At 38.9% G+C, this 72,089-nt stretch overlaps 3 protein-coding genes and 2 pseudogenes across 14 annotated transcripts in view; all 5 read right to left on the minus strand.

Moving 5' to 3' along the window:
- Positions 1-3,675: 3,675 nt before the first annotated feature.
- Positions 3,676-11,088, minus strand: LOC119261627 (annotated as a pseudogene).
- A 3,431-nt stretch (positions 11,089-14,519) lies between these two features.
- Positions 14,520-33,229, minus strand: LOC108427091 (annotated as a pseudogene).
- Positions 17,144-18,237, minus strand: LOC108427128 (CMRF35-like molecule 1). The gene is made up of 3 exons (XM_017697073.2): positions 18,129-18,237; positions 17,626-17,958; positions 17,144-17,515 (listed from the first exon to the last, which is right to left on the minus strand). The coding sequence occupies exons 1-3, from the start codon at positions 18,163-18,165 to the stop codon at positions 17,181-17,183; spliced, it is 705 nt and encodes a 234-aa protein (XP_017552562.1). The 5' UTR covers positions 18,166-18,237; the 3' UTR covers positions 17,144-17,180.
- A 7,417-nt stretch (positions 33,230-40,646) lies between the features above and the next one.
- On the minus strand, positions 40,647-62,426 carry LOC119261628 (polymeric immunoglobulin receptor-like). Its single transcript, XM_037531241.1, has 9 exons — positions 62,318-62,426; positions 61,815-62,147; positions 61,378-61,704; positions 59,487-59,529; positions 56,376-56,535; positions 54,373-54,775; positions 53,952-54,260; positions 53,462-53,515; positions 40,647-40,693 (listed from the first exon to the last, which is right to left on the minus strand). The coding sequence occupies exons 1-9, from the start codon at positions 62,352-62,354 to the stop codon at positions 40,647-40,649; spliced, it is 1,713 nt and encodes a 570-aa protein (XP_037387138.1). The 5' UTR covers positions 62,355-62,426.
- An 8,965-nt stretch (positions 62,427-71,391) lies between these two features.
- The window catches only part of LOC108427129 (CMRF35-like molecule 1), a 12,626-nt gene continuing 11,928 nt past the window's right edge, over positions 71,392-72,089 (minus strand). For all 12 annotated transcript variants that reach the window (XR_005129111.1, XR_005129112.1, XR_005129110.1 and 9 more), the window contains one exon: positions 71,392-72,089. This exon is cut by the window's right edge and continues 469 nt beyond it. The gene's annotated coding sequence lies outside the window, so the exon portion shown is untranslated.

A 72,089-nucleotide genomic window follows, 5' to 3' on the forward strand; every position in this document is an offset into this window, starting at 1 on the left:
AGTCTGTGGTACAGTGGTTACACCTCAATTCTAGACAATTCTGTGCAATTCCACACGAGTCGTATCACCAAAATGCATTTCAGCTCCAGTTCAACCAATACAAACGCCTGTTAGCTCAGGAGTTCATTTGAGCCCAAGTTTTAATGAACTTGCAGATAAGAAAGGGCGTCTAGTTCAAGCAAATTTAGGTTTAAAAGTCTGAGACAAAATTGAGTATTTCAGGTGTTCATGTAATATTTCAAGGTCTACTGCAAGTGTCTGTATTTTACTGTTGAAGTTTTTGCATATTTTAAATAAGCAATAGCCAGTTCAGATTATACTACATTAATTAAAAATCACAGATTTGATGAGATTTTTTAATTTGGCCCTTTATTGGTTGAGTTTGACACCTCTGTTCTAGAGCCTTTTGACTATGAAGCACTGAATACAGTTCGTATAAGATGAAACAGCAGGTGTGTTTAAACTTCTTATTCCTATTTACACTTTTTGGTGAAATGAAATTAAATTACACAGCTGTATCATTTTCGTTGTAATTGTAAATAGTTTGCTGATCTTGTCATTTCAACAGTAACAGTAACATTTTGATCCCTTTGTTAACTGTTTCTTTCTTAATGTCAGAAAACAGAACATAGGAACAAGAACAAAGCACTTCACTGGACAACAAGACACTGTTCACTTGCTGTTGTTGGATTCAGTTATGCTGACATATTTCTTTCAATCCAGTGTACACTTAATGTACACATATCTTATAAACTACACAAATCACATTTCTTGAGGAGTTGGGACATTTTGTAAATAAATGTAATAAAAACAAGAATCTGTAATTTGTTAATTGTCTTGAACCTTCATTTGACTCGCAAATGTAAAAAGAAAAGAATATTTCTCAGTGCAAGATTACAAAGAATTTAAGACTTTCCCCATGTACTGTATTATATACACATATTGTAAAAAGATTCAGGGAATCTGTAGAAATCTTTGTCCGCATAGGGCAAGGCCAGAAACCACTGTTGAATGTGTGTGACCTTCAAGCCCTCAGATGGCACTGCATGAGAAAACGTCACGCTACTGTTAAATACACCTGCATGGGCTCAGATGGACTTTGGAAAACCATCATGAATTAACACAGTTTGCTGCTGCAACAAGAAATGCAACTTGAAACTTTATTACGCAAGAAGAAATCCATGAATCAATTCTGTGCAGAAGTTACTGGGCCCAAGATCGTCTATGTTAGTCCAAAAAAAAAGTGGAAATGTATGCTGTGGTCAGATGAGTCCATGTTTTAGCTTGTTTTTGGGAAAACATTGAGTTCTCCAAAGACAAAAGAAGCCATCCAGACTTTTATCACCAAAAGTCAACATATGTCTAGTATGATTTTTTTACATATAAAAATATAAAATTATGGACTAGTATATGGAGTGAAAGAATAGTCCTGTCCATAATATACGCTGCAATTTAACAGAATTTTACATTAAATAAGTAATGGAATGTCAATTTTCATCTTTTTGAGAGAGAGAATGAGTACAGCAAATGATACAGATTAGCCATTGTTGATGAATTGCTTGTCTATTTATGTTATTAAATAACACATTCATAATATCTGTGAAAGAAAAGCATAAAAATAGTAATAGTAATAAAATAAATTAACTAACAGAATTGTCTGTTAATGTTACAAAAAATTTACTATTAATTTTTTACCACTATAATTTTGTTTATAGATTTTTTTACAGTGTAAGTAGGTTTATCTTATACCTGTAGGAAGTACACTATATTTCTAAAAGTATTCGCTCATCTGCCTTCACACGCATATGAAATTGAGTGACATCCCATTCTTAATCCATAGGATTTAATATGATGTTGGCCCACCCTTTGCAGATATAACAGCTTCAAGGTTTTCCACAGGGTTTAGGAGTGTGTATGAGAATTTTTGATCATTCTTCTGGAAGTGCTTTTGTGAGGTCAGACACTGATGTTGGATGGGCTCACAGTGTCCACTCTAATTCAACTTAAAGGTGTTCCATCAGTTTGAGGTCAGGACTCTGTGCAGGCCAGTCAAGTTCTTCCACACCAAACTCGCTCATCCATGTCTTTATGGACCTTGCTTTGTGCACTGGTGCACAGTCATGTTGGAACAGGAAGGGGCCATCCCCAAACTGTTCCCACAAAGTTGGGAGCATGAAATTGTCTGAAAATCTCTTGGTCTGCCGAAGCATTAAGAGTTCCTTTCACTGGACCTAAGGGTCCGAGCCCAACTCCTGAAAAACAACACCACACCATAATCCCCCCTCCACCAAACTTTACACTTGGCATAATTCAGTCAGACAAGTTGCGTTCTCCTGGGAGCCAAAAAACTCAGATCATCCATTGGATTGCCAGACAGAGAAGCGTGATTCTTCACGCCAGAGAACACGTCTCCACTGTTCTAGAGTCCACTGGCGGCGCTTTGCACCACTGCATTTGACGCTTTGCATTGCACTTGGTGATGTAAGGCTTGAATGCAGCTGCTTGGCCATGGAAACCCATTCCATGAAGCTCTGTTCTTGAGCTAATCTGAAGGCCACATGAAGTTTGGAGGTCTGGACCCACTGTCATTTTACATGGCCTACTAATTCGTAACTGAGTTGCTGTCATTCCACTTTGTTATAACACTACTGACAGTTGACTGGAATATTTAGTAGTGAGGAAATTTCACGTCTGGACTTGTTACACAGATGGCATCCTATCAGGTACCACTCTGGAATTCAGTGAGCTCCTGAGAGCGACCCATTCTTTCATAAATGTCAGTAGAAGCAGTTTGCATGCCTAGGTGCTTGGTTTTATACACGTAGAAGTGATTGGAAAATGATTTGGATGGGTGAGTGAGTACTTCTGGAAATATATTGAATGTTCTGCAAGTGATTTTCCAATCCCCACTAAATGGGTGATGTATTTTGCAAAAAAGTGCTAATAATGAGTCTCATGTATGCCCGTAGTCCCCTCACCAGTCACCAAATGATACTCTGTTCATCTGTGTGCTCTCTATGCTCGAGAAACTTACTGAGAGAAAGCTAACAACCAAGCGAAAACTAACCTATCAATCATAACTGAGCTAGGCTAGACCAGCTGCCTGCTTGCTGTTTCTTTTATTCAGTTGGCCACACCAGTTTTCCCTGGATGCCTGGATGCACCTCAAACAGTAAAGTAAATAAGAACCTCATCATCTTTAGGACGTTCATATATAAAACCTATTAATGTGTTATTGCCCTTTGGACACAGTAGGGTCTACAACACCACCTGCATATATAGAACCTGTTTTACTCTCTTCTCACCACTTGCACTGAACTGAGGGCTCTGAAACAAGTGTTCTCCAATAGATCAGATAATTGGCTTTTAAGCCATGTAATATTACATTTCTGTGCTGTTTATTTAATTCAAACCTAATTTAATTAAAGAACCTTTCATATAACGACCAATTTAAGGGTTTTCCTAAAACCTTTAAATTATATGGAAGTTTTAACTAAAAATGTTCTCACCCTTACAAATCATTTACTTAAATTGTTCTCTAAAGAATTATCCATTTAAAGGGAAACAGAAATGGTTCTTCTGTGGCATCATGCAAAGAACCCAGAATTCTGGGATGTGTCAGTCCTCCCCACTGTATAGCAGCGCCAGTCTTTAGATCTGCACCACTGCTTCTGGTTATGTAGATACTCTGCACTGTAGAGACCCTGGACACTGACCCTGCCCTCCCTTCCAATAAAAAATTTGATTCTGACCACTCACACTGCTCTCCATCACAGACAGATCAGTAACTGGACACAAAGACAGACAATGTTGTTTGGATTAATTATAATTAACATGAGAAACACAACTAAATTCAGGGAAAGGCTAATACTATTGTAATCTCATACCTGACTCCGCTGTGACATGCATTTCTTCTTTAACATCAGGCCACAATCCCTCAATCTCCACAGCACACCAGTACCATCCAGTGTCTCCACTCTGCAGATCTCTCATAGTCACAGTAAAGAGACTCTGAGCTGGGTAATCGATCACTGTTAATTTCTCCTTTGTCATATTTGCATACGCCCGAATCTCACAGTACCTGAATTCACCCCCAAGATGATAGCACCAGTATTTCTTATGTTGCATATATTTGTTATCATAGTGACATGGAATAGTGACAGACGCTCCAGTTTGAAGAGTTAAAAACCTGTCACTCTCGAGACCTGCAGAGACAACAGACAGACAGCTATTGTTACTGACTGCAAATAAGCCTCATTTTGTGTTTTGAAATACTATTAATAGTACATTAACACTAATGTCTGGCTTTGATAACTGGTCTAAATGAATGCAATACAAAAACTTACTGCATGAAAATCTACTTACATGTGACAAAAGATATAAAAATGAAAAGGCAATGCATGTTAGTTGTTTTTTTCATGGCATAAATTTTGCTTCATCTGTCTCCATTGTGTTGCTGATACTGTGCCCATAGAGGCTCAACCAGTTCCTGTTTGTTAAATTTAAAATCAAGATGTCAAACCAGAAACAGAATCAGAAGATGTATTCATTCTGAAACTTAACTGAACTGAACTGAACTGTCTATATTATTAATACATGCAAGACTTAGCTGTTGGATGAAATCTAAACCACCTATCTGTCCTTTCCGCCCAACAGTGTCCACTGCTTTTGATTATAAAGCACTGAATACAAGTCACATAAGAAGAATCTGCACGCATGTTTAAGAATCTCATTCACATCACAGCAATTTATTATTAACAAAGGACACTTGTATTGATAAATTGTTAAATGAGTTTTATATTTGTGCTCTGAACTCTGAAATAATCCATTATGGTCAGTAATAGTGCCCTGTACATATAATGTATGTAACCCAACCCTTCATTTCTCCCAAGTGCACAAACCCTAACAGCCATGACACCATTACCCTGATCTTAGACTTAATAATAATAATAGATAGTATTGTTATTTTCAAAACAGTAAAAATGTAACAGTTAAATAATCTTTTTTAAACTCAGGGTAACGTTAGGTATCATTTAACAGAACAAATACTATATTTCATTGTATTTGACACTGACACTGACATTTGATTGTTTTATCTCTCAGATACTGCTAGAAACAAAAAGTCACTGTTGATACTGAGAGAAAAGTTGCAGAATTGAACACAGAACCCTGTGTAATACAATGCAATACAATACTATATAAGACTCAGTAAATGCTCAGTAATGGTAGATCAATGTGGCAGTTTATTAATATTAATACAAAGGCTTTCAAATATGAATTTGACTTTTTACTGGTTTAACTGTAAAAAGGTTCAGTATTACGACTGGTATCAGGATATTAGAATTACTCGGCATTGGATTGAAAAGAAAATTAATGGTGTTTTTTTATTAATATATAATAATATATAATAATTAATCCACACAAAGCCATAACATGCTCAAACACACATTACAATCAAGGACATGCATATGAAAAGTACAATATAGACATAAGTAGTTAACAACAACAAGCAGTGATAAAAAGAAAACAATAAAACAAACATTGAAAAAGGAAATTAGTGGAATTGCCCATCACTGTTATACGGTGACATCACATGAGGCAGAAGGATATCAGGGATGGACAACTCTGGTCCTGGGGGCTGGTGTCCAGCACAGTGTAATGATTTCCCTGCTCAAACACACCTGAACTTCAACTTGTCTGTTACTCTTGGTGTTTAGTAGGTGTTATAGGGAGACTACAAAACTGCGCTGGAACCCTCCAGGAACCCTGATCTATATACTGCACTGCTGTTTTACTAATCAGTTCCCATTACTGCAATCAAACCATGATAAATGAACAAACACAGAAGTTGCTGCTGAATATTCCTCTCTGCCCTCGCCAGCCCTCGACACCTCCAGGATCACAGCATGTGTGGAATTATTCAGTTGTGTGCAACACAGAACGGCTCTCTGAAACAAATAAAAGCAGCAATACATCACATATGACTATATATGCCAGTGTATATAAAAGCACAAACAGAGGTGTCAGACTTGCATCAGTTCATAGTGTTTCATATCAGGGGGCATATTGACTCCACCCTGTCCACCCTTGTCTTGTTCTTTCATCTGTGTTTTGTAGCTTCTACCTGTAATCAGTCTTTTGTAAACTCATACATCAGCTGGGCTTCTTTGAGATCCAACCTTGTCACAGTCTGCACATGCAAACGCCTCACTTCCATATGATGTTACCATTAACTTTTTGTTGTCATCTGCACAATTATCATTTTAAATCACCCCAAAATCCACACTAACCATTCATATAATGCAATGCACTGCACTGAATTCACAAGTTATACTAGTTATTTCCAATATTAGTGAATCAGAGTACACATGCTGTTGAGTGATGAAATCACCATTTCAGGAGAATCAATAACAATTTTGTTCTTTAGCATTTCAGAGCAAAAAGCAAAGAGGTGGGGGGTGATAATGAAGTGTGGAAATGAATTTGTAATTAAAAAATAACACCACTTGCAGAAGTGCACTACTCACAGATCTGTTGCTGATTCTGTATTGGTAGTAACAATTGCAGAAACTATAAGGACAAAGCAAATGTGTTAATTATGTGTGTGTGTGTGTGTGTGTGTGTGTGTGTGTGTGTGTGTGTGTGTGTGTGTGTGATTTGATTCGTTTAAGGGTGAGCTCTATTTTAATCCAATAGGTGTAATAACATTGTCACTAGACGTAATGACCAGGGGCATCACTCAGCCAGTTTTAGGGGGGACTAAGGCCCAATCCCATTTCACCCTTTACCTAACACTTAGCCCTACCCCTCCGTTTTTTTACACATTCATGTCTAGGGGTAGGGTTATCCTGATTGTTGTTGAGATGGAGGGGTAGGGTGAAGTATTAGGGCTACATGGCCCTTCAAACAGTGATTTTTCAGGGGCGCATTCCAAACGGAGTGTTATGAGGAAATTCCCAGAATGTCCTGCGAATCATCAGCACTGCAAGTCTGTTGTACACTTACAGTAATAAGCAGTAACTAAATGTTTTGTAATTTTACATAACTGTAAAAAGTGATGCAGCTCAGTAAATTATATAAAATTTAACATGTTTATTTAACCATGTTTTTACTGTACATTAATTAAGAGACCCTTATTAGTCCCACAACAGGGAAATTTCACCTCTGCATTTAACCCATCTGTGAAGTGAAACACCACATACACACTAGTGAGCACACACACTAGGGGGCAGTAAGCACACTTGCCCGGAGCGGTGGGCAGCCCAATCCGCAGCGCCTGGGGAACAATTGGGGGTTAGGTGTCTTGCTCAAAGACACCTCAGTCATGTGCTGTCGGCTCTGGGGATCGAACCGGCGACCTTCCGGGCCTACATGTGTTCCTCTCCTGCATGCGCATGGTGGTCACACCGGATACTAATGTGTGTATCTTCCCAGTAAAAAGTCACAGCTCACGATCTGATGAAAAATAAACTTTCCTCAGCAATTTGAAATGAAGGAGCTTGGTGCAGTAAGGGTAAAGAGAGGTTGGAAAATGACCGTTTAAAAATTCAGGTGAAAAAATTGAATTGTAAGTATAATGTATGATAGACACTTTAATTAAAGTGGCAGGATATTTCATTTATTAAGTCATCACACAATCAAGAGACATTTGTTTATGTATTTTTGTGTCTGCAGTGGACTGTTCCCTCTTTGGCCATGTCAGGCCTTGTGGTCTGAGGCCCCCCAAGTCCCTTGGGCACAGGCCTCACTGGCATGGTCAGTCAGTAATCCATCTCAGGTTACATTTACAGTTTTTTCAGTATATCTGACAATGTCAGTGAACTTTAACAACATAATACAGCATGCTGGGACTGTTGAGATGGTCTGTATTAGACCTGTTTCATGTTCAGTGACCTCTCAGGTCAACATCCACAAATATAAAGTTGAATCTAACAAATAAAATGAATAACTGAATTCAGCAGATTATAAACAAATAGTTTTTCAGCAGTTGATTAAAAGTCTCTTGATAATCTACGGAATGTATTCACTGATGCTACAACATTGATATGTTGTTGATATGGTCCTGAGATTAAGACCACTGTGAAGTACTTATTTCATGTAAAAAGGACCACTTAAAATAAAGTGTCACCCTGCGTTGTGACAACAGCTCTTATAAAAAGGACTAAACAATTAAAATTGGATGTGAATTGAAAACAAACACTGGTAGCTTAGTGCTAACAAAATTCCCATAGGGATGCTAGTAGAATATGCATTGTGCTAGCAGCTAATCAGACATTAAAAGGCTATGTACAAAGCAATTTACAAGGTTTCTGCATTAAACATTTCTAATGAGTTCTATAATGACACACAACTGACAGGTCTTCATGGTTTTACTATGTAGGGTTAATGAAGGACAAGTTAATGAAATGACAATAATACTCCATAACTTATTTACCATTCTGTTACATCCATGCTGTTCCTGATGTTTCACTTTTCCCCAAACTCTGCGCTCCATAGACTCAAATACATACAGCAAAGGCTCATGCCTGCATAAATAAGCTCCAAGGGTGGTGGAAGGTTAAAGGTACGTTTTTAGCAGCATTCAGGCAGAATATACTGTGCCATCATGCTAGATACTATAGACGAGGCTCATAAAAGGAAACCACAAAGAGCAGATAGTGTGGCATCACACACCCTGCTCTCTCTGCTCTCTGATGAACTAATGATGATTTTAAGGCAATATTATCCTGCATCAAGCCAAACAGCCTCTAACCCCTGCTTCTTGTAGTGATCCCTAAAGCAGCCAGTCGGCAAGGCAAGTGACTCACTTCTCTTTAACAGGCAGTGTTGAACATAAACACATCGTAGCTACTGCAGCTTTGGAATATAAATACAGAAAATAAAAGTAAAGATGTATTTGGGTGCCCAGTCAAATGGCATGTTTTGTTGACTGTGAAAATAAGTGAAGTGAAATAAGTGCACATCTTCTATAGGGAACACAGTTCTGCACATGTTACTGCACAATTACTGTTTAATTCATCGTATCTGAATTGAACATATACAAAAAACAATAAATGCAAAATCAATATTGGGATTGTCACTTTCTCCATCTCTACATGTTGTGGCTATTTCTCCAGGTTTTAGAACTCTGCCCACTTCATGACTTGTGAACACAAATCGCTTGTAACACAATATCTTTCAGCACAAACAGGTCACAGGCAGCTCACATCACCTCATCTGCTTAACGTTTGAATGATATCATGCATGAGTGCAGCTTTAAAAGACTGATAGACTGTAGTCGTACCTGAAGTGGCTTCACTGATGCTGGTTCCCTCAGTGGCAGAAACTGAAGTCACAGCTGTTGAACAAAAGGAACACGATGATGTTCCTTGCACAATGAAATGGTGTGACTGTCATTATTAAATCTTTCCTCTCCACCCTCACACTTTCCTCATGTACACATTTAACCCTTTTGTGTTATTCATGTTTTTGTTACTCTGGGGTCTGGTGAACCCATCAGATTATTGTTTTTTAAATCAATACAGCCAAAATGAGTTATAGAAAATATTATAAGTGGCCAGCGTAGGGTTCTCGTTTAGCAGCTGAAGCCAGTCAGAAGCCTTTCCATGTTGTCCATCCTCACACACATACATTTAAAGATTGTTTGCCTGCGTTTACTAGAGCAGGCCCATTTCTTGACACTTTATTGGTTGTTGTGAGATGATAGGCATTACATTACAATTGTGTTCACTTATTCAGTTCAAGAAATCAAATGCTTTTGTTTGCGATCGTACCTGGAGGAGCATCACTGACACTGAGATGAACAGGAACCTGTAGATCTCCAGTTTTACACCAGTACCATCCAGCATCACTCTTCTGCAGCCCACTCATCTCCACACTGAAGGATCTTCTCCCATCATCACTGATCTGAACAGCAGAATTCTGGGATGTGTCAGTCCTCCCCACTGTGTAGCACCTCTGGTCTTTAGATCTGCACCACTGCTTCTGTTCATTCTGATATCCAGCACTGTAGAGACACTGGACACTGACACTGCCCCTTCCTGACCACTCACACTGCTCTCCAACACAGACAGATCAGGATCTGGACACAAAGGCAGAAAATTCTGTAATGATGCCATGATGAAACATAGTCAAAGAAACACCAAAATTCAGTGATGAACAAACAGTCATGAATAGGATTTATAATCAAATACCTGATTTCACTGTGATGTAAAGGTCTTCTTTAACATCTCTCTGAAATATTCCCCCAATCTCCACAGCACACCAGTACATTCCAGTGTCTCCACTCTGCAGATCTCTCATAGTCACAGTAAAGAGACTCTGAGCTGGATAATCAGTCACTGTTACTCTATCTTGTGTAGTATTTTCATAAGCCAGAATCTTACAGTAATTAAATGCTGTTCTAGCATCATAACACCAGTATTTCTTATGATGTATATATTTCATATCATAATGACATGGGATGTTGACCGTTCCTCCAGATTGAAGAGATAACTGCCTTTCTGACCACCTCCAGCTCTCAATGCCTGCAGAGACATCAGAACAAATGTGATTTTGTGCGCATACTATTATCTTATTTTTGCTTTTAAAACTTTGCTATTAGTTCATAAAAATAGTTTATTTTGCTCAAGAATGTAAAAGGTACCATAAAAGTCAACTTACTTGGAATAAAGAAAATGAACATCAAAAGGTAGTCCATGTTACACTGGTTCTTATGTCGAATAAGATGTTGCTTTTCTTGCTTCCTCAGTGTCTGTTGTGTTGGTGACACTGTGACTATATCAGCAGAGCCAGTTCCTGTTAGTTAAATTTACCATCAAGCAACAAAACCATTATAAAGAGCATGTTTTAATTTCTGAACTGACATCATAAGAGATGTACTGAAGAGAGACTGACCTCAGGCCATCAGACAAATTCTGACAGCCGCTGTATGTAGCTGTAACTGATGAACTGAAGACTTCACTCAGGTAATCAGTCTGACCCACCCACTGCTCCCTCACTCTAGATTGTAGTTTTTGACTACACTGTTAACAATAGCAGTAATTTCACACTGAACAAGCACAGCATTATGAGATTATGATACTTATCAGCTCCACTTACTAAATAGGAGCACTTTCTAGTTCTACAGTTACAGACTGTGGTCCATCTGTTTCTCTGCATACTTTGTTAGCCCCCTTTTACCCTGTTCTTCAGTGGTCAGGACCCCCATGGTCCCTCACAGAGCAGGTACTATTTAGTCAATGGATCATTCTCAGCACTGCAGTAACACTGACATCACTGACTGATAGTGTGTTAGTGTGTGTTGCACTGGTGTGAATGGACACAGCAGTGCTACTGGTGTTTTTAAACATCTCATTGTCACTGCTGGACTGAGAATAGTCCACCAACCAAAAATATCCAGCCAACAGCATCCTGTCAACAGCGTCCTGTGACCACTGATGAAGGACTAGAGGATGACCAACACAAACTGTGCAGCAGCAGATGAGCTATCGTCTCTGACTCTACAAGGTGGATTGACAAAGCAGTTTCTAATAGAGTGGACAGTGAGTGGACACAATGTTTAAAAACTCCAGCAGGACTGCTGTGACTGATCCACTTGTAACCCAGGTCTCATTTGGTTAACAGAAGGACACTGAGTCAAGTGAAATAATGGAGAATAAAAATTATAATTTAATTCTGAAGTGACATGAAATAGAAATCAACAGAACGAAACAGTCACTAAAGTGCAAAATTAATTGTGTAATTATCTTGAAAAAAAAAAAAAAAGAAATAATTGAAATACTCAGAACAACTGGTGAAATTAATACAGCCAATCAGCGTGAAGTGGGCGTAAACTCCGCCTTTTCTGATGTATGTTGTGCAGTGAAACTGGGAGAAATCCTGGGATTAAGTATTTCTAACTTGAGAATATGCTTTTACAAATCGTCTACCGTTGAAACATAAAGCTTAAGGCTTGGTGAAAGTCCATAAAGTAAAGGTTAAAACGGTCTATCTCTGACCGTAAGTGGTTTAACCTGAGCTATCCCAGTTTAGACAGGCCAGTAGTGTTGCTGTTGAAGGAGCACGTCGTGGTGAATTACATCTGCAACGACGACATATAAATATGTAGGACAGGATTCGGTCGGGTTATTTGGTGTGGTTGAATCCTTCGAAAACGTTTTTTTTTTCATCGCTCGGCTGCACGTGGCCAGTGCACCGAATGGACGCTAGATGGCGAGCAAGGCCCATATTTGAGAGCCAACCACCCGAACCTGGAGCTGGAGTACTCATACTTTTGCTGGACTCCCGCACTGGTCTCTTTCTCTATCTGCTCACCCACTGAGTAGAACTGACTCTTGATATTTAAGTGAATCGATCTTGACAAAAGAGACGTTGAGGAGGAGAATTCTATTTCATTAAAACTGTTGATTATTGACTCTTTGTAATTTGATACGTGGCTTTGATGTTTGTTGTTGCTGATTTTCTACTGATTATCTTGGTTATTGCTGTTATTGATAATTGTGGGTTTTGTTCTTGATGGTTGAACTTACAGTTTTTGGAGTTTATTTTGGGTTAAACAACAGAGGTTTTAATCTAAAGAGAAATTTAGATTAACAACAGTAAAACAACAGTGTCCACTGCTTTTGATTATAAAGCACTGAATACAAGTCACATAAGAAGAATCTGCACGCATATTGAAGAATCTCATTCGCATCACAGCAATTTATTATTAACAAAGGACACTTGTATTAATAAATTGTTAAATGAGTTTTATATTTGTGCCCTGGACTCTGAAATAATCCATTATGGTCAGTAATAGTGCCCTGTACATATAATGTACGTAACCCAACCCTTCATTCCTCCCAAGTGCACAAACCCTAACAGCCACAGTGACACCATTACCCTGATCCTAGACTTAATAATAATAATAATAGATAGTATTGTTTATTTTCAAAATAGTAAAAATGTAACACTTAAATAATCTTTTTTAACCTCAGGGTAACTTTAGGTATCATTTAACAGAACAAATACAATATTTCAAACTGACATTTGATTGTTTTATTGTTGTCTGAAAGAGTGGAAGGTTTAGGTGATGCTGGGCTACTGTGATAACATTACTGTTATACCAATAAAAGTATTTTAGCCTGACTCCTCACACTACTGTTTTAAATCTCTATGGATAAGAGCATCTGCTGAAAACATAAATGTAATGTTTACATACATATAGTGTGTATTTAGTATAGAAAGAGTAGTTGTCGATGTCAGCTGCTTCATCACTGGGTGGGCAAGAGGGACAGATTTAAGGATGTAATAAGCTATATGTGAAAAAAATGATGTGAAATTATCCATAAATACAATAAAAACTGAAGGCGTTATCTTAGTTTGTTAACGTTAGGTTGAACAGCCAGTGAACTGTGTGTACCAGCAGAGATCTATGTGATCACTGTGTTGATCAGTTTAAATTCTAAGATCTAAGATTCTAAGGTTCTAAGATCTAGTTTAGAACTTTTCCACCGTAAAGTTAATGTTAGTGATCACACTGAAGTTATTAAATATTCCCATGTCAGTTAGAGCTAGGAATACCTAGATTACAGTCAAATATTTTTCTTCTAAATAGTTTTCTAACAGCTGTACAGCACATAGACTATAGTTTGATTCTTCCAGTGAAATAGCAGAGCAGTCATTTGGTATGGATGAGCAGATCAATACTAAGAAATAAATACTTCTGATCCTGATATTTCTTTTAAAAAAAATCAATCCTTTGTTGACAGTATTGATACTAGACATTTTTAGTATTTACGTTTACATTTATAGCATTTAGCAGACCCTCTTATCCAGAGAGACTTACAAGAAGTGCTTTGTCTATCTAGAGAAAGCATCTTTGCTAGTTACAAATAGGTTAGAGAGAAAGACAGTCCTGAGCTCAGATACTGCTAGAAACAAAAGTCACTGTTGATACTGAGAGAAAAGGTGCAGAGTTGAACACAGAATTCTGTGTAATACAATGCAGTACAATACTATATATATATTTAATGTATAGGATAGGAACTACTTTTCCTTCCTCTTTTCCTTCTGCTTATTACAAACACACAGTCACATAGACATATAAGACTCAGTAAATGCTCTGTAATGGTAGATCAATGTGGCAGTTTATTAATATTAATACAAAGGCTTTCAAATATGAATTTGACTTTTTACTGGTTTAACTGTAAAAATCATAAAGAATTATCGTTTTTTAAAGGTTCAGTATTACAACTGGTATCAGGATATTAGAATTACTCGGCAATGGATTGAAAAGACAATTAATGGTGTTTTTTTAATATATAATAATATATAATAATTAATCTACACAAAGCAAATTAGTGGAATTGCACATCCCTGTTATACGGTGACATCACATGAGGCAGAAGGATACCAGGGGTGGACAACTCTGGTCCTGGGGGCTGGTGTCCAGCACAGTTTAATGATTTCCCTGCTCAAACACACCTGCGCTGGAACCCTCCAGGAACCCTGATCTATACACTGCACTGCTGTTTACTAATCAGTTCCCATTACTGCAATCAAACAATGATAAATTAACAAACACAGAAGTTGCTGCTGAATATTCCTCTCTGCCCTCGCCAGCCCTCGACACCTCCAGGATCACAGCATGTGTGGAATTATTCAGTTGCGTGCAACACAGAACGGCTCTCTGAAACAAATAAAAGCAGCAATACATCACATATGACTATATATGCCAGTGTATATAAAAGCACAAACAGAGGTGTCAGACTTGCATCAGTTCATAGTGTTTCATATCAGGGGCATATTGACTCCACGCTGTCCACCCTTGTCTTGTTCTTTCATCTGTATTTTGTAGCTTCTCCCTGTAATCAGTCTTTTGTAAACTCATACATCAGCTGGCCTTCTTTGAGATCCAACCTTGTTACAGTCTGAACATGCAAACGCCTCAGTTCCATATGATGTTATCGTTACCTTTTTGTTGTCATCTGCACAATTATCATTTTAAATCACCCCAAAATCCACACTAACCATTCATATAATGCACTGCACTGCATACACAAGTTATACTAGTTATTTCTGATATTAGTGAATCACATGCTGTTGAGTGATGAAATCACCATTTCAGCAGAATCAATAACAATTTTGTTCTTTAGCATTTCAGAGCATATTTATTTTGCCGTCCCCCATTCTCTCCTGTGCTGTTATTTACATTCTCAGTTGTTATTCTGCAAAAAGCAAAGAGGTGGGGGTGATAATGAAGTGTGGAAATGAATTTGCAATTAAAGAATAACACCACTTGCAGAAGTGCACTACTCACAGATCTGTTGCTGATTCAGTTTTGGTAGTAACAGTTGCAGAACCTATAAGGTCAAAGCAAATGTGTCAATTATATGCATCACTTAGTTTCATTCAGCCTTACACCCAGTGACGGCTGGGATAGGCTCCAGCTCCCCCCATGACCCAGAAGGATAAGTGGATTTGAAGATATATATTGAAGATGCTATAACTGCTTTGTGACACTGGCATTTGTAAAGAGTGCGATACAAATAAAATTGGATGCGAGTTGAACTGATTTTAGCACTATGAGGTTGGTGCTAACGAAATTCTAATAGAGATGCTGGTGGGAATTTGCTTTGTGGTGGCAGCTCATCAGACGCATGCATGCACACACACACACATGCACCCACAGGTGAGGGGGCTAGACTCATTGGGTGCTCAGCACCCCTAAATCTCCAAAGAATCCCCTGGTTATATCAGTGCTATCCCTGATGTTTCGTTTTTGCCTCAATTCCATGATTCATAGACATGATTCAAGACACATACAGCATAGGCTCATACCAGCAAAAATAAGCTCCAGGGGCACTGGAAGGTTGGTGGTGCATTTTTAGCAGCATGTGGGCAGCATATACTGTGACATCATGTTAGGTTCTATAGGCCATATTCATAGACACTTCAAAGATCAGATAAACTATTTGTGCCAAGCCAAGCTTGGGCTAGAGGGGTATAAAGCCCTCCAGCTTTGGGGTTGTGGAGCACAGTTCTGTTCTCTGGAGTGGCAGAGCTCCATCAGAAACATTTGGGTGAGTTAATGTGATGTATGTGATCCAGAACTAATCATCCAGGAATTGAAATGTACAACAGATTTTGCCAAGAACTTCAGTTCACACATGTGAAAACAACATTTTTACTAGTTAAAATTCATTTCATTCATAAAATTCATAAAAACTGAATTGTTACTAGCTAGTTGAATTTATTTTATAGTTTTACATTTACTGATTCCAGATCTAAGAGAGTAAATATTTACAAGAAAAAATTAAATTCACAATTCCTGAGATCAATAGAAAAAGTAACAAGAAGGTTAAATGGCTTGCCATAGTAAAAGTACAACAAAGTAATTTATTTTTAAATTAAATTAATAAAATAATACCATGTGTTAAACTAATTAATGTACAGTAAAAATTGTTACTGTAATAAGACTTGACCCAATTTCATTACATTCCATCAGATGAAGTAGATAAAAATGTACTAGTGCTGTCATTCCATCTCTCTCTCTCACTGTCATTCTCTCTCTCTCTCTCTCTCTCTCTCTCACTGTCATTCTCTCTCTCTCTCTCTCTCTCTCTCTCTTTCTCTGCGCCTTTTATGGTTACAGGCTGATGTAGGAGGATTTTCAGGTGCAGGGTGACTGTGTTCTGCAGCTGCTCATGAAACCACATATTCTATATTTCTATCATGTTAATTTAGAACATCATCATTAGTGCCATCAGTAGAGTTGTTTTCTTGTGGTTTTATTTGTGTTACACAGTGGCAGAACAAACAGTGGCCTGGAACATTTATTGTTATACAGAACTAAATTAATTTAACCTCTGATGATCATGTTTTATTTGCATCTCTACATGTATGAAGAAAAATATATAAACAAACTAAATAAACCAGTGAGGGCTGTCTGATTTTAACACGGCTGAAATCTAGCAGCTCTATATTTAGAATGAGTGACTGAGTGCTTGTTTAGAAACTTCAATGAGAATTCAAAGCCTTTAAAATGCTCATCTACCTTTAAAACGTATACATTTACATTTTATACATTTAAACATTGCTTACTAATGTTTACTAGAGCTGGTCTTTTTCCTGACCACACTTTACTGTTTCCTATCATATGCTAAGCATTATATTACAGCTGTATTCACTTCATGAAATCAAATACCAGTGTTTGTGATCGTAGCTGGAGGAGCATCACTGACACTGAGATGAACAGGAACCTGCAGATCTCCAGTTTTACACCAGTACCAGCCAGCATCACTCTTCTGCAGCCCACTCATCTCCACACTGAAGGATTTTCTCCCATCATCACTGGTCTGAACAGTTGAATTCTGGGATGTGTCAGTCCTCCCCACTGTGTAACACCTCTGGTCTTTAGATCTGCACCACCACTTCTGTTCATTCTGATATCCAGCACTGTAGAGACACTGGACACTGACATTGCCCCCTTCCTGACCACTCACACTGCTCTCCAACACAGACACATCAGGATCTGGACACAAAGAGAGACAATTCTGTAATGATGCCATGATGAAACAGTCAAAGAAACACCAAAATTCAGTGATGAACAAACAGTCATGAATAGGATTTATAATCAAATACCTGATTTCACTGTGATGTAAAACTGTTCTTTAACATCTGGCTCAGTTAGTCTTATAGTCTCCACAGCACACCAGTACATTCCAGTGTCTCCACTCCGCAGATCTCTCATAGTCACAGTAAAGAGACTCTGAGCTGGATAATCAGTCACTGTTACTCTATCTTCTGTAGTATTTTCATAAGCCAGAATCGTACAGTAATTAAATGCTCCCCCAGCATTATAACACCAGTACTTCTTATGTTGTATATATTTCATATCATAATGACATGGGATGGTGAAATTTCCTCCAGATTGAAGAGATAACTGCCTTGCTGACCACCTCTGGCTCTCAATGCCTGTAAAAACATCAGAACAAATGTGACTTTCTGCACATACTATTATCTTATTTTTGCTAGTTGCATTTAAGATTCTTGAGGATCAGTACATTAGTTTCAAACTTTGCTATTAGTTAATAAAAACTTTTTTTGCAGATTAATGTAAAAGGTAATATAGAAAGTCGACTTACTGGGAATAAAGAAAATGAACATCAAAAGGTAGTCCATGTTAGACTCGTTCTTATGTTGAATAAGATGTAGCTTTTCTTGCTTCCTCAGTGTCTGTTGTGTTGGTGACACTGTGACGATATCAGCAGAGCCAGTTCCTGTAAGTTAAATTTACCATCAAGCCACAAAACCGTTATAGAAAGCATGTCGTACGTTATGGACTGACTTCATAAAAGATGAACTGATGAGAGACTGACCTCAGGCCAATAGACAAACTCTGAAAGCCGCTGCCCCCTCACTCTCAAGCCCATGAGTCAAAAACAAGGCCAATGGGCCAGACAGGATTGTGTGGCAGGCCTGATCTGACTCGTGGGCCTTGTGTTGGGCTAAAACAGATTTTCATTTTCTAATATTAGCCCTTTTTCACAATGTGCTGCACTATAGTTCCCAGCATGCACTGCAATGTAACCTACTACAACTCTCCTACCCCAACACCAGTCTGTGGTACAGTGGTTACACCTCAATTCTAGACAATTCTGTGCAATTCTACACGAGTCGTATCACCAAAATGCATTTCAGCTGCAGTTCAACCAATATAAACGCCTGTTAGCTCAGGAGTTCATTTGAGCCCAAGTTTTAATGAACTTGCAGAAAAGAAAGGGCGTCTAGTTCAAGCAAATAGGTAGGTTTAAAAGTCTGAGACACTTTTGAGTATTTCAGGGGTTCATGTAATATTTCAAGGTCTACTGCAAGTGTCTGTATTTTACTGTTAGAAGTTTTTGCATATTTTAAATAAGCAATAGCCAGTTCAGATTATACTAAATTAATTAAAAATCACAGATTTGATGAGATTTTTTAATATGGCCCTCTATTGGTTGAGTTTCACACCTCTGTTCTAGAGCCTTTTGACTATGAAGCACTGAATACAGTTCGTATAAGACAAAACAGCAGGTGTGTTTAAACGTCTTATTCCTATTTACACTTTTGGTGAAATGAAATTAAATTACACAGCTGTATCATTTTTGTTGTAATTGTAAATAGTTTGCTGATCTTGTCATTTCAACAGTAACAGTAACATTTTGATCCCTTTGTTAACTGTTTCTTTCTTAATGTCAGAAAACAGAACATAGGAACAAGAACAAAGGACAACAAGACACTGTTCACTTGCCGTTGTTGGATTCAGTTATGCTGACATATTTCTTTCAATTCAGTGTACACTTAAGGTACATAAATCTTATAAACTACACAAATCACATTTCCTGAGGAGTTGGGACATTTGGAAATAAATGTAATAAAAACAAGAATCTGTAATTTGTTAATTCTCTTGAACCTTCATTTGACTCGCAAATGTAAAAAGAAAAGAATATTTCTCAGTGAAGATTGCAAAGAATTTAAGACTTTCACCATGTACTGTATTATATAAACATATTGTAGAAATTCAGGGAATCTGTAGAAATCTTTGTCCGCATAGGGCAAGGCCAGAAACCACTGTTGAATTTGTGTGACCTTCAAGCCCTCAGATGGCACTGCCTGAGAAAACGTCACGCTACTGTTAAATACAGCCACATGGGCTCAGATGGACTTTGGAAAACCATCGTCAATTAACACAGTTTGCTGCTGCAACAAGAAATGCAACTTGAAACTTTATTACGCAAGAAGAAATCCATGAATCAATTCTGTGCAGAAGTTACTGGGCCCAAGATCGTCTATGTTAGTCCAAAAAAAGTGGAAATGTATGCTGTGGTCAGATGAGTCCATGTTTTAGCTTGTTTTTGGGAAAACATTGAGTTTTCCAAAGACAAAAGAAGCCATCCAGACTTTTATCACCAAAAGTCAACATCTGTCTAGTATGATTTTTTTACATATAAAAATATAAAATTATGGACTAGTATATGGAGTGAAATAATAGTCCTGTCCATGATATACGCTGCAATTTAACAGAATTTTACATTAAATAAGTAATGGAATGTCAATGGCTGTCTTTTTTCGTCTTTTTGAGAGAGAGAGTGAGTACAGCAAATGATACAGATTAGCCATTGTTGATGAATTGCTTGTCTATTGATAAGTTATTAAATAACACATTCATAATATCTGTGAAAGCAAAGCAACAGAATTGTCTGTTAATGTTACAAAAATTTACTATTAATTTCTTGCCACTATAATTCTGTTTATAGATTTTTTTACAGTGTAAGTAGGTTTATCTTATACCTGTAGGAAGTACACTATATTTCCAAAAGTATTCGCTCATCTGCCTTCACACGCATATGAAATTGAGTAACATCCCATTCTTAATCCATAGGATTTAATATGATGTTGGCCCACCCTTTGCAGATATAACAGCTTCAAGGTTTTCCACAGGGTTTAGGAGTGTGTATGAGAATTTTTGATCATTCTTCCAGAAGTGCTTTTGTGAGGTCAGACACTGATGTTGGATGGGCTCACAGTGTCCACTCTAATTCAACTCAAAGGTGTTCTATCAGGTTGCGGTCAGGACTCTGTGCAGGCCAGTCAAGTTCTTCCACAACAAAGTCGCTCATCCATGTCTTTATGGACCTTGTTTTGTGCACTGGTGCACAGTCATGTTGGAACAGGAAGGGGCCATCCCCAAACTGTTCCCACAAAGTTGGAAGCATGAAATTATCTAAAATCTCTTGGTCTGCTGAAGCATTAAGAGTTCCTTTCACTGGAACTAAGGGGCCGAGCATAACTTGTGAAAAACAACACCAAACCATAATCCCCCCTCCACCAAACTTCACACTTGGCATAATTCAGTCAGACAAGTTGCGTTCTCCTGGGAACCAAAAAACTCTGAGTCATCCATCGGATTGCCAGACAGAGAAGCGTGATTCTTCACGCCAGAGAACACGTCTCCACTGTTCTAGAGTCCACTGCTGGCGCTTTGCACCACTGCATTTGACGCTTTGCATTGCACTTGGTGATGTAAGGCTTGAATGCAGCTGCTTGGCCATGGAAACCCATTCCATGAAGCTCTGTTCTTGAGCTAATCTGAAGGCCACATGAAGTTTGGAGATCTGGACCCACTCTGTCATTTTACATGGCCTACCAATTCGTAGCTGATTTGCTGTCATTCCACTTTGTTATAACACCACTGACAGTTGACTGGAATATTTAGTAGTGAGGAAATTTCACGAGTGGACTTGTTGCACAGATGGCATCCTATCAGGTACAACTCTGGAATTCAGTGAGCTCCTGAGAGCGACCCATTCTTTCATAAATGTTAGTAGAAGCAGTTTGCATGCCTAGGTGCTTGGTTTTATACACGTAGAAGTGATTGGAAAATGATTTGGATGGGTGAGTGAGTACTTCTGGAAATATACTGAATGTTCTGCAAGTGATTTTCCAATGCCCACTAAATGGGTGATGTATTTTGCAAAAAAGTGCTGATCATCAGTCTCATGTATGCCCGTAGTCCCCTCACCAGTCACCAAATGATTCTCTGTTCATCTGTGTGCTCTCTATGCTCGAGAAACTTACTGAGAGAAAGCTAACAACCAAGCGAAAACTCACCTAGCAATCATAACTGAGCTAGGCTAGACCAGCTGCCTGCTTGCTGTTTCTTTTATTCAGTTGGCCACACCAGTTTTCCCTGGATGCCTGGATGCACCTCCAACAGTAAAGTAAATAAGAACCTCATCATCTTTAGGACGTTGATATAAAACTTATTAATGTGTTATTGCCCTTTGGACACAGTACGGTCTACAACACCACCTGCATATTTAGAACCTGTTTTACTCTCTTCTCACCACTTGCACTGAACTGAGGGCTGTGAAACAAGTGTTCTCCGATAGATGTGATATTACATTTCTGTGATGTTTATTTAATTCAAACCAAATTTAATTAAAGAACTTTTCATATAATGACCAATTTAAGGGTTTTTCCTAAAACCTTTCAATTATATGGAAGTTTTAACTAAAAGTGTTCTCACCCTTACAAATCATTTACTTGAATTGTTCTCTAAAGAATTATCCATTTAAAGGGAAACAGAAATGGTTCTTCTGTGGCATCATGCAAAGAACCCAGAATTCTGGGATGTGTCAGTCCTCCCCACTGTGTAGCAGCACCAGTCTTTAGAGCTGCACCACTGCTTCTGGTTATGTAGATACTCTGTACTGTAGAGACCCTGGACACTGACCCTGCCCTCCCTTCCAATAAAAAATTTGATTCTGACCACTCACACTGCTCTCCATCACAGACAGATCAGTAACTGGACACAAAGACAGACAATGTTGTTTGGATTAATTATAATTAACATGAGAAACACAACTAAATTCAGGGAAAGGCTAATACTATTGTAATCTCATACCTGACTCTGCTGTGACATGCATTTCTTCTTTAACATCAGGCCACAATCCCTCAATCTCCACAGCACACCAGTACCATCCAGTGTCTCCACTCTGCAGATCTCTCATAGTCACAGTAAAGAGACTCTGAGCTGGGTAATCGATCACTACTAATTTCTCCTTTGTCGTATTTGCATACGCCCGAATCTCACAGTAACTGAATTCTCCCCCAAGATGATAGCACCAGTATTTCTTATGTTGCATATATTTGTTATCATAGGGACATGGAATAATGACAGACGCTCCAGTTTGAAGAGTTAAAAACCTGTCACTCTCGAGACCTGCAGAGACAACAGACAGACAGCTATTGTTACTGACTGCAAATAACTGTCATTTTGTGTTTTGAAATACTATTAATAGTACATTAACACTAATGTCTGGTTTTGATAACTGGTCTAAATGAATGCAATACAAAAACTTACTGCATGAAAATCTACTTACATGTGACAAAAGATATAAAAATGAAAAGGCAATGCATGTTAGTTGTTTTTTTCATGGCATAAATTTTGCTTCATCTGTCTCCATTGTGTTGCTGATACTGTGCCCATAGAGGCTCAACCAGTTCCTGTTTGCTAAATTTAAAATCAAGATGTCAAACCAGAAACAGAATCAGAAGATGTATTCATTCTGAAACTTAACTGAACTGAACTGATCTATATTATTAATACATGCAAGACTTAGCTCTTGGATGAAATCTAAACCACCTATCTGTCCTTTCCCCCAACAGTGTCCACTGCTTTTGATTATAAAGCACTGAATACAAGTCACATAAGAAGAATCTGCACGCATATTTAAGAATCTCATTCACATCACAGCAATTTATTATTAACAAAGGACACTTGTATTGATAAATTGTTAAATGAGTTTTATATTTGTGCTCTGGACTCTGAAATAATCCATTATGGTCAGTAATAGTGCCCTGTACATATAATGTATGTAACCCAACCCTTCATTCCTCCAGTGTCTCCAGCCTCTGGACACTACGCTGACAGACACAGCAAACCTTCTTGCCACAGCTTGCATTGATGTGCCATCCTGGATGAGCTGCACTACCTGAGCCACTTGTGTGGGTTGTAGAGTCCGTCTCATGCTACCACGAGTGTGAAAGCACCACCAACATTCAAAAGTGACCAAAACATCAGCCAGAAAGCAGAAAGGTACTGAGAAGTGGTCTGTGCTAATTGCCAATTATTTCCACCTGTTGTCTGTTCCATTTGCACAACAGCTGTGAAATTGATTGTCAATCAGTGTTGCTTCCTAAGTGGACAGTTTGATTTCACAGTTTGATTTACTTGGAGTTATATTGTGTTGTTTAAGTGTTCCCTTTATTTTTTTGAGCAGTGTATATATATATATATATATAGGATAGGAACTACTTTTCCTTCCTCTTCTCCTTCTGCTTATTACAAACACACAGTCACATAGTCATATAAGACTCATTAAATGCTCTGTAATGGTAGATCAATGTGGCAGTTTATTAATATTAATACAAAGGCTTTCAAATATGAATTTGACTTTTTACTGGTTTATCTGTAAAAAGGTTCAGTATTACGACTGGTATCAGGATATTAGAATTACTTGGCATTGGATTGAAAAGAAAATTAATGGTGTTTTTTTTATTAATATATAATAATATCTAATAATTATTAACACAAGTTTTGTTCCCAGCTTTTAATGTTATATTCCAATTGCTTATGTCTAAAACAAATTAAAAATTGCTTACATTCATCATAAACTTCGCTTTTGTGACCACGGCAACGAAAATTATGAATTTTTATTATAGAAACAGACGATTTTGTATCTTCTCATTTATACAGTCAGACTAAGAACACTATAGGCATTGCAAATTTACACAGATTACCAAAAACTGTTCAGAAGTGTGTGGTTTTCCGAGATTTACGACTATACTGCAAATCAGATTCACGAATCAATCCCCAAATATAGTCGCCCATCATGTTCTCGTTATATTGTCCTTGGTAACGGCATTCAAAGTTCATAATGTCCTGGTGGAAGCGCTCGCCTTGCTCCTCTGAATAAGCTCCCATGTTCTCTTTGAACTTATCAAGATGAGCATCAAGGATATGGATTTTGAGTGACATCCTGCAGCCCATTGCAGCATAGTTCTTTATCAGAGTCTGGACCAGTTGTACATAGTTTTCATCTTTATGATTGCCTAGGAAGCCGCGAACCACTGCGACAAAACTGTTCCAAGCCGCTCTCTCCTTCCTATTCAGCTTCTTGGGAAATTCACTGCACTCTATGATCTTCTTGATTTGTGGTCCGACGAAGACACCAGCTTTGATCTTTGCTTCAGACAGCTTAGGGAAAAGATCTTGGAGGTAATTGAAAGCTCTCGACTCCTTATCTAGAGCCCTGACAAATTGTTTTATGAGCCCCAACTTGATGTGTAGTGGTGGCATCAGCACCTTGCGTGGGTCCACCAGTGGCTCCCACTTTACATTGTTCTTCCCCACAGTGAACTCTGTCCGCTGAGGCCAGTCCCGCCTGTGGTAGTGCGCTTTAGTATCCTGGCTGTCCCAAAGGCAAATAAAGCAAGGATACTTAGTAAAACCACCTTGGAGGCCCATCAGGAATGACACCATTTTGAAATCTCCAATAATTCCCAGCTGTACTCATCATACTTCAAGGAATCTAGCAACATCTTGACACTGGTGTATTCCTCTTTCATGTGTACAGAGTGAGCTACAGGAAGAGATGGGTACTTGTTCCCATTGTGAAGCAGCACGGCTTTGAGGATCTTGCATGAGCTGTCTATGACGAGACGCCACTCATTCGGGGTTACAGGTGATACCTATAGCCTCGAATAGACCGGCCACATTGTTGCAGAAGCACAGTCCGTCTTGATGACTGAAGAAGGTGGAAAAAACTTGGTGACGCTTCCTCTGACCTGTGACTTGGACGCTTTCATCTAATAAAGTCCATTGCTTGAGCCTTGATGTCAGAAGCCCAGTGTTGGACTTGGTGAGACCAAGGTCTCTGATCAGATCATTGAGGTCTTTTTGGTTAGGGTAGTATGGCTTCCGCTCCTCATCTGCACATGAAGAGAAATCGTGATCTTCAACATCTTCCTGGGTGTCTGACCTGCTGCTTTCTTCTGAAGGTGGTGTTGCTCTGTCTGGAGGTGTTGGTACAGGAAGTTCAGGGCAGTGTGGTACTGGGGCAATAGATGAAGGAATGTCAGGGTACGTTACAGGCGTTGCATTTTTGCCAGTGCGACGTTTGGAAGGGTCCACCATGCAGAAGTAGCAATTTGTTGAGTGATCAGTCGGTTCACGCCAAATTCTTGGGACAGCAAAATGCATGGCTCTCTTCTCTCCCCTGTACCAACCTACAAGCAAACAAAATAAAATTTGGATTGAGAATTTGATTTGGGCCAATTTCACACTAATGACTAGTGGTATGTGCGATATTAACACAGTTTGAAATCTGTTATATATCAAACAATAAAATATCCATCCATCTATCCATTTTCTAAGCCGCTTCTCCGTCAGGGTCGCGGGGGGGAGCCGGAGCCTATCCCAGCAGTCTTCGGGCGGAAGGCAGGATACACCCTGGACAGGTCGCCAGTCCATCGCAGGGCAGACAGACAGACACAGACAGTCACTCACACACTCACACCTAGGGACAATTTAGCACACCCAATTGGCCTGACTGCATGTCTTTGGACTGTGGGAGGAAACCGGAGAACCCGGAGGAAACCCTCGCAGACACGGGGAGAACATGCAAACTCCACACAGAGAGGACCCTGGCCGCCCGGCCGGGGAATCGAACCCAGGCCCTCCTTGCTGTGAGGCGACAGCGCTACCCACCACGCCACCGTGCCGCCCACACAATAAAATATATCTGTGTATATTTGATATATTTAACTACAACATGTGAAAAGGTGTTAATTAAAGCTCTTTTAAACTTTAACTGATTTAAAAATTTTGCAAAATAAAAATTTAAATCTGCTATTTAAGAGAGTATCATTTATCCGCTTACCTTCAAGAGTTTTCTTGCAGTGCTCACATGTGAAATGAGGAGCCCATGGTTTGTCTTGGTCACCAACAGGCATGCCGAAGTATGCTTTGTAGGCCTCACACATCTTAGCAGATGCTTCCACAGAGTACTTTTTCGCTCGTCTTTATAAAATGGCCACATACATAGCAAAATGCGTCTGCTGGATGTATGCAACCTCTTGATGCCATCTAAATTGACTAAGTTGCTGTGTACTGTAAGGAAAAAGCCTGTCTCTCCAAACTTGATAAAAATGGTCAATCTTTATTCCATGCAGTATCAAAGTACAAGAGTGTACTGAAGATTCAGCAGAGCAAGACTGATCACCCGGTAGCAGAGTAACACACAATATATACATTTGAAAGTAGTGGTCCTTCCTAAGCTCCTCCTGTAATGGGTGTGGGGTGAAGTGTGAATACTGTCATTATCAGAATCTGAATAGAGAATGAATTCACACCTGTCTGTCTAGATCAATTCCCCTTTGTCTGTGATGGCTGTTGCCCACTTACTATGCAATCCCAATCAATTAGATCATGTCTCTCCGTCTCTCAGGAAGGGCTATAGTGGCCCTATATAACTGTAGTTATACAGCTACCTACAATTCTGTACAGTCCCAGAAAGTTCTAGATACACTCCTGAACTCTGCCTCCTGACATCTAAACAAATAACAATGGACTGTACCCTAACACACACCAATAACACACAGACTTACACACCACTCAACACCACTTACCGGCACTTACATCTGCTGTATATACTGCCCATTATTGTATATACTGTGTAAATACTCTACCTGTTCATAAGTACATACTTATCCCCCTTCATATTTATAACCTGTTCATAGTACTTTATACCCCTTCATATTTATAACCTGTTCATAGTACTTTATACCCCCTCATATTTATAATCTGTTCATAGTACTTTATACCCCCTCATATTTATAACCTGTTCATAGTACTTTATACCCCTCATATTTATAACCTGTACATTCTTGTTTATAACCTGTATAACCCCCTTCGTGTTCATACCCCCTCATATTTTTTTAACCTGTATATACTATACTTACTGTACATTGTAAGATATATATTTATATTGCTGCTAAGCACTTCTGGATGGATGCAAACTGCATTTCGTTGCTTTGTACCTGTGACATACGCAATGACAATAAAGTTGAATTCTATTCTATTCTATTCTATTCTATTCTATTCTATTCTATAATTCTGGACAGTTCTAGAAACTTCTTGATAGTTCTCAGAATTCCAGAAGCTTCTTAAGTATCTTGAAATATGGCGAATATCCTTAAAAATAGATCAATTTCAAAATATCATTGTGCTGACCACAAAAGCAAAGTTTACAGGGAATAATAACTTTTTTCTATTCATTTAGGGTACAAACAATCAGGAAAACACACTTAACAACTGGGAACAAAATTTTTACATGGTGTAATTAATCTACACAAAGCCATAACATGCTCAAACACACATTACAATCTAGGACATCCATATTAAAAGAACAATACAGAAATAAGTAGTTAACAACAACAAGCAGTGATAAAAAGAAAACAACAAAACAAACACTGAAAAAGGAAATTAGTGGAATTGCCCATCCCTGTTATACGGTCACATCACATGAGGCAGAAGGATATCAGGGGTGAACAACTCTGGTCCTGGGGGCTGGTGTCCAGCACAGTGTAATGATTTCCCTGCTCAAACACACCTGAACTTCAACTTGTCTGTTACTCTTGGTGTTTAGTAGGTGTTATAGGGAGACTACAAAACTGCGCTGGAACCCTCCAGGAACCCTGATCTATATACTGCACTGCTGTTTTACTAATCAGTTCCCATTACTGCCATCAAACCATGATAAATTAACAAACACAGAAGTTGCTGCTGAATATTCCTCTCTGCCCTTGCCAGCCCTCAACACCTCCAGGATCACAGCATGTGTGGAATTATTCACTTGCGTGCAACACAGAACTGCTCTCTGCAACAAATAAAAGCAGCAATACATCACATATGACTATATATGCCAGTGTATATAAAAGCACAAACAGAGGTGTCAGACTTGCATCAGTTCATAGTGTTTCATATCAGGGGGCATATTGACTCTGTCCACTCATGTCTTGTTCTTTCATCTGTATTTTGTAGCTTCTACCTGTAATCAGTCTTTTGTAAACTCATACATCAGCTGGCCTTCTTTGAGAGCCATCCTTGTTACAGTCTGCACATGCAAACGCCTCAGTTCCATATGATGTTATCGTTAGCTTTTTGTTGTCATCTGCACAATTATCATTTTAAATCACCCCAAAATCCACACTAACCATTCATATAATGCTTTGCACTGAAAACACAAGTTATACTAGTTATTTCTGATATTAGTGAATCACATGCTGATGACTGATGAAATCACCATTTCAGCAGAATCAATAACAATTTCGTTCTTTAGCATTTCAGAGCATATTTATTTTGCCGTCCCCCATTCTCTCCTGTGCTGTTATTTACATTCTCAGTTGTTATTCTGCAAAAAGCAAAGAGGTGGGGGTGATAATGAAGTGTGGAAATGAATTTGCATTTAAAGAATAACACCACTTGCAGAAGTGCACTACTCACAGATCTGTTGCTGATTCTGTATTGGTAGTAACAATTGCAGAACCTATAAGGACAAAGCAAATGTGTTAATTATATGCATCACTTAGTTTCATTCAGCCTTACACCCAATGACGGCTGGGATAGGATCCAGCTCCCCCATGACCCCGAGGGATAAGTGGATTTGAAGATGGAGGGGTACGGTGAAGTATTAGGGCTACATGGCCCTTCAAACAGTGATTTTTCAGAGGCGCATTCCAAACGGAGTGTTATGAGGAAATTCCCAGAATGTCCTGCGAATCATCAGCACTGCAAGTCTGTTGTACACTTACAGTAATAAGCAGTAACTAAATGTTTTGTAATTTTACATAACTGTAAAAAGTGATGCAACTCAGTAAATTACATATAAATTAACATGTTTATTTAACCATGTTTTTACTGTACATTAATTAAGAGACCCTTATTAGTCCCACAACAGGGAAATTTCACCTCTGCATTTAACTCTGTGAAGTGAAACACCACATACACACTAGTGAGCACACACACTAGGGGGCTGTGAGCACACTTGCCCGGAGCGGTGGGCAGCCCAATCCGCAGCGCCTGGGGAACAATTGGGGGTTAGGTGTCTTGCTCAAAGACACCTCAGTCATGTGCTGTCGGCTCTGGGGATCGAACCGGCGACCTTCCGGGCCTACATGTGTTCCTCTCTTGCATGTGCATGGTGGTCACACCGGATACTAATGTGTGTATCTTCCCAGTAAAAAGTCACGGCTCACGATCTGATGAAAAATAAACTTTCCTCAGCAATTTGAAATGAAGGAGCTTGGTGCAGTAAGGGTAAAGAGAGGTTGGAAAATGACCGTTTAAAAATTCAGGTGAAAAAATTTAATTTTAAGTATAATGTATGATAGACACTTTAATTAAAGTGGCAGGATATTTCATTTATTAAGTCGTCACATAATCAAGAGACATTTATTTATGTATTTTTGTGTCTGCAGTGGACTGTTCCCTCTTTGGCCATGTCAGGCCTTGTGGTCTGAGGCCGGCATGGTCAGTCAGTAATCCATCTCAGGTTGCATTTACAGTTTTTTTCAGTATATCTGACAATGTCAGTGAAACTTAACAACGTAATACAGCATGCTGGGACTGTTGAGATGGTCTGCATTAGACCTGTTTCATGTTCAGTGACCTCTCAGGTCAACATCCACAAATATAAAGTTGGATCTAACAAATAAAATGAATAACTGAATTCAGCAGATTATAAACAAATCGTTTTTCAGCAGTTGATTAAAAGTCTCTTGATAATCTACGGAATGTATTCACTGATGCTACAACATTGATATGTTATTGATATGGTCCTGAGATTAAGACCACTGTGAAGTACTTATTTCATGTAAAAAGGACCACTTAAAATAAAGTGTCACCCTGCTTTGTGACAACAGCGCTTATAAAAAGGACTAAACAATTAAAATTGGATGTGAATTGAAAACAAACACTGGTAGCTTAGTGCTAACAAAATTCCCATAGGCATGCTAGTAGAAATTGCATTGTGCTAGCAGCTAATGAGACATTAAAAGGCTATGTACAAAGCAATTTACAAGGTTTCTGCATTAAACATTTCTAATGAGTTCTATAATGACACACAACTGACAGGTCTTCATGGTTTTACTATGTAGGGTTAATGAAGGACAAGTTAATGAAATGACAATAATACTCCATAACTTATTTACCATTCTGTTACATCCATGCTGTTCCTGATGTTTCACTTTTCCCCAAACTCTGCGCTCCATAGACTCAAATACATACAGCAAAGGCTCATGCCTGCATAAATAAGCTCCAAGGGTGGTGGAAGGTTAAAGGTACGTTTTTAGCAGCATTCAGGCAGAATATACTGTGCCATCATGCTAGATACTATAGACGAGGCTCATAAAAGGAAACCACAAAGAGCAGATAGTGTGGCATCACACACCCTGCTCTCTCTGCTCTCTGATGAACTAATGATTTTAAGGCAATATTATTCTGCATCAAGCCAAACAAACAGCCTCTAACCCCTGCTTCTTGTAGTGATCCCTAAAGCAGCCAGTCGGCAAGGCAAGTGATTCACTTCTCTTTAACAGGCAGTGTTGAACATAAACACATCGTAGCTACTGCAGCTTTGGAATATAAATACAGAAAATAAAAGTACAGATGTATTTGGGTGCCCAGTCAAATGGCATGTTTTGTTGACTGTGAAAATAAGTGAAGTGAAATAAGTGCACATCTTCTATAGGGAACACAGTTCTGCACATGTTACTGCACAATTACTGTTTATTGCATCTTATCTGAATTGAACATATACAAAAAACAATAAATGCAAACCCCCCCCAACCCGACCACCCTACAGTGCTCAAGATATTTCAATATTGAGTTAGTCTGCTGTTTATTTTTTGTTTGTTTATTTTTTAATAACAGTCTTGAATCAAGTGGGTAAATATCAATATTGGGATTGTCACTTTCTCCATCTCTACATGTTGTGGCCATTTCTCCAGGTTTTAGAACTCTGCCCACTTCATGACTTGTGAACATGAAATCCCTTGTAACACAATATCTTTCTGCACAAACAGGTCACAGGCAGCTCACATCACCTCATCTGCTTAACGTTTGAATGATATCATGCATGAGTGCAGCTTTAAAAGATTGATTGTAGCCGTACCTGAAGTGGCTTCACTGATGCTGGTTCCCTCAGTGGCAGAAACTGAAGTCACAGCTGTTGAACAAAAGGAACACGTTGATATTCCTTGCACAATGAAATGGTGTGACTGTCATCATTAAATCTTTCCTCTCCATCCTCACTCTTTCCTCATGTACACATTTAACCCTTTTGTGTTATTCATGTTTTTGTTACTCTGGGGTCTGGCGAACCCATCAGATTATTGTTTTTTAAATCAATACAGCCAAAATGAGTTATAGAAAAAAAACAGACGTTTAAAATATTATAAGTGGCCAGCGTAGGGTTCTCGTTTAGCAGCTGAAGCCAGTCAGAAGCCTTTCCATGTTGTCCATCCTCACACACATACATTTAAAGATTGTTTGCCTGCGTTTACTAGAGCAGGCCCATTTCTTGACACTTTATTGGTTGTTGTGAGATGTTAGGCCTTACATTACAATTGTGTTCACTTATTCAGTTCAAGAAATCAAATGCTTTTGTTTGCGATCGTACCTGGAGGAGCATCACTGACACTGAGATGAACAGGAACCTGTAGATCTCCAGTTTTACACCAGTACCAGCCAGCATCACTCTTCTACAGCCCACTCATCTCCACACTGAAGGATCTTCTCCCATCATCACTGATCTGAACAGCAGAATTCGGGGATGTGTCAGTCCTCCCCACTGTGTAGCACCTCTGGTCTTTAGATCTGCACCACTGCTTCTGTTCATTCTGATATCCAGCACTGTAGAGACACTGGACACTGACACTGCCCCCTTCCTGACCACTCACACTGCTCTCCAACACAGACAGATCAGGATCTGGACACCAAGGCAGAAAATTCTGTAATGATGCCATGATGAAACATAGTCAAAGAAACACCAAAATTCAGTGATGAACAAACAGTCATGAATAGGATTTATAATCTAATACCTGATTTCACTGTGATGTAAAGGTCTTCTTTAACATCTCTCTGAAATATTCCCCCAATCTCCACAGCACACCAGTACATTCCAGTGTCTCCACTCTGCAGATCTCTCATAGTCACAGTAAAGAGACTCTGAGCTGGATAATCAGTCACTGTTACTCTATCTTGTGTAGTATTTTCATAAGCCAGAATCTTACAGTAATTAAATGCTCCCTCAGCATCATAACACCAGTATTTCTTATGTTGTATATATTTCATATCATAATGACACGGGATGGTGACCGTTCCTCCAGATTGAAGAGATAACTGCCTTTCTGACCACCTCTGGCTCTCAATGCCTGTAAAAACATCAGACCAAATGTGATTTTCTGCGCATACTGTTATCTTATTTTTGCTAGTTGCATTAAAGATTTTTGAGGATCAGTACATTAGTTTAAAACTTTGGTATTAGTTCATAAAAATAGTTTATTTTGCTCAAGAATGTAAAGGAACCATAAAAGTCGACTTACTGGGAATAAAGAAAATGAACATCAAAAGGTAGTCCATGTTACACTGGTTCTTGTGTCGAATAAGATGTAGCTTTTCTTGCTTCCTCAGTGTCTGTTGTGTTGGTGACACTGTGACTATATCAGCAGAGCCAGTTCCTGTTAGTTAAATTTACCATCAAGCAACAAAACCATTATAAAGAGCATGTTTTAATTTCTGAACTGACATCATAAGAGATGTACTGAAGAGAGACTGACCTCAGGCCATCAGACAAACTCTGACATGTAGCTGTAACTGATGAACTGAAGACTTCATTCAGGTAATCAGTCTGACCCACCCACTGCTCCCTCACTCTAGATTGTAGTTTTTGACTACACTGTTAACAATAGCAGTAATTTCACACTGAACAAGCACAGCATTATGAGATTATGATACTTATCAGCTCCACTTACTAAATAGGAGCACTTTGTAGTTCTACAGTTACAGACTGTAGTCCATCTGTTTCTCTGCATACTTTGTTAGCCCCCTTTTACCCTGTTCTTCAGTGGTCAGGACCCCCATGGACCCTCACAGAGCAGGTACTATTTAGTCAATGGATCATTCTCAGCACTGCAGTAACACTGACGTGGTGATAGTGTGTTGGTGTGTGTTGCAGTGGTGTGCATGGATTAGACACAGCAGTGCTACTGGTGTTTTTAAACATCTCAGTGTCACTGCTGGACTGAGAATAGTCCACCAACCAAAAATATCCAGCCAGCAGCATCCTGTCAACAGCGTCCTGTGACCACTGATGAAGGACTAGAGGATGACCAACACAAACTGTGCAGCAGCAGATGAGCTATCGTCTCTGACTTTACATCTACAAGGTGGATTGACAAAGTAGTGTCTAATAGAGTGGACAGTGAGTGGACACAGTGTTTAAAAACTCCAGCAGGACTGCTGTGTCTGATCCACTTGTAACCCAGGTCTCATTTGGTTAACAGAAGGACACTGAGACAAGTGAAATAATGGAGAATAAAAATTATAATTTAATTCTGAAGTGACATGAAATAGAAATCAACAGAACGAAACAGTCACTAAAGTGCAAAATTATTTGTGCAATTATCTTGAAAAAAAAAAAGAAAAGAAATAATTGAAATACTCAGAACAACTGGTGAAATTAATACAGCCAATCAGCGTGAAGTGGGCGTAAACTCCGCCTTTTCTGATGTATGTTGTGCAGTGAAACTGGGAGAAACCCTGGGATTAAGTATTTCTAACTTGAGAATATGCTTTTACAAATCGTCTACCGTTGAAACATAAAGCTTAAGGCTTGGTAAAAGTCCATAAAGTAAAGGTTAAAACGGTCTATCTCTGACCGTAAGTGGTTTAACCTGAGCTATCCCAGTTTAGACAGGCCAGTAATGTTGCTGTTGAAGGAGCACGTCGTGGTGAATTACATCTGCAACGACGACATATAAATATGTAGGACAGGATTCGGTCGGGTTTTTTGGTGTGGTTGAATCCTTCGAAACCTTTTTTTCATCGCTCGACTGCACGTGGCCTGTGCACCGAACGGACGCTAGATGGCGAGCAAGGCCCATATTTGAGAGCCAACCACCCGAACCTGGAGCTGGAGTACTCATACTTTTGCTGGACTCCCGCACTGGTCTCTTTCTCTATCTGCTCACCCACTGAGTAGAACTGACTCTTGATATTTAAGTAAATCGATCTTGACAAAAGAGACGTTGAGGAGGAGAATTCTATTTCATTTTGAAACTGGTGATTATTGACTCTTTGTAATTTGATACGTGGCTTTGATGTTTGTTGTTGTTGATTTTCTACTGATTATCTTGGTTATTGCTGTTATTGATAATTGTGGGTTAGACCTAGACTTAATAATAATAACAATAGATAGTATTGTTATTATTTTCAAAATGGTAAAAATGTAACACTTAAATAATCTTTTTTAAACTCAGGGTAATTTTAGGTATCATTTAACAAATACAATATTTCAAACTGACTTTCAAATTTGAATGTTTTATTGTTGTCTGAAAGAGCGGAAGGTTTAGGTGATGCTGGGCTACTGTGATAACATTACTGTTATACCAATAAAAGTATTTTAGCCTGACTCCTCACACTACTGTTTTAAATCTCTATGGATAAGAGCATCTGCTGAAAACATAAATGTAATGTTTACATACATATAGTGTGTATTTAGTATAGAAAGAGTAGTTGTCGATGTCTGCTGCTTCATCACTGGGTGGGCAAGAGGGACAGATTTAAGGATGTAATAAGCTGTATGTGAAAAAAATGATGTGAAATTATCCATAAATACAATAAAAACTGAAGGCGTTATCTTAGTTTGTTAACGTTAGGTTGAACAGCCAGTGAACTGTGTGTACCAGCAGAGATCTATGTGATCACTGTGTTGATCAGTTTAAATTCTAAGATCTAAGATTCTAAGGTTCTAAGATCTAGTTTAGAACTTTTCCACCGTAAAGTTAATGTTAGTGATCACACTGAAGTTATTAAATATTCCCATGTCAGTTAGAGCTAGGAATACCTAGATTACAGTCAAATATTTTTCTTCTAAATAGTTTTCTAACAGCTGTACAGCACATAGACTATAGTTTGATTCTTCCAGTGAAATAGCAGAGCAGTCATATGGTATGGATGAGCAGATCAATACTAAGAAATAAATACTTCTGATCCTGATATTTCTTTTAAAAAAAATCAATCCTTTGTTGACAGTATTGATACTAGACATTTTTAGTATTTACGTTTACATTTACAGCATTTAGCAGACCCTCTTATCCAGAGCGACTTACAAGAAGTGCTTTGTCTATCTAGAGAAAGCATCTTTGCTAGTTACAAATAGGTTAGAGAGAAAGACAGTCCTGAGCTCAGATACTGCTAGAAACAAAAGTCACTGTTGATACTGAGAGAAAAGGTGCAGAGTTGAACACAGAATTCTGTGTAATGCAATACAATACAATACAATACAATACAATACAATACTATATATATATAATGTATAGGATAGGAACTACTTTCCCTTCCTCTTCTCCTTCTGCTTATTACAAACACACAGTCACATAGTCATATAAGACTCAGTAAATGCTCAGTAATGGTAGATCAATGTGGCAGTTTATTAATATTAATTATTAAATTATTATCATATAGAATTTTCCTTTTTGAAAGGTTCAGTATTAGTACTGGTATCAGGATATTACAAGTACAGCATTGGATTGAAAAGAAAATTAATGGTGTTTTTTTATTAATATATAATAATATATAATAATTAATCTACACAAACCAGCCATTAGGGGCCCGGATAAATGGTGAGGGTTGCGTCAGGAAGGGCATCCGGCGTAAAACTTGTGCCAAAACTATCATGCGGATCACAAATATGATTGCCATACCGGATCGGTCGAGGCCCGGGTTAACAACGACCGCCTCCGGTGCTGTTGACCAGCAGGGTGCCGGTGGAAATTGGACTATGTAGGTCGAAGACCATCAGAGAGGAGAGGAGGAAGGCGGGTTAGACGGCAGCGAGAGAGAAGGAAAGGCAGGAGTGTGGAGGTTAGAGTAGGGACTCTGAACATAGGGACAATGACTGGTAAAGGCAGAGAGCTTGCAGACATGATGGAGAGAAGGAAGGTAGATATTCTGTGTGTCCAGGAGACCAGATGGAAAGGAAGCAAGGCCGGGAAAATTGGAGGTGGATTCAAACTGTTCTATCATTGTGTAGAGAAGAAGAGAAATGGAGTAGGGATAATCCTAAAGGAACAGCTTGGGAAAAGTTTTCTGGATGTAAAGAAAGTGTCAGACAGGATCATGAGCCTGAAGTTGGAGGTTGATGGTGTGATTTTGAATGTGGTCAGTTCATATGCACCACAGGTTGGTTGTCAGTTAGAAGTTAGAGGAGAAAGAGGAATTTTGGAGTAAGATGGATGAAGTGGTAAATGGTGTCCCTAGAGAGGAGAGATTAGTGATTGGTGCAGACTTCAATGGACATGTTGGTGAAGGGAACAGAGGGGATGAAGAGGTGCTGGGTATGTATGGTGTGAAAGACAGAAATGCAGAAGGTCAGATGGTTGTAGATTTTGCAAAGAGAATGGAAATGGCTGTGGTGAACACGGATTTTCAGAAGAGGGAAGAACACAGGGTGACATACAAGAGTGGAGGGACGTGCACACAGGTGGATTATATCCTTAGCAGGAGATGCCACCTGAAGGAAATTGGAGATTGTAAAGTGGTGCCAGGGGAAAGTGTAGCAAGGCAGCATAGGGTGGTTGTCTGTAGAATGAGATTAGAAACAAAGAAGAGGAAGAGAGTGAAGACAGAGCCAAAGATTAGATGGTGGAAGCTGAAGGAGGAGGATGGTTGCAGGCAGTTCAGGGAAAAATTGCAGAGAAAAAATTGAGAGAAACTGGCAAGAATGTGTTGGGTGTTTCGTCTGGTCAGAGGAAAGAAGAAAGGGAAAGCTGGTGGTGGAATGAGGAAGTCCAGGAGAGTACTCAGAAGAAGAAGGCAGCTAAGAAAAAGTGGGATAACCAGAGAGATGAAGGAAGTAGGCAGGAGTACCGTGAGGCTAGTCACATAGCAACAAGAATGGTGGCAAAGGCAAAGGCTCAGGCCTATGATGAGCTGTATAAGAGGCTGGACAGTAAAGAAGGAGTAAAGGACTTGTATTGTTTGGCTAAACAGAGAGATAGAGCCAGAAAGGATGTACAGCAGGTTAGGCTGATAAAGGATAGAGAGGGAAATGTACTAGTGAGTGAACAGGGAGTGTTGAGTAGATGGAAGGAGTACTTTGAAGAACTAATGAATGAGGAAAACGAGAGAGAGGAGGACAACAGGGGGAGAGATAGTGGATCAGGAAGTGCAGAGAATTTGTAAGGTGGAAGTGAGGGCAGCTTTAAAAAGGATGAAGAATGGAAAGGCAGTTGGTCCAGATGACATACCTGTGGAGGTATGGAGATGTTTAGGAGAGAAGGCAGTGGACTTTTTAACCAGGTTGTTTAACAAAATCCTGGAGAGTGAGAGGATGCCTGATGAGTGGAGAAGCAGTGTATTGGTCACCAATGGTGATGTAAGAGCTGCAGTAACTACAGAGGTATAAATTTGATGAGCCACACCATGAAGGTATGGGAAAGTTGTTGAAGCAAGGCTAAGGCGAGAGGTTCAGATCAGTGAGCAGAAAGAGTACCACAGATGCAATTTTTGCATTGAGAGTGTTGGTAGAGAAGTACAGAGAAGGTCAGAAGGAGCTACATTGTGTCTTTGTGGATCTAGAGAAGGCATATGATAGGGTGCCAAGACAGGAACTATGGTACTGTATGAGGAAGTCAGGTGCAGCAGAAAAGTATGTTAGGGTGGTGCAGGACATGTATGAGGATAGTGAGACAGTGGTGAGGTGTGCAGTTGGAGTGACAAATGGTTTCAAAGTGAAGATAGGGTTACATCAGGGATCAGCTTTGAGCCCCTTCTTTTTTGCAATGGTGATGGACAGGTTGACAGATGAGGTCAGGCAGGAGGCTCCATGGACCATGATGTTTGCAGATGACATTGTAATCTGTGATGAGAGTAGAGAGCAGGTGGAAGAGAATCTGGAGAGGTGGAGGTTTGCACTGGAGTGGAGAGGAATGAAGGTCAGTAGAGATAAGACCGAATACATGTGTGTGAATGAGAGGGAGGCAGGTGGAAAGGTGAAGATGCAAGGAGTAGAGGTCGTAAAGGTGGATGACTTCAAATATCTTTGGTCAACCATCCAGAACAATGGACAGTGTACAAAAGGTTGAAGAAGAGGGTGCAGGCAGGATGGAGTGGGTGTAGACGGATGTCAGGGCTGATGTGTGACAGAAGGATAGCAGCAAGAGTGAAAGGGAAGGTTTACAAGACAGTAGTGTGTCCTGCTATGATGTATGGTTTGAAGACTGTGGCTCTGTCTAAAAGACAGGAGGCTGAGCTGGAGGTGGCGGAGATGAAGATGCTGAGATTTTCGTTGGCAGTGACAAGGATGGACAAGATTAGAAATGAGCTGATCAGAGGGACAGTGAAGGTGGAGCAGTTTGGAGATAAAGCCAGAGAGGCCAGGTTGAGATGGTTTGGACATGCGTTGAGAAGGAATAGTGGATATATTGGGCAAAGAATGTTGGAGATGGAGCTGCCGGGTAGAAGGAGAAAAGGTTGACCTCAGAGAAGGCTTATGGATATAGTGAAGGTGGACATGGAGATGGTTGGTGTAAAAGTAGAGGAGGCAATGAATAGGGCAAGATGGAGGCAGATGATCCGATGTGGTGACCCCTAAAGGGATCAGCTGAAAGAAGAAGAAAAATTAATCTACACAAAGCCATAACATGCTCACACATTACAATCAAGGACATCCATATTAAAAGAACAATACAGATATAAGTAGTTAACAACAACAAGCAGTGATAAAAAGAAAACAACAAAACAAACACTGAAAAAGGAAATTGGTGGAATTGCCCATCACTGTTATACGGTGACATCACATGAGGCAGAAGGATATCAGGGGTGAACAACTCTGGTCCTGGGGGCTGGTGTCCAGCACAGTGTAATGATTTCCCTGCTCAAACACACCTGAACTTCAACTTGTCTGTTACTCTTGGTGTTTAGTAGGTGTTATAGGGAGACTACAAAACTGTGCTAGAACCCTCCAGGAACCCTGATCTATATACTGCACTGCTGTTTTACTAATCAGTTCCCATTACTGCACAATTATAAATGAACAAACACAGAAGTTGCTGCTGAATATTCCTCTCTGCCCTCACCAGCCCTCGACACCTCCAGGATCACAGCATGTGTGGAATTATTCAGTTGCGTGCAACACAGAACTGCTCTCTGCAACAAATAAAAGCAGCAATACATCACATATGACTATATATGCCAGTGTATATAACAAACAGAGGTGTCAGACTTGCATCAGTTCATGGTGTTTCATATCAGGGGGCATATTGACTCCACCCTGTCCACCCTTGTCTTGTTCTTTCATCTGTGTTTTGTAGCTTCTACCTGTATTCAGTCTTTTGTAAACTCATACATCAGCTGATCTTCTTTGAGATCCAACCTTGTCACACTCTGCACATGCAAACGCCTCACTTCCATATGATGTTATCATTAACTTTTTGTTGTCATCTGCACAATTATCATTTTAAATCACCCCAAAATCCACACTAACCATTCATATAATGCACTGCACTGAAAACACAAGTTATACTAGTTATTTCCGATATTAGTGAATCAGAGTACACATGCTGTTGACTGATGAAATCACCATTTCAGCAGAATCAATAACAATTTCGTTCTTTAGCATTTCAGAGCATATTTATTTTGCTCTCCCCCATTCTCTCCTGTGCTGTTATTTACATTCTCAGTTGTTATTCTGCAAAAAGCAAAGAGGTGAGGGTGATAATGAAGTGTGGAAATGAATTTGTATTAAAGAATAACACCACTTGCAGAAGTGCACTACTCACAGATCTGTTGCTGATTCTGTTTTGGTAGTAACAATTGCAGAACCTATAAGGACAAAGCAAATGTGTTAATTATATGCATCACTTAGTTTCATTCAGCCTTACACCCAATGATGGCTGGGATAGGCTCCAGCTCCCCCATGACCCCGAAGGATAAGTGGATTTGTGGGGGGCTGGATTCATTGGGTGCTCAGCACCCCTAAAGCTCCAAAGAATCACCCCTGGTTATATCAGTGCTATCCCTGATGCTTCTCTTTTGCCTCAATTCCATGATTCATAGACAAGATTCAAGACACATACAGCATAGGCACATACCAGCAAAAATAAGCTCCAGGGCACTGGAAGGTTGGTGGTGCATTTTTAGCAGCATGTGGGCAGCATATACTGTGACATCATGTTAGGTTCTATAGGCCATATTCATAGACACTTCAAAGATCACAAACTATTTGCGCCAAGCCAAGAATGGGCTAGAGGGGTATAAAGCTTTGGGGTTGTGGAGCACAGTTCTGTTCTCTGGAGTGGCAGAGCTCCATCAGAAACATTTGGATGAGTTTAAATGATGTTTGTGATCCAGAACTAATCATCCAGGAATGGCAATGTACAACAGATTTTGCCAAGAACTTCAGTTCATGCATGTGAACACGACATTTTTACTAATTAAAATTCATTTCATTCATAAAATTCATAAAACTGAATTGTTACTAGCTAGTTGATTATTTTGTACAGTTTTTACTGATTCCAGATCTAAGAGATTAAATATGTACAAGAAAAAATTAAATTCACAATTCCTGAGATCTATAGAAAAAGTAACTAGAAGGTTAAATGGCTTGCCATAGTAAAAGTACAACAAAGTAATTTATTTTTAAATTAAATTAATAAATAATACTATGTGTTTAAACTAATTAATGTTATTAAAAATTGTTACTGTAATAAAAATGAACTGGAAAACGTCTTCAATTGCTTCAATTGCAAATCTGCCAGACAAGACAGGCAAAAAAAAAAAAAGTAAAATAAGTACACAAGCATGTACACACATGACATTGAATGATGTCATGCATGAGTGCAGCTTTACAAGACTGACTGATCGTACCTGAAGTGGCCTCACTGGTGCTGGTTTTCTCAGAGGCAGAAACTGAAGCCACAGCTATTGTAACTGTTGAAAAAAGGAACAAGTTGATGTTTGTAGAACAATGAAATGGTGTGACTGTGTCAGGATTAAATCTGTCCTCTTCAGGGAAAGCTGGAGTTACTATGAAGCACCTGTGCAAAGTAAAACTCTGACAGAGTCTGATGCAGCCATTTAGACTGATGAAGAGGTTTTACTTTGAAAATACATCATACATTGTTCATCACTGAATTGACATGATTTAAAATGGTCTCTGTATGAATTCAACACATTACAGTTTTGACTGCCATAGCTCATGATTTTATGCACGTGGAAATGATGTGCACATTTGAATTGACCCAATTTCATTACATTCCATCAGATGAAGTAGATAAAATGTACTAGTGCTGTCATTCTCTCTCTCTCTCTCTCACTGTCATTCTCTCTCTCTCTCTCTCTCTCTCTCTATCTCTGTGCCTTTTTTGGTTACAGGCTGATGTAGGAAGATTTTCAGGTGCAGGGTGACTGTGTTCTGCAGCTGCTCATGAAACCACATATTCTATATTTATATCATGTTAATTTAGAACATCATCATTAGTGCCATCAGTAGAGTTGTTTTCTTGTGGTTTTATTTGTGTTACACAGTGGCAGAACAAACAGTGGCCTGGAACATTTATTGTTATACAGAACTAAATTAATTTAACCTCTGATGATCATGTTTTATTTGCATCTCTACATGTATGAAGAAAAATGTATAAACAAACTCAATAAACCAGTGAGGGCTGTCTGATTTTAACACGGCTGAAATCTAGCAGCTGTATATTTAGAATGAGTGACTGAGTGCTTGTTTAGAAACTTCAATGAGAATTCAAAGCCTTTAAAATGCTCCTCTACCTTTAAAACGTATACATTTACATTTTATACATTTAAACATTGCTTACTAATGTTTACTAGAGCAGGTCTTTTTCCTGACTACACTTTACTGTTTCTTATCCTATGCTAAGCATTATATTACAGCTGTATTCACTTCATGAAATCAAATACCAGGGTTTGTGATCATAGCTGTAGGAGCATCACTGACACTGAGATGAACAGGAGCCTGCAGATCTCCAGTTTTGCACCAGTACCAGCCAGCATCACTCTTCTGCAGCCCACTCATCTCCACACTGAAGGATCTTCTCCCATCATCACTGGTCTGAACAGTTGAATTCTGGGATGTGTCAGTCCTCCCCACTGTGTAGCACCTCTGGTCTTTAGATCTGCACCACTGCTTCTGTTCATTCTGATATCCAGCACTGTAGAGACACTGGACACTGACACTGCCCCCTTCCTGACCACTCACACTGCTCTCCACTACAGACACATCAGGACCTGGACACAAAGAGAGACAATTCTGTAATGATGCAAGAATGAAATATAATTAAATAACCACCAAAACAAAACAAAAAAAAAACCCTAAATAGGATTTATAATCTAATACCTGATTTCACTGTGATGTAAATGTCTTCTTTAACATCTGGCTGAAATATTCCCCAATCTCCACAGCACAAAAGTACATTCCAGTGTCTCCACTCTGCAGATCTCTCATAGTCACAGTAAAGAGACTCTGAGCTGGATAATCAGTCACTGTTACTCTACCTTTTGTAGTATTTCCATAAGCCAGAATCTCACAGTAATTAAATGCTGCTTTAGCATCATAACACCAGTATTTCTTATGTTGTATATATTTCATATCATAATGACACGGGATGGTGACCGTTCCTCCAGATTGAAGAGATAACTGCCTTTCTGACCACCTCCGGCTCTCAATGCCTGCAGAGACATCAGAACAAATGTCACTTTCTGCACATACTATTATCTTATTTTTGCTAGTTGCATTTAAGATTCTTGAGGATCAGTACATTAGTTTCAAACTTTGCTATTAGTTAATAAAAACTTTTTTTGCAGATTAATGTAAAAGGTAACATAGACAGTCAACTTACTGGAAATAAAGAAAATGAACATCAAAAGGTAGTTCATGTTAGACTCGTTCTTATGTCGAATAAGATGTAGCTTTTCTTGTTGCCTCAGTGTCTGTTGTGTTGGTGACACTATGACTATATCAGCAGAGCCAGTTCCTGTTAGTTAAATTTACCATCAAGCCACAAAACCGTTATAGAAAGCATGTCGTATGTTATGGACTGACTTCATAAAAGATGAACTGATGAGAGACTGACCTCAGGCCAATAGACAAACTCTCGAGCCCATGTGTAAAATACAAGGCCAATGGGCCAAATAGGATTGTGTGGCAGGCCTGATCTGACTCGTGGGCTAAAACAGATTTTTCATTTTCTATTAATATTATTCCTTTTCACAATGTGCTGCACTATAGTTCCCAGCATGCACTGCAATGTAACCTACTACGACTCTCCTACCCCAACACCAGTCTGTGGTACAGTGGTTACACCTCAATTCTAGACAATTCTGTGCAATTCCACACGAGTCGTATCACCAAAATGCATTTCAGCTCCAGTTCAACCAATACAAACGCCTGTTAGCTCAGGAGTTCATTTGAGCCCAAGTTTTAATGAACTTGCAGATAAGAAAGGGCGTCTAGTTCAAGCAAATTTAGGTTTAAAAGTCTGAGACAAAATTGAGTATTTCAGGTGTTCATGTAATATTTCAAGGTCTACTGCAAGTGTCTGTATTTTACTGTTGAAGTTTTTGCATATTTTAAATAAGCAATAGCCAGTTCAGATTATACTACATTAATTAAAAATCACAGATTTGATGAGATTTTTTAATTTGGCCCTTTATTGGTTGAGTTTGACACCTCTGTTCTAGAGCCTTTTGACTATGAAGCACTGAATACAGTTCGTATAAGATGAAACAGCAGGTGTGTTTAAACTTCTTATTCCTATTTACACTTTTTGGTGAAATGAAATTAAATTACACAGCTGTATCATTTTCGTTGTAATTGTAAATAGTTTGCTGATCTTGTCATTTCAACAGTAACAGTAACATTTTGATCCCTTTGTTAACTGTTTCTTTCTTAATGTCAGAAAACAGAACATAGGAACAAGAACAAAGCACTTCACTGGACAACAAGACACTGTTCACTTGCTGTTGTTGGATTCAGTTATGCTGACATATTTCTTTCAATCCAGTGTACACTTAATGTACACATATCTTATAAACTACACAAATCACATTTCTTGAGGAGTTGGGACATTTTGTAAATAAATGTAATAAAAACAAGAATCTGTAATTTGTTAATTGTCTTGAACCTTCATTTGACTCGCAAATGTAAAAAGAAAAGAATATTTCTCAGTGCAAGATTACAAAGAATTTAAGACTTTCCCCATGTACTGTATTATATACACATATTGTAAAAAGATTCAGGGAATCTGTAGAAATCTTTGTCCGCATAGGGCAAGGCCAGAAACCACTGTTGAATGTGTGTGACCTTCAAGCCCTCAGATGGCACTGCATGAGAAAACGTCACGCTACTGTTAAATACACCTGCATGGGCTCAGATGGACTTTGGAAAACCATCATGAATTAACACAGTTTGCTGCTGCAACAAGAAATGCAACTTGAAACTTTATTACGCAAGAAGAAATCCATGAATCAATTCTGTGCAGAAGTTACTGGGCCCAAGATCGTCTATGTTAGTCCAAAAAAAAAGTGGAAATGTATGCTGTGGTCAGATGAGTCCATGTTTTAGCTTGTTTTTGGGAAAACATTGAGTTCTCCAAAGACAAAAGAAGCCATCCAGACTTTTATCACCAAAAGTCAACATATGTCTAGTATGATTTTTTTACATATAAAAATATAAAATTATGGACTAGTATATGGAGTGAAAGAATAGTCCTGTCCATAATATACGCTGCAATTTAACAGAATTTTACATTAAATAAGTAATGGAATGTCAATTTTCATCTTTTTGAGAGAGAGAATGAGTACAGCAAATGATACAGATTAGCCATTGTTGATGAATTGCTTGTCTATTTATGTTATTAAATAACACATTCATAATATCTGTGAAAGAAAAGCATAAAAATAGTAATAGTAATAAAATAAATTAACTAACAGAATTGTCTGTTAATGTTACAAAAAATTTACTATTAATTTTTTACCACTATAATTTTGTTTATAGATTTTTTTACAGTGTAAGTAGGTTTATCTTATACCTGTAGGAAGTACACTATATTTCTAAAAGTATTCGCTCATCTGCCTTCACACGCATATGAAATTGAGTGACATCCCATTCTTAATCCATAGGATTTAATATGATGTTGGCCCACCCTTTGCAGATATAACAGCTTCAAGGTTTTCCACAGGGTTTAGGAGTGTGTATGAGAATTTTTGATCATTCTTCTGGAAGTGCTTTTGTGAGGTCAGACACTGATGTTGGATGGGCTCACAGTGTCCACTCTAATTCAACTTAAAGGTGTTCCATCAGTTTGAGGTCAGGACTCTGTGCAGGCCAGTCAAGTTCTTCCACACCAAACTCGCTCATCCATGTCTTTATGGACCTTGCTTTGTGCACTGGTGCACAGTCATGTTGGAACAGGAAGGGGCCATCCCCAAACTGTTCCCACAAAGTTGGGAGCATGAAATTGTCTGAAAATCTCTTGGTCTGCCGAAGCATTAAGAGTTCCTTTCACTGGACCTAAGGGTCCGAGCCCAACTCCTGAAAAACAACACCACACCATAATCCCCCCTCCACCAAACTTTACACTTGGCATAATTCAGTCAGACAAGTTGCGTTCTCCTGGGAGCCAAAAAACTCAGACTCATCCATTGGATTGCCAGACAGAGAAGCGTGATTCTTCACGCCAGAGAACACGTCTCCACTGTTCTAGAGTCCACTGGCGGCGCTTTGCACCACTGCATTTGACGCTTTGCATTGCACTTGGTGATGTAAGGCTTGAATGCAGCTGCTTGGCCATGGAAACCCATTCCATGAAGCTCTGTTCTTGAGCTAATCTGAAGGCCACATGAAGTTTGGAGGTCTGGACCCACTGTCATTTTACATGGCCTACTAATTCGTAACTGAGTTGCTGTCATTCCACTTTGTTATAACACTACTGACAGTTGACTGGAATATTTAGTAGTGAGGAAATTTCACGTCTGGACTTGTTACACAGATGGCATCCTATCAGGTACCACTCTGGAATTCAGTGAGCTCCTGAGAGCGACCCATTCTTTCATAAATGTCAGTAGAAGCAGTTTGCATGCCTAGGTGCTTGGTTTTATACACGTAGAAGTGATTGGAAAATGATTTGGATGGGTGAGTGAGTACTTCTGGAAATATATTGAATGTTCTGCAAGTGATTTTCCAATCCCCACTAAATGGGTGATGTATTTTGCAAAAAAGTGCTAATAATGAGTCTCATGTATGCCCGTAGTCCCCTCACCAGTCACCAAATGATACTCTGTTCATCTGTGTGCTCTCTATGCTCGAGAAACTTACTGAGAGAAAGCTAACAACCAAGCGAAAACTAACCTATCAATCATAACTGAGCTAGGCTAGACCAGCTGCCTGCTTGCTGTTTCTTTTATTCAGTTGGCCACACCAGTTTTCCCTGGATGCCTGGATGCACCTCAAACAGTAAAGTAAATAAGAACCTCATCATCTTTAGGACGTTCATATATAAAACCTATTAATGTGTTATTGCCCTTTGGACACAGTAGGGTCTACAACACCACCTGCATATATAGAACCTGTTTTACTCTCTTCTCACCACTTGCACTGAACTGAGGGCTCTGAAACAAGTGTTCTCCAATAGATCAGATAATTGGCTTTTAAGCCATGTAATATTACATTTCTGTGCTGTTTATTTAATTCAAACCTAATTTAATTAAAGAACCTTTCATATAACGACCAATTTAAGGGTTTTCCTAAAACCTTTAAATTATATGGAAGTTTTAACTAAAAATGTTCTCACCCTTACAAATCATTTACTTAAATTGTTCTCTAAAGAATTATCCATTTAAAGGGAAACAGAAATGGTTCTTCTGTGGCATCATGCAAAGAACCCAGAATTCTGGGATGTGTCAGTCCTCCCCACTGTATAGCAGCGCCAGTCTTTAGATCTGCACCACTGCTTCTGGTTATGTAGATACTCTGCACTGTAGAGACCCTGGACACTGACCCTGCCCTCCCTTCCAATAAAAAATTTGATTCTGACCACTCACACTGCTCTCCATCACAGACAGATCAGTAACTGGACACAAAGACAGACAATGTTGTTTGGATTAATTATAATTAACATGAGAAACACAACTAAATTCAGGGAAAGGCTAATACTATTGTAATCTCATACCTGACTCCGCTGTGACATGCATTTCTTCTTTAACATCAGGCCACAATCCCTCAATCTCCACAGCACACCAGTACCATCCAGTGTCTCCACTCTGCAGATCTCTCATAGTCACAGTAAAGAGACTCTGAGCTGGGTAATCGATCACTGTTAATTTCTCCTTTGTCATATTTGCATACGCCCGAATCTCACAGTACCTGAATTCACCCCCAAGATGATAGCACCAGTATTTCTTATGTTGCATATATTTGTTATCATAGTGACATGGAATAGTGACAGACGCTCCAGTTTGAAGAGTTAAAAACCTGTCACTCTCGAGACCTGCAGAGACAACAGACAGACAGCTATTGTTACTGACTGCAAATAAGCCTCATTTTGTGTTTTGAAATACTATTAATAGTACATTAACACTAATGTCTGGCTTTGATAACTGGTCTAAATGAATGCAATACAAAAACTTACTGCATGAAAATCTACTTACATGTGACAAAAGATATAAAAATGAAAAGGCAATGCATGTTAGTTGTTTTTTTCATGGCATAAATTTTGCTTCATCTGTCTCCATTGTGTTGCTGATACTGTGCCCATAGAGGCTCAACCAGTTCCTGTTTGTTAAATTTAAAATCAAGATGTCAAACCAGAAACAGAATCAGAAGATGTATTCATTCTGAAACTTAACTGAACTGAACTGAACTGTCTATATTATTAATACATGCAAGACTTAGCTGTTGGATGAAATCTAAACCACCTATCTGTCCTTTCCGCCCAACAGTGTCCACTGCTTTTGATTATAAAGCACTGAATACAAGTCACATAAGAAGAATCTGCACGCATGTTTAAGAATCTCATTCACATCACAGCAATTTATTATTAACAAAGGACACTTGTATTGATAAATTGTTAAATGAGTTTTATATTTGTGCTCTGAACTCTGAAATAATCCATTATGGTCAGTAATAGTGCCCTGTACATATAATGTATGTAACCCAACCCTTCATTTCTCCCAAGTGCACAAACCCTAACAGCCATGACACCATTACCCTGATCTTAGACTTAATAATAATAATAGATAGTATTGTTATTTTCAAAACAGTAAAAATGTAACAGTTAAATAATCTTTTTTAAACTCAGGGTAACGTTAGGTATCATTTAACAGAACAAATACTATATTTCATTGTATTTGACACTGACACTGACATTTGATTGTTTTATCTCTCAGATACTGCTAGAAACAAAAAGTCACTGTTGATACTGAGAGAAAAGTTGCAGAATTGAACACAGAACCCTGTGTAATACAATGCAATACAATACTATATAAGACTCAGTAAATGCTCAGTAATGGTAGATCAATGTGGCAGTTTATTAATATTAATACAAAGGCTTTCAAATATGAATTTGACTTTTTACTGGTTTAACTGTAAAAAGGTTCAGTATTACGACTGGTATCAGGATATTAGAATTACTCGGCATTGGATTGAAAAGAAAATTAATGGTGTTTTTTTATTAATATATAATAATATATAATAATTAATCCACACAAAGCCATAACATGCTCAAACACACATTACAATCAAGGACATGCATATGAAAAGTACAATATAGACATAAGTAGTTAACAACAACAAGCAGTGATAAAAAGAAAACAATAAAACAAACATTGAAAAAGGAAATTAGTGGAATTGCCCATCACTGTTATACGGTGACATCACATGAGGCAGAAGGATATCAGGGATGGACAACTCTGGTCCTGGGGGCTGGTGTCCAGCACAGTGTAATGATTTCCCTGCTCAAACACACCTGAACTTCAACTTGTCTGTTACTCTTGGTGTTTAGTAGGTGTTATAGGGAGACTACAAAACTGCGCTGGAACCCTCCAGGAACCCTGATCTATATACTGCACTGCTGTTTTACTAATCAGTTCCCATTACTGCAATCAAACCATGATAAATGAACAAACACAGAAGTTGCTGCTGAATATTCCTCTCTGCCCTCGCCAGCCCTCGACACCTCCAGGATCACAGCATGTGTGGAATTATTCAGTTGTGTGCAACACAGAACGGCTCTCTGAAACAAATAAAAGCAGCAATACATCACATATGACTATATATGCCAGTGTATATAAAAGCACAAACAGAGGTGTCAGACTTGCATCAGTTCATAGTGTTTCATATCAGGGGGCATATTGACTCCACCCTGTCCACCCTTGTCTTGTTCTTTCATCTGTGTTTTGTAGCTTCTACCTGTAATCAGTCTTTTGTAAACTCATACATCAGCTGGGCTTCTTTGAGATCCAACCTTGTCACAGTCTGCACATGCAAACGCCTCACTTCCATATGATGTTACCATTAACTTTTTGTTGTCATCTGCACAATTATCATTTTAAATCACCCCAAAATCCACACTAACCATTCATATAATGCAATGCACTGCACTGAATTCACAAGTTATACTAGTTATTTCCAATATTAGTGAATCAGAGTACACATGCTGTTGAGTGATGAAATCACCATTTCAGGAGAATCAATAACAATTTTGTTCTTTAGCATTTCAGAGCAAAAAGCAAAGAGGTGGGGGGTGATAATGAAGTGTGGAAATGAATTTGTAATTAAAAAATAACACCACTTGCAGAAGTGCACTACTCACAGATCTGTTGCTGATTCTGTATTGGTAGTAACAATTGCAGAAACTATAAGGACAAAGCAAATGTGTTAATTATGTGTGTGTGTGTGTGTGTGTGTGTGTGTGTGTGTGTGTGTGTGTGTGTGTGTGTGTGATTTGATTCGTTTAAGGGTGAGCTCTATTTTAATCCAATAGGTGTAATAACATTGTCACTAGACGTAATGACCAGGGGCATCACTCAGCCAGTTTTAGGGGGGACTAAGGCCCAATCCCATTTCACCCTTTACCTAACACTTAGCCCTACCCCTCCGTTTTTTTACACATTCATGTCTAGGGGTAGGGTTATCCTGATTGTTGTTGAGATGGAGGGGTAGGGTGAAGTATTAGGGCTACATGGCCCTTCAAACAGTGATTTTTCAGGGGCGCATTCCAAACGGAGTGTTATGAGGAAATTCCCAGAATGTCCTGCGAATCATCAGCACTGCAAGTCTGTTGTACACTTACAGTAATAAGCAGTAACTAAATGTTTTGTAATTTTACATAACTGTAAAAAGTGATGCAGCTCAGTAAATTATATAAAATTTAACATGTTTATTTAACCATGTTTTTACTGTACATTAATTAAGAGACCCTTATTAGTCCCACAACAGGGAAATTTCACCTCTGCATTTAACCCATCTGTGAAGTGAAACACCACATACACACTAGTGAGCACACACACTAGGGGGCAGTAAGCACACTTGCCCGGAGCGGTGGGCAGCCCAATCCGCAGCGCCTGGGGAACAATTGGGGGTTAGGTGTCTTGCTCAAAGACACCTCAGTCATGTGCTGTCGGCTCTGGGGATCGAACCGGCGACCTTCCGGGCCTACATGTGTTCCTCTCCTGCATGCGCATGGTGGTCACACCGGATACTAATGTGTGTATCTTCCCAGTAAAAAGTCACAGCTCACGATCTGATGAAAAATAAACTTTCCTCAGCAATTTGAAATGAAGGAGCTTGGTGCAGTAAGGGTAAAGAGAGGTTGGAAAATGACCGTTTAAAAATTCAGGTGAAAAAATTGAATTGTAAGTATAATGTATGATAGACACTTTAATTAAAGTGGCAGGATATTTCATTTATTAAGTCATCACACAATCAAGAGACATTTGTTTATGTATTTTTGTGTCTGCAGTGGACTGTTCCCTCTTTGGCCATGTCAGGCCTTGTGGTCTGAGGCCCCCCAAGTCCCTTGGGCACAGGCCTCACTGGCATGGTCAGTCAGTAATCCATCTCAGGTTACATTTACAGTTTTTTCAGTATATCTGACAATGTCAGTGAACTTTAACAACATAATACAGCATGCTGGGACTGTTGAGATGGTCTGTATTAGACCTGTTTCATGTTCAGTGACCTCTCAGGTCAACATCCACAAATATAAAGTTGAATCTAACAAATAAAATGAATAACTGAATTCAGCAGATTATAAACAAATAGTTTTTCAGCAGTTGATTAAAAGTCTCTTGATAATCTACGGAATGTATTCACTGATGCTACAACATTGATATGTTGTTGATATGGTCCTGAGATTAAGACCACTGTGAAGTACTTATTTCATGTAAAAAGGACCACTTAAAATAAAGTGTCACCCTGCGTTGTGACAACAGCTCTTATAAAAAGGACTAAACAATTAAAATTGGATGTGAATTGAAAACAAACACTGGTAGCTTAGTGCTAACAAAATTCCCATAGGGATGCTAGTAGAATATGCATTGTGCTAGCAGCTAATCAGACATTAAAAGGCTATGTACAAAGCAATTTACAAGGTTTCTGCATTAAACATTTCTAATGAGTTCTATAATGACACACAACTGACAGGTCTTCATGGTTTTACTATGTAGGGTTAATGAAGGACAAGTTAATGAAATGACAATAATACTCCATAACTTATTTACCATTCTGTTACATCCATGCTGTTCCTGATGTTTCACTTTTCCCCAAACTCTGCGCTCCATAGACTCAAATACATACAGCAAAGGCTCATGCCTGCATAAATAAGCTCCAAGGGTGGTGGAAGGTTAAAGGTACGTTTTTAGCAGCATTCAGGCAGAATATACTGTGCCATCATGCTAGATACTATAGACGAGGCTCATAAAAGGAAACCACAAAGAGCAGATAGTGTGGCATCACACACCCTGCTCTCTCTGCTCTCTGATGAACTAATGATGATTTTAAGGCAATATTATCCTGCATCAAGCCAAACAGCCTCTAACCCCTGCTTCTTGTAGTGATCCCTAAAGCAGCCAGTCGGCAAGGCAAGTGACTCACTTCTCTTTAACAGGCAGTGTTGAACATAAACACATCGTAGCTACTGCAGCTTTGGAATATAAATACAGAAAATAAAAGTAAAGATGTATTTGGGTGCCCAGTCAAATGGCATGTTTTGTTGACTGTGAAAATAAGTGAAGTGAAATAAGTGCACATCTTCTATAGGGAACACAGTTCTGCACATGTTACTGCACAATTACTGTTTAATTCATCGTATCTGAATTGAACATATACAAAAAACAATAAATGCAAAATCAATATTGGGATTGTCACTTTCTCCATCTCTACATGTTGTGGCTATTTCTCCAGGTTTTAGAACTCTGCCCACTTCATGACTTGTGAACACAAATCGCTTGTAACACAATATCTTTCAGCACAAACAGGTCACAGGCAGCTCACATCACCTCATCTGCTTAACGTTTGAATGATATCATGCATGAGTGCAGCTTTAAAAGACTGATAGACTGTAGTCGTACCTGAAGTGGCTTCACTGATGCTGGTTCCCTCAGTGGCAGAAACTGAAGTCACAGCTGTTGAACAAAAGGAACACGATGATGTTCCTTGCACAATGAAATGGTGTGACTGTCATTATTAAATCTTTCCTCTCCACCCTCACACTTTCCTCATGTACACATTTAACCCTTTTGTGTTATTCATGTTTTTGTTACTCTGGGGTCTGGTGAACCCATCAGATTATTGTTTTTTAAATCAATACAGCCAAAATGAGTTATAGAAAATATTATAAGTGGCCAGCGTAGGGTTCTCGTTTAGCAGCTGAAGCCAGTCAGAAGCCTTTCCATGTTGTCCATCCTCACACACATACATTTAAAGATTGTTTGCCTGCGTTTACTAGAGCAGGCCCATTTCTTGACACTTTATTGGTTGTTGTGAGATGATAGGCATTACATTACAATTGTGTTCACTTATTCAGTTCAAGAAATCAAATGCTTTTGTTTGCGATCGTACCTGGAGGAGCATCACTGACACTGAGATGAACAGGAACCTGTAGATCTCCAGTTTTACACCAGTACCATCCAGCATCACTCTTCTGCAGCCCACTCATCTCCACACTGAAGGATCTTCTCCCATCATCACTGATCTGAACAGCAGAATTCTGGGATGTGTCAGTCCTCCCCACTGTGTAGCACCTCTGGTCTTTAGATCTGCACCACTGCTTCTGTTCATTCTGATATCCAGCACTGTAGAGACACTGGACACTGACACTGCCCCCTTCCTGACCACTCACACTGCTCTCCAACACAGACAGATCAGGATCTGGACACAAAGGCAGAAAATTCTGTAATGATGCCATGATGAAACATAGTCAAAGAAACACCAAAATTCAGTGATGAACAAACAGTCATGAATAGGATTTATAATCAAATACCTGATTTCACTGTGATGTAAAGGTCTTCTTTAACATCTCTCTGAAATATTCCCCCAATCTCCACAGCACACCAGTACATTCCAGTGTCTCCACTCTGCAGATCTCTCATAGTCACAGTAAAGAGACTCTGAGCTGGATAATCAGTCACTGTTACTCTATCTTGTGTAGTATTTTCATAAGCCAGAATCTTACAGTAATTAAATGCTGTTCTAGCATCATAACACCAGTATTTCTTATGATGTATATATTTCATATCATAATGACATGGGATGTTGACCGTTCCTCCAGATTGAAGAGATAACTGCCTTTCTGACCACCTCCAGCTCTCAATGCCTGCAGAGACATCAGAACAAATGTGATTTTGTGCGCATACTATTATCTTATTTTTGCTTTTAAAACTTTGCTATTAGTTCATAAAAATAGTTTATTTTGCTCAAGAATGTAAAAGGTACCATAAAAGTCAACTTACTTGGAATAAAGAAAATGAACATCAAAGGTAGTCCATGTTACACTGGTTCTTATGTCGAATAAGATGTTGCTTTTCTTGCTTCCTCAGTGTCTGTTGTGTTGGTGACACTGTGACTATATCAGCAGAGCCAGTTCCTGTTAGTTAAATTTACCATCAAGCAACAAAACCATTATAAAGAGCATGTTTTAATTTCTGAACTGACATCATAAGAGATGTACTGAAGAGAGACTGACCTCAGGCCATCAGACAAATTCTGACAGCCGCTGTATGTAGCTGTAACTGATGAACTGAAGACTTCACTCAGGTAATCAGTCTGACCCACCCACTGCTCCCTCACTCTAGATTGTAGTTTTTGACTACACTGTTAACAATAGCAGTAATTTCACACTGAACAAGCACAGCATTATGAGATTATGATACTTATCAGCTCCACTTACTAAATAGGAGCACTTTCTAGTTCTACAGTTACAGACTGTGGTCCATCTGTTTCTCTGCATACTTTGTTAGCCCCCTTTTACCCTGTTCTTCAGTGGTCAGGACCCCCATGGTCCCTCACAGAGCAGGTACTATTTAGTCAATGGATCATTCTCAGCACTGCAGTAACACTGACATCACTGACTGATAGTGTGTTAGTGTGTGTTGCACTGGTGTGAATGGACACAGCAGTGCTACTGGTGTTTTTAAACATCTCATTGTCACTGCTGGACTGAGAATAGTCCACCAACCAAAAATATCCAGCCAACAGCATCCTGTCAACAGCGTCCTGTGACCACTGATGAAGGACTAGAGGATGACCAACACAAACTGTGCAGCAGCAGATGAGCTATCGTCTCTGACTCTACAAGGTGGATTGACAAAGCAGTTTCTAATAGAGTGGACAGTGAGTGGACACAATGTTTAAAAACTCCAGCAGGACTGCTGTGACTGATCCACTTGTAACCCAGGTCTCATTTGGTTAACAGAAGGACACTGAGTCAAGTGAAATAATGGAGAATAAAAATTATAATTTAATTCTGAAGTGACATGAAATAGAAATCAACAGAACGAAACAGTCACTAAAGTGCAAAATTAATTGTGTAATTATCTTGAAAAAAAAAAAAAAAGAAATAATTGAAATACTCAGAACAACTGGTGAAATTAATACAGCCAATCAGCGTGAAGTGGGCGTAAACTCCGCCTTTTCTGATGTATGTTGTGCAGTGAAACTGGGAGAAATCCTGGGATTAAGTATTTCTAACTTGAGAATATGCTTTTACAAATCGTCTACCGTTGAAACATAAAGCTTAAGGCTTGGTGAAAGTCCATAAAGTAAAGGTTAAAACGGTCTATCTCTGACCGTAAGTGGTTTAACCTGAGCTATCCCAGTTTAGACAGGCCAGTAGTGTTGCTGTTGAAGGAGCACGTCGTGGTGAATTACATCTGCAACGACGACATATAAATATGTAGGACAGGATTCGGTCGGGTTATTTGGTGTGGTTGAATCCTTCGAAAACGTTTTTTTTTTTCATCGCTCGGCTGCACGTGGCCAGTGCACCGAATGGACGCTAGATGGCGAGCAAGGCCCATATTTGAGAGCCAACCACCCGAACCTGGAGCTGGAGTACTCATACTTTTGCTGGACTCCCGCACTGGTCTCTTTCTCTATCTGCTCACCCACTGAGTAGAACTGACTCTTGATATTTAAGTGAATCGATCTTGACAAAAGAGACGTTGAGGAGGAGAATTCTATTTCATTAAAACTGTTGATTATTGACTCTTTGTAATTTGATACGTGGCTTTGATGTTTGTTGTTGCTGATTTTCTACTGATTATCTTGGTTATTGCTGTTATTGATAATTGTGGGTTTTGTTCTTGATGGTTGAACTTACAGTTTTTGGAGTTTATTTTGGGTTAAACAACAGAGGTTTTAATCTAAAGAGAAATTTAGATTAACAACAGTAAAACAACAGTGTCCACTGCTTTTGATTATAAAGCACTGAATACAAGTCACATAAGAAGAATCTGCACGCATATTGAAGAATCTCATTCGCATCACAGCAATTTATTATTAACAAAGGACACTTGTATTAATAAATTGTTAAATGAGTTTTATATTTGTGCCCTGGACTCTGAAATAATCCATTATGGTCAGTAATAGTGCCCTGTACATATAATGTACGTAACCCAACCCTTCATTCCTCCCAAGTGCACAAACCCTAACAGCCACAGTGACACCATTACCCTGATCCTAGACTTAATAATAATAATAATAATAGATAGTATTGTTATTATTTTCAAAATAGTAAAAATGTAACACTTAAATAATCTTTTTTAACCTCAGGGTAACTTTAGGTATCATTTAACAGAACAAATACAATATTTCAAACTGACATTTGATTGTTTTATTGTTGTCTGAAAGAGTGGAAGGTTTAGGTGATGCTGGGCTACTGTGATAACATTACTGTTATACCAATAAAAGTATTTTAGCCTGACTCCTCACACTACTGTTTTAAATCTCTATGGATAAGAGCATCTGCTGAAAACATAAATGTAATGTTTACATACATATAGTGTGTATTTAGTATAGAAAGAGTAGTTGTCGATGTCAGCTGCTTCATCACTGGGTGGGCAAGAGGGACAGATTTAAGGATGTAATAAGCTATATGTGAAAAAAATGATGTGAAATTATCCATAAATACAATAAAAACTGAAGGCGTTATCTTAGTTTGTTAACGTTAGGTTGAACAGCCAGTGAACTGTGTGTACCAGCAGAGATCTATGTGATCACTGTGTTGATCAGTTTAAATTCTAAGATCTAAGATTCTAAGGTTCTAAGATCTAGTTTAGAACTTTTCCACCGTAAAGTTAATGTTAGTGATCACACTGAAGTTATTAAATATTCCCATGTCAGTTAGAGCTAGGAATACCTAGATTACAGTCAAATATTTTTCTTCTAAATAGTTTTCTAACAGCTGTACAGCACATAGACTATAGTTTGATTCTTCCAGTGAAATAGCAGAGCAGTCATTTGGTATGGATGAGCAGATCAATACTAAGAAATAAATACTTCTGATCCTGATATTTCTTTTAAAAAAAATCAATCCTTTGTTGACAGTATTGATACTAGACATTTTTAGTATTTACGTTTACATTTATAGCATTTAGCAGACCCTCTTATCCAGAGAGACTTACAAGAAGTGCTTTGTCTATCTAGAGAAAGCATCTTTGCTAGTTACAAATAGGTTAGAGAGAAAGACAGTCCTGAGCTCAGATACTGCTAGAAACAAAAGTCACTGTTGATACTGAGAGAAAAGGTGCAGAGTTGAACACAGAATTCTGTGTAATACAATGCAGTACAATACTATATATATATTTAATGTATAGGATAGGAACTACTTTTCCTTCCTCTTTTCCTTCTGCTTATTACAAACACACAGTCACATAGACATATAAGACTCAGTAAATGCTCTGTAATGGTAGATCAATGTGGCAGTTTATTAATATTAATACAAAGGCTTTCAAATATGAATTTGACTTTTTACTGGTTTAACTGTAAAAATCATAAAGAATTATCGTTTTTTAAAGGTTCAGTATTACAACTGGTATCAGGATATTAGAATTACTCGGCAATGGATTGAAAAGACAATTAATGGTGTTTTTTTAATATATAATAATATATAATAATTAATCTACACAAAGCAAATTAGTGGAATTGCACATCCCTGTTATACGGTGACATCACATGAGGCAGAAGGATACCAGGGGTGGACAACTCTGGTCCTGGGGGCTGGTGTCCAGCACAGTTTAATGATTTCCCTGCTCAAACACACCTGCGCTGGAACCCTCCAGGAACCCTGATCTATACACTGCACTGCTGTTTACTAATCAGTTCCCATTACTGCAATCAAACAATGATAAATTAACAAACACAGAAGTTGCTGCTGAATATTCCTCTCTGCCCTCGCCAGCCCTCGACACCTCCAGGATCACAGCATGTGTGGAATTATTCAGTTGCGTGCAACACAGAACGGCTCTCTGAAACAAATAAAAGCAGCAATACATCACATATGACTATATATGCCAGTGTATATAAAAGCACAAACAGAGGTGTCAGACTTGCATCAGTTCATAGTGTTTCATATCAGGGGGCATATTGACTCCACGCTGTCCACCCTTGTCTTGTTCTTTCATCTGTATTTTGTAGCTTCTCCCTGTAATCAGTCTTTTGTAAACTCATACATCAGCTGGCCTTCTTTGAGATCCAACCTTGTTACAGTCTGAACATGCAAACGCCTCAGTTCCATATGATGTTATCGTTACCTTTTTGTTGTCATCTGCACAATTATCATTTTAAATCACCCCAAAATCCACACTAACCATTCATATAATGCACTGCACTGCATACACAAGTTATACTAGTTATTTCTGATATTAGTGAATCACATGCTGTTGAGTGATGAAATCACCATTTCAGCAGAATCAATAACAATTTTGTTCTTTAGCATTTCAGAGCATATTTATTTTGCCGTCCCCCATTCTCTCCTGTGCTGTTATTTACATTCTCAGTTGTTATTCTGCAAAAAGCAAAGAGGTGGGGGTGATAATGAAGTGTGGAAATGAATTTGCAATTAAAGAATAACACCACTTGCAGAAGTGCACTACTCACAGATCTGTTGCTGATTCAGTTTTGGTAGTAACAGTTGCAGAACCTATAAGGTCAAAGCAAATGTGTCAATTATATGCATCACTTAGTTTCATTCAGCCTTACACCCAGTGACGGCTGGGATAGGCTCCAGCTCCCCCCATGACCCAGAAGGATAAGTGGATTTGAAGATATATATTGAAGATGCTATAACTGCTTTGTGACACTGGCATTTGTAAAGAGTGCGATACAAATAAAATTGGATGCGAGTTGAACTGATTTTAGCACTATGAGGTTGGTGCTAACGAAATTCTAATAGAGATGCTGGTGGGAATTTGCTTTGTGGTGGCAGCTCATCAGACGCATGCATGCACACACACACACATGCACCCACAGGTGAGGGGGCTAGACTCATTGGGTGCTCAGCACCCCTAAATCTCCAAAGAATCCCCTGGTTATATCAGTGCTATCCCTGATGTTTCGTTTTTGCCTCAATTCCATGATTCATAGACATGATTCAAGACACATACAGCATAGGCTCATACCAGCAAAAATAAGCTCCAGGGGCACTGGAAGGTTGGTGGTGCATTTTTAGCAGCATGTGGGCAGCATATACTGTGACATCATGTTAGGTTCTATAGGCCATATTCATAGACACTTCAAAGATCAGATAAACTATTTGTGCCAAGCCAAGCTTGGGCTAGAGGGGTATAAAGCCCTCCAGCTTTGGGGTTGTGGAGCACAGTTCTGTTCTCTGGAGTGGCAGAGCTCCATCAGAAACATTTGGGTGAGTTAATGTGATGTATGTGATCCAGAACTAATCATCCAGGAATTGAAATGTACAACAGATTTTGCCAAGAACTTCAGTTCACACATGTGAAAACAACATTTTTACTAGTTAAAATTCATTTCATTCATAAAATTCATAAAAACTGAATTGTTACTAGCTAGTTGAATTTATTTTATAGTTTTACATTTACTGATTCCAGATCTAAGAGAGTAAATATTTACAAGAAAAAATTAAATTCACAATTCCTGAGATCAATAGAAAAAGTAACAAGAAGGTTAAATGGCTTGCCATAGTAAAAGTACAACAAAGTAATTTATTTTTAAATTAAATTAATAAAATAATACCATGTGTTAAACTAATTAATGTACAGTAAAAATTGTTACTGTAATAAGACTTGACCCAATTTCATTACATTCCATCAGATGAAGTAGATAAAAATGTACTAGTGCTGTCATTCCATCTCTCTCTCTCACTGTCATTCTCTCTCTCTCTCTCTCTCTCTCTCTCTCACTGTCATTCTCTCTCTCTCTCTCTCTCTCTCTCTCTCTTTCTCTGCGCCTTTTATGGTTACAGGCTGATGTAGGAGGATTTTCAGGTGCAGGGTGACTGTGTTCTGCAGCTGCTCATGAAACCACATATTCTATATTTCTATCATGTTAATTTAGAACATCATCATTAGTGCCATCAGTAGAGTTGTTTTCTTGTGGTTTTATTTGTGTTACACAGTGGCAGAACAAACAGTGGCCTGGAACATTTATTGTTATACAGAACTAAATTAATTTAACCTCTGATGATCATGTTTTATTTGCATCTCTACATGTATGAAGAAAAATATATAAACAAACTAAATAAACCAGTGAGGGCTGTCTGATTTTAACACGGCTGAAATCTAGCAGCTCTATATTTAGAATGAGTGACTGAGTGCTTGTTTAGAAACTTCAATGAGAATTCAAAGCCTTTAAAATGCTCATCTACCTTTAAAACGTATACATTTACATTTTATACATTTAAACATTGCTTACTAATGTTTACTAGAGCTGGTCTTTTTCCTGACCACACTTTACTGTTTCCTATCATATGCTAAGCATTATATTACAGCTGTATTCACTTCATGAAATCAAATACCAGTGTTTGTGATCGTAGCTGGAGGAGCATCACTGACACTGAGATGAACAGGAACCTGCAGATCTCCAGTTTTACACCAGTACCAGCCAGCATCACTCTTCTGCAGCCCACTCATCTCCACACTGAAGGATTTTCTCCCATCATCACTGGTCTGAACAGTTGAATTCTGGGATGTGTCAGTCCTCCCCACTGTGTAACACCTCTGGTCTTTAGATCTGCACCACCACTTCTGTTCATTCTGATATCCAGCACTGTAGAGACACTGGACACTGACATTGCCCCCTTCCTGACCACTCACACTGCTCTCCAACACAGACACATCAGGATCTGGACACAAAGAGAGACAATTCTGTAATGATGCCATGATGAAACAGTCAAAGAAACACCAAAATTCAGTGATGAACAAACAGTCATGAATAGGATTTATAATCAAATACCTGATTTCACTGTGATGTAAAACTGTTCTTTAACATCTGGCTCAGTTAGTCTTATAGTCTCCACAGCACACCAGTACATTCCAGTGTCTCCACTCCGCAGATCTCTCATAGTCACAGTAAAGAGACTCTGAGCTGGATAATCAGTCACTGTTACTCTATCTTCTGTAGTATTTTCATAAGCCAGAATCGTACAGTAATTAAATGCTCCCCCAGCATTATAACACCAGTACTTCTTATGTTGTATATATTTCATATCATAATGACATGGGATGGTGAAATTTCCTCCAGATTGAAGAGATAACTGCCTTGCTGACCACCTCTGGCTCTCAATGCCTGTAAAAACATCAGAACAAATGTGACTTTCTGCACATACTATTATCTTATTTTTGCTAGTTGCATTTAAGATTCTTGAGGATCAGTACATTAGTTTCAAACTTTGCTATTAGTTAATAAAAACTTTTTTTGCAGATTAATGTAAAAGGTAATATAGAAAGTCGACTTACTGGGAATAAAGAAAATGAACATCAAAAGGTAGTCCATGTTAGACTCGTTCTTATGTTGAATAAGATGTAGCTTTTCTTGCTTCCTCAGTGTCTGTTGTGTTGGTGACACTGTGACGATATCAGCAGAGCCAGTTCCTGTAAGTTAAATTTACCATCAAGCCACAAAACCGTTATAGAAAGCATGTCGTACGTTATGGACTGACTTCATAAAAGATGAACTGATGAGAGACTGACCTCAGGCCAATAGACAAACTCTGAAAGCCGCTGCCCCCTCACTCTCAAGCCCATGAGTCAAAAACAAGGCCAATGGGCCAGACAGGATTGTGTGGCAGGCCTGATCTGACTCGTGGGCCTTGTGTTGGGCTAAAACAGATTTTTCATTTTCTATTAATATTAGCCCTTTTTCACAATGTGCTGCACTATAGTTCCCAGCATGCACTGCAATGTAACCTACTACAACTCTCCTACCCCAACACCAGTCTGTGGTACAGTGGTTACACCTCAATTCTAGACAATTCTGTGCAATTCTACACGAGTCGTATCACCAAAATGCATTTCAGCTGCAGTTCAACCAATATAAACGCCTGTTAGCTCAGGAGTTCATTTGAGCCCAAGTTTTAATGAACTTGCAGAAAAGAAAGGGCGTCTAGTTCAAGCAAATAGGTAGGTTTAAAAGTCTGAGACACTTTTGAGTATTTCAGGGGTTCATGTAATATTTCAAGGTCTACTGCAAGTGTCTGTATTTTACTGTTAGAAGTTTTTGCATATTTTAAATAAGCAATAGCCAGTTCAGATTATACTAAATTAATTAAAAATCACAGATTTGATGAGATTTTTTAATATGGCCCTCTATTGGTTGAGTTTCACACCTCTGTTCTAGAGCCTTTTGACTATGAAGCACTGAATACAGTTCGTATAAGACAAAACAGCAGGTGTGTTTAAACGTCTTATTCCTATTTACACTTTTTGGTGAAATGAAATGAAATTACACAGCTGTATCATTTTCGTTGTAATTGTAAATAGTTTGCTGATCTTGTCATTTCAACAGTAACAGTAACATTTTGATCCCTTTGTTAACTGTTTCTTTCTTAATGTCAGAAAACAGAACATAGGAACAAGAACAAAGGACAACAAGACACTGTTCACTTGCCGTTGTTGGATTCAGTTATGCTGACATATTTCTTTCAATTCAGTGTACACTTAAGGTACATAAATCTTATAAACTACACAAATCACATTTCCTGAGGAGTTGGGACATTTTGGAAATAAATGTAATAAAAACAAGAATCTGTAATTTGTTAATTGTCTTGAACCTTCATTTGACTCGCAAATGTAAAAAGAAAAGAATATTTCTCAGTGCAAGATTACAAAGAATTTAAGACTTTCCCCATGTACTGTATTATATACACATATTGTAAAAATTCAGGGAATCTGTAGAAATCTTTGTCCGCATAGGGCAAGGCCAGAAACCACTACTGAATTTGTGTGACCTTCAAGCCCTCAGATGGCACTGCCTGAGAAAACGTCACGCTACTGTTAAATACAGCATGGGCTCAGATCTACTTTGGAAAACCATCGTCAATTAACACAGTTTGCTGCTGCAACAAGAAATGCAACTTGAAACTCTATTACGCAAGAAGAAATCCATGAATCAATTCTGTGCAGAAGTTACTGGGCCCAAGATCGTCTATGTTAGTCCAAAAAAAGTGGAAATGTATGCTGTGGTCAGATGAGTCCATGTTTTAGCTTGTTTTTGGGAAAACATTGAGTTTTCCAAAGACAAAAGAAGCCATCCAGACTTTTATCACCAAAAGTCAACATCTGTCTAGTATGATTTTTTTACATATAAAAATATAAAATTATGGGCTAGTATATGGAGTGAAAGAATAGTCCTGTCCATAATATACGCTGCAATTTAATAGAATTTTACATTAAATAAGTAATGGAACGTCAATGGGGCGGCACGGTGGCGTGGTGGGTAGCGCTATCGCCTCACAGTGAGGAGGGCCTGGGTTCGATTCCCCAGCCGGGTGACCGCGGTCCTCTCTGTGTGGAGTTTGCATGTTCTCCCCGTGTCTGTGTGGGTTTCCTCCGGGTTCTCCGGTTTCCTCCCACAGTCCAAAGACATGCAGTCAGGTCGATTGGACATGCTAAATTGTCCCTAGGTGTGAGTGACTGTTTGTGTCTGTCTGTCTGCCCTGCGATGGACTGGCGACCTGTCCAGGGTGTATCCTAGCTTCCGCCCGAAGACTGCTGGGATAGGCTCCAGCTTCCCCCCGCGACCCTGACGGAGAAGCGGCTTAGAGGATGGATGGATGGCTGTCAATTTTCATCTTTTTGAGAGAGAGAGTGAGTACAGCAAATGATACAGATTAGCCATTGTTGATGAATTGCTTGTCTATTGATAAGTTATTAAATAACACATTCATAATATCTGTGAAAGCAAAGCAACAGAATTGTCTGTTAATGTTACAAAAAGTTACTATTAATTTCTTGCCACTATAATTCTGTTTATAGATTTTTTTACAGTGTAAGTAGGTTTATCTTATACCTGTAGGAAGTACACTATATTTCCAAAAGTATTCGCTCATCTGCCTTCAAACGCATATGAAATTGAGTAACATCCCATTCTTAATCCATAGGATTTAATATGATGTTGGCCCACCCTTTGCAGATATAACAGCTTCAAGGTTTTCCACAGGGTTTAGGAGTGTGTATGAGAATTTTTGATCATTCTTCCAGAAGTGCTTTTGTGAGGTCAGACACTGATGTTGGATGGGCTCACAGTGTCCACTCTAATTCAACTCAAAGGTGTTCTATCAGGTTGCGGTCAGGACTCTGTGCAGGCCAGTCAAGTTCTTCCACAACAAAGTCGCTCATCCACGTCTTTATGGACATTGTTTTGTGCACTGGTGCACAGTCATGTTGGAACAGGAAGGGGCTATCCCCAAACTGTTCCCACAAAGTTGGGAGCATGAAATTGTCCGAAAATCTCTTGGTCTGCTGAAGCATTAAGAGTTCCTTTCACTGGAACTAAGGGGCCGAGCATAACTCGTGAAAAACAACACCAAACCATAATCCCCCCTCCACCAAACTTCACACTTGGCATAATTCAGTCAGACAAGTTGCGTTCTCCTGGGAACCAAAAAACTCTGAGTCATCCATCGAATTGCCAGACAGAGAAGCGTGATTCTTCACGCCAGAGAACACGTCTCCACTGTTCTAGAGTCCACTGGTGGCGCTTTGTACCACTGCATTTGACGCTTTGCATTGCACTTGGTGATGTAAGGCTTGAATGCAGCTGCTTGGCCATGGAAACCCATTCCATGAAGCTCTGTTCTTGAGCTAATCTGAAGGCCACATGAAGTTTGGAGATCTGGACCCACTCTGTCATTTTACATGGCCTACCAATTCGTAGCTGAGTTGCTGTCATTCCACTTTGTTATAACACTACTGACAGTTGACTGGAATATTAAGTAGTGAGGAAATTTCACGACTGGACTTGTTGCACAGATGGCATCCTATCAGGTACCACTCTGGAATTCAGTGAGCTCCTGAGAGCGACCCATTCTTTCATAAATGTCAGTAGAAGCAGTTTGCATGCCTAGGTGCTTGGTTTTATACACGTAGAAGTGATTGGAAAATGATTTGGATGGGTGAGTGAGTACTTCTGGAAATATATTGAATGCTCTGCAAGTGATTTTCCAATGCCCACTAAATGGGTGATGTATTTTGCAAAAAAGTGCTAATAATGAGTCTCATGTATGCCCGTAGTCCCCTCACCAGTCACCAAATGAAACTCTGTTCATCTGTGTGCTCTCTATGCTCGAGTGAAAACTAACCTAGCAATCATAACTGAGCTAGGCTAGATCTGCCTGCTTGCTGTTTCTTTTATTCAGTTGGCCACACCAGTTTTCCCTGGATGCCTGGATGCACCTCCAACAGTAAAGTAAATAAGAACCTCATTATCTTTAGGACGTTGATATAAAACTTATTAATGTGTTATTGCCCTTTGGACACAGTAGGGTCTACAACACCACCTGCATATATAGAACCTGTTTTACTCTCTTCTCACCACTTGCACTGAACTGAGGGCTGTGAAACAAGTGTTCTCCGATAGATGTGATATTACATTTCTGTGATGTTTATTTAATTCAAACCAAATTTAATTAAAGAACCTTTCATATAATGACCAATTTAAGGGTTTTTCCTAAAACCTTTCAATTATATGGAAGTTTTAACTAAAAGTGTTCTCACCCTTACAAATCATTTACTTGAATTGTTCTCTAAAGAATTATCCATTTAAAGGGAAACAGAAATGGTTCTTCTGTGGCATCATGCAAAGAACCCAGAATTCTGGGATGTGTCAGTCCTCCCCACTGTGTAGCAGCGTCAGTCTTTAGATCTGCACCACTGCTTCTGGTTATGTAGATACTCTGTACTGTAGAGACCCTGGACACTGACCCTGCCCTCCCTTCCAATAAAGGATTCTGATTCTGATTTTGATTCTGACCACTCACACTGCTCTCCATCACAGACAGATCAGTAACTGGACACAAAGACAGACAATGTTGTTTGGATTAATTATAATTAACATGAGAAACACAACTAAATACAGGGAAAGGCTAATACTATTGTAATCTCATACCTGACTCCGCTGTGACATGCATTTCTTCTTTAACATCAGGCCACAATCCCTCAATCTCCACAGCACATCAGTACCATCCAGTGTCTCCATTCTGCAGATCTCTCATAGTCACAGTAAAGAGACTCTGAGCTGGGTAATCGATCACTGTTAATTTCTCCTTTGTCGTATTTGCATACGCCCGAATCTCACAGCTTCATCTGTTTCCATTGTGTTGCTGAAACTGTGCCCATAGAGGCTAAACCAGTTCCTGTTTGCTAAATTTAAAATCAAGATGTCAAACCAGAAACAGAATCAGAAGATGTATTCATTCTGAAACTGAACTGAACTGAACTATCTATATTATTAATATATGCAAGACTTAGCTCTTGGATGAAATCTAAACCACCTATCTGTCCTTTCCCCCCAACAGTGTCCACTGCTTTTGATTATAAAGCACTGAATACAAGTCACATAAGAAGAATCTGCACGCATATTTAAAAATCTCATTCGCATCACAGCAATTTATTATTAACAAAGGACACTTGTATTGATAAATTTTTAAAGGAGTTTTATATTTGTGCTCCATTATATCCATTATCCTCCAATAATCCATTATGGTCAGTAATAGTGCCCTGTACATATAATGTATGTAACCCAACCCTTCATTCCTCCCAAGGGCACAAACCTTAACAGCCACAGTGACACCATTACCCTGATCTTAGACTTAATAATAATAATAATAGATAGTATTGTTATTATTTTCAAAATAGTAAAAATGTAACACTTAAATAATCTTATTTAAACTCAGGGTAACTTTAGATATCATTTAACAGAACAAATACAATATTTCATTGTATTTGACACTGACACTGATATTTGACTGTTTTATCTCTCAGATACTGCTAGAAACGAAAAGTCACTGTTGATACTGAGAGAAAAGGTGCAGAGTTGAACACAGAATATATATATATATATATATATATATATATATATATATATGTATACACTGCTCAAATAAATAAAAGGGAACACCCAAATAACACATCCTAGATCTGAATGAGTGAAATATTCTCATTGAATACTTTGTTCTGTACAAAGTTGAGTGTGCTGACAACAAAATCACACAAAAATCATCAATGGAAATCAAATTTATTAACCAATGGAGGCCTGGATTTGGAGTCACACACAAAATTAAAATGGAGAAACACACTACAGGCTGATCCAACTTTGATGTAATGTCCTTAAAACAAGTCAAAATGAGGATCAGTATTGTGTGTGGCCTCCACGTGCCTGTATGACCTCCCTACAATGCCTGGGCATGCTCCTGATGAGGTGGTGGATGGTATCCTGAGGGATCTCCTCCCAGACCTGGACTAAAGCATCCGCCAACTCCTGGACAGTCTGTGGTACAACGTGGCATTGGTGGATGGAGTGAGACATGATGTCCCAGATGTGCTCAATCGGATTCAGGTCTGGGGAACGGGTGGGCCAGTCCATAGCTTCAATGCCCTCATCTTGCAGGAACTGCTGAAACACTCCAGCCACATGAGGTCTAGGATTGTCCTGCATTAGGAGGAACCCAGGGCCAACCACACCAGCATATGGTCTCACAAGGGGTCTGAGGATTTCATCTCGGTACCTAATGGCAGTCAGGCTACCTTTTGCGAGCCCATGGAGGGCTGTGCGGCCCTCCAAAGAAGGGCTGCTGGGTTGTTGCCCTCTTACGGCCTCCTCCACATCTCCTGGTGTGCTGGCCTATCTCCTAGTCGTGCCTCCAGCCTCTGGACACTACGCTGACAGACACAGCAAACCTTCTAGCCACAGCTCGCATTGATGTGCCATCATGGATGAGCTGCACTACCTGAGCCACTTGTGTGGGTTGTAGAGTCCGTCTCATGCTACCACGAGTGTGAAAGCACCACCAACATTCAAAAGTGACCAAAGCATCAGCCAGAAAGCAGAAAGGTACTGAGAAGTGGTCTGTGGTCCCCACCTGCAGGACCACTCCTTTATTGAGTGTGTCTTGCTAATCGCCAATGATTTCCACCTGTTGTCTGTTCCATTTGCACAACAGCTGTGAAATTGATTGTCAATCAGTGTTGCTTCCTAAGTGGACAGTTTGATTTCACAGAAGTTTGATTTACTTGGAGTTATATTGTGTTGTTTAAGTGTTCCCTTTATTTTTTTGAGCAGTATATATATATAATGTATGGGATAGGAACTACTTTTCCTTCCTCTTCTCCTTCTGCTTATTACAAACACACAGTCACATAGTCATATAAGACTCAGTAAATGCTCTGTAATGGTAGATCAATGTGGCAGTTTATTAATATTAATACAAAGGCTTTCAAATATGAATTTGACTTTTTACTGGTTTATCTGTAAAAAGGTTCAGTATTACGACTGGTATCAGGATATTAGAATTACTTGGCATTGGATTGAAAAGAAAATTAATGGTGTTTTTTTTTATTAATATATAATAATATCTAATAATTATTAACACAAGTTTTGTTCCCAGCTTTTTAATGTTATATTCCAATTGCTTATGTCTAAAACAAATTAAAAATTGCTTACATTCATCATAAACTTCGCTTTTGTGACCACGGCAACGAAAATTATGAATTTTTATTATAGAAACAGACGATTTTGCATCTTCTCATTTATACAGTCAGACTAAGAACACTATAGGCATTGCAAATTTACACAGATTACCAAAAACTGTTCAGAAGTGTGTGGTTTTCCGAGATTTACGACTATACTGCAAATCAGATTCACGAATCAATCCCCAAATATAGTCGCCCATCATGTTCTCGTTATATTGTCCTTGGTAACGGCATTCAAAGTTCATAATGTCCTGGTGGAAGCGCTCGCCTTGCTCCTCTGAATAAGCTCCCATGTTCTCTTTGAACTTATCAAGATGAGCATCAAGGATATGGATTTTGAGTGACATCCTGCAGCCCACTGCAGCATAGTTCTTTATCAGAGTCTGGACCAGTTGTACATAGTTTTCATCTTTATGATTGCCTAGGAAGCCGCGAACCACTGCGACAAAACTGTTCCAAGCCGCTCTCTCCTTCCTATTCAGCTTCTTGGGAAATTCACTGCACTCTATGATCTTCTTGATTTGTGGTCCGACAAAGACACCAGCTTTGATCTTTGCTTCAGACAGCTTAGGGAAAAGATCCTGGAGGTAATTGAAAGCTCTCGACTCCTTATCTAGAGCCCTGACAAATTGTTTTATGAGCCCCAACTTGATGTGTAGTGGTGGCATCAGCACCTTGCGTGGGTCCACCAGTGGCTCCCACTTTACATTGTTCTTCCCCACAGCGAACTCTGTCCGCTGAGGCCAGTCCCGCCTGTGGTAGTGCGCTTTAGTATCCTGGCTGTCCCAAAGGCAAATAAAGCAAGGATACTTAGTAAAACCACCTTGGAGGCCCATCAGGAATGACACCATTTTGAAATGTCCAATAACTTCCCAGCCGTACTCATCATACTTCAAGGAACCTAGCAACATCATGACACTGGTGTATTCCTCTTTCAGGTGCACAGAGTGAGCTACAGGAAGAGATGGGTACTTGTTCCCATAGTAGTATGTATGTATGGGTAGTATGGCTTCCGCTCCTCATCTGCACATGAAGAGAAATCATGATCTTCAACGTCTTCCCGGGTGTCTGACCTGCTGCTTTCTTCTGAAGGTGGTGTTGCTCTGTCTGGAGGTGTTGGTACAGGACGTTCAGGGCAGTGTGGTACTGGGGAAATAGATGAAGGAATGTCAGGATACATTACAGGATACGTTGCATTTTTGCCAGTGCGACGTTTGGAAGGGTCCACCATGCAGAAGTAGCAATTTGTTGAGTGATCAGTCGGTTCACGCCAAATTCTTGGGACAGCAAAATGCATGGCTCTCTTCTCTCCCCTGTACCAACCTATAAGCAAACAAAATAAAATTTGGATTGAGAATTTGATTTGGGCCTATTTCACACTAATGACTAGTGGTATGTGCGACATTAACACAGTTTGAAATCTGTTATATATCAAACAATAAAATATATCTGTGTATATTTGATATATTTAACTACAATATGTGAAAAGGTGTTAATTAAAGCTCTTTTAAACTTTAACTGATTTAAAAATTTTGCAAAATAAAAATTTAAATCTGCTATTTAAGAGAGTGTCATTTATCCGCTTACCTTCAAGAGTTTTCTTGCAGTGCTCACATGTGAAATGAGGAGCCCATGGTTTGTCTTGGTCACCAACAGGCATGCCGAAGTGCTTTGTAGGCCTCACACATCTTAGCAGATGCTTCCACAGAGTACTTTTTCGCTCGTCTTTATAAAATGGCCACATACATAGCAAAATGCATCTTCTGGATGTATGAAACCTCTTGATGCCATCTAAATTGACTAAGTTGCTGTGTACTGTAAGGAAAAAGGATGTCTCTCCAAACTCGATAAAAATGGTCAATCTTTATTCCATGCAGTATCAATGTACGAGAGTGTACTGAGGATTCAACAGAGCAAGACTGATCACCCGGTAGCAGAGTAACACACAATATATACATTTGAAAGTAGTGGTCCTTCCTAAGCTCCTCCTGTAATGGGTGTGGGGTGAAGTGTGAATGCTGTCGTTATCAGAATCTGAATAGAGAATGAATTCACACCTGTCTGTCTAGATCAATTCCCCTTTGTCTGTGATAGCTGTTGCCCACTTACTATGCAATTCCAATCAATTAGATCATGTCTCTCCGTCTCTCAGGAAGGGCTACAGTGGCCCTATATAACTGTAGTTATACAGCTACCTACAATTCTGTACAGTCCCAGAAAGTTCTAGATAATTCTGGACAGTTCTAGAAACTTCTTGATAGTTCTCACAATTCCAGAAGCTTCTTAAGTATCTTGAAATATGGCGAATATCCAAATAGATCAATTTCAAAATATCATTGTGCTGACCACAAAAGCTTACAGGGAATAATAATTTTTATTATTTATTATATACTTCTATTCATTTAGGGTACAAAAAAAAAAAATCAGGAAAACACACTTAACAACTGGGAACAAAATTTTTACATGGTGTAATTAATCTACACAAAGCCATAACATGCTCAAACACACATTACAATCTAGGACATCCATATTAAAAGAACAA

The sequence above is a fragment of the Pygocentrus nattereri genome, chromosome 19, assembly GCF_015220715.1.
Source record: "Pygocentrus nattereri isolate fPygNat1 chromosome 19, fPygNat1.pri, whole genome shotgun sequence".
NCBI lineage: Eukaryota > Metazoa > Chordata > Actinopteri > Characiformes > Serrasalmidae > Pygocentrus > Pygocentrus nattereri.

What these genes read in the sequence shown, in the direction of transcription:
- LOC108427128 (XM_017697073.2), bottom strand. Translation starts at nt 18,165, where the DNA reads ATGGACTACCTTTTGATGTTCATTTTCTTTATTCCCA. An exon ending in GTTCATTTTCTTTATTCCCA is followed by an intron (nt 17,959 to 18,128) that starts GTAAGTCGACTT and finishes ATGTTTTTACAG; the next exon opens with GCATTGAGAGCCAGAGGTGG. An exon ending in TTACATCACAGTGAAATCAG is followed by an intron (nt 17,516 to 17,625) that starts GTATTTGATTAT and finishes CTTTGTGTCCAG; the next exon opens with ATCCTGATGTGTCTGTGTTG.
- LOC119261628 (XM_037531241.1), bottom strand. Translation starts at nt 62,354, where the DNA reads ATGGACTACCTTTTGATGTTCATTTTCTTTATTCCCA. An exon ending in AGCTACGATCACAAACACTG is followed by an intron (nt 59,530 to 61,377) that starts GTATTTGATTTC and finishes TTGACCTTATAG; the next exon opens with GTTCTGCAACTGTTACTACC. An exon ending in TTACATCACAGTGAAATCAG is followed by an intron (nt 54,261 to 54,372) that starts GTATTTGATTAT and finishes CTTTGTGTCCAG; the next exon opens with ATCCTGATCTGTCTGTGTTG.